Consider the following 72089-nt stretch of genomic DNA (forward strand, 5'->3'; position numbering starts at 1 on the left):
TAAAGACATCCCTGATGGTGGAGAAAATGTAGGGTCAGTTTCTGGATTTGGTATTGATCCTTTATTTGCAGATGAGGTTGCTAGATGTATCGGTGGCCGTGTTGCCTTTGTGGTGAGTGTTTGACTAACTTATGTTGGTCCACCAAAAATTAGAACTGTTTTATTTATTATTACTACATGAATCTGTTTAGGTTGCAGACACTCAGAAACTTGCTGATATAGCGGCAAGCTCTGCCATTGTTGAGTATGATTGTGAGAATCTTGAACCGCCCATTCTATCTGTGGAAGAAGCTGTTGAAAGATCTAGTTATTTTGAAATTCCTCCTATGTACTATCCACAACAAGTTGGTGATATAACAAAAGGAATGGCTGAAGCAGATCACATGATTCTTTCTGCTGAGGTACATGCATGGAATAAATCAATTTCTTCTATGTATAATAATTTCCTCTCCTGTATAATACAAACATGCCACAGAATTAAAAAAATGAGATTATTTCACTTCTTTGCATGACAGGTTCTATACATCTATAGCAATGATACATAACGTAACAAACTCCAGAAAAAAAACATGCAAGGATGACAAAATCAACTAATTTATGGTTTAAGAAGATTGGGTTCAATGACAATTTGGCCCCTAAATTATAGGTTCAAGAGCATATGAGACCGTAAACTTGTTTTTAGTATAATGTTTCTTTTCAACTTTTGAAAATGAAGTAATGTCACCCTTATTTTTAACGAAAGTTAACTTTGACTATTAATTAACCAAAAAGGACTACAAAATTTATAGAAAATGACCAAGAAATTTTCTTGGTCCTTTTCCATAAATTTTTGAGTCATTGTCATCAATTTTTGGGTCCTTTGATGTAATTTTCTTGATACTTTTATATAATTTTTTTTTGTTTTTTTCTGGTCAAATAACGGTTAAAATTAACTTTTGCAAATAGTAGGGAAAACATTGTACCGTTTTTAAAAGTTGAGAAGAAATATTATATCAAAAAATGAATTTAGAGTCCCAAACTCTTTGACCTATAGGTTAGGGCCAAATTTCCCTTTATCCCTAAGAAAGTCTATATATTTCCTTTAATATCCTTATTACCATCACCCTTTTTATTTTGTCACAATTTTTTTTTTGTTCTGTATTTGATAAGTTTGATTATGAATATAAAAGTTTAATTAGTCATGTATTCAAACATATTCTTCATCATCATCATCTGTTCACATTTATTCTTCATTATCATCATCAACTTCCACATTTATTCTTGAAGTCCATATTTTACATAATTTGACATTTCTTTGTGAATTTCTTGGTTAATGTAAATCTAGATCAAACTTGGGTCTCAGTACTACTTCTATATAGAGACACAAACTGCACTTGCTATACCTGATGAAGACAATTGCATGGTGGTTTACACTTCAAGTCAAGGGCCAGAGTGTGTACACACTACTATAGCAAGATGCTGAAATATACCAGAGAAATGTTAGAGCAATCACAAGAAGGGTTGGTGGTGGTTTTGGAGGAAAGTTCATACAAGCCATCCTGTGAGTATCTAGTTTTGTATTATATAATTCATCATACTCTTTCTATACTATTGCCTGTGTGTACAAATTTTGCTCATTCTGATTTCTGACCATACTTTTGAAAAAGAACAACTCACTCTTAAAAATTTGTCGGAATAGCATGCATGTTTTCTACTTTAAGACACAGAATTTTTGAAGACTGCTAGTAATTGTGCCCGAAATAGATTTAGGTGCAAGATACATGATATTTCTGACAGCTGCTATAGCAATAAAATGGACATTGTATATGTGTAGTGTTTAGGAATGTTTAGTGTATGCGCTTTACAATCAAATCTTTCAGGTTGCTACATCATGTGCACTTGCAGCGCATAAATTACGACGCCCTGTTAGGATGTATATGAATCGTAAGACGGATATGATAATGGCTGGAGGAAGGCATCCTATGAAGATAACTTATAATGTGGGATTTAAGAGTAATGGGAAGATTACTGCTTTAGAAATTAAGATATTGATAGATGCAGGGATATATGAGGATGTATCTATAATAATTCCCCATGCTCTAATAGGTGCACTTAAGAAATATGATTGGGGTGTTCTATCTTTTGATGTAAAATTATGCAAGACTAATCTTCCTAGTAGATCTGCAATGAGAGCTCCTGGGGATGTTCAGGGATCATACATTGCTGAAGCTATAATAGAACATGTGGCATCTACACTTTCAATAGATGTAGATTCTATCAGAAGCATTAATTTCCACACATACAAAAGTCTGTGCACTTTCTACAAACATTCTGCAGGTGACCCTATTGATTATGCCTTGGCATCAATATGGGATAAATTAGCTGTTTCTGCAAGATATAACCAAAGGAGTGAAACTGTGAAAGAGTTTAACAAGAACAATATTTGGAAGAAAAGAGGTATATCTCGTTTGCCTGCCTTTTATGAAGTAGGAGTGAGACGTGCACCAGGAAGAACAAGTATTTTAAAGGATGGGTCTGTTGCTGTTGAAGTAAGTGGCATTGAAATAGGTCAAGGTCTGTGGACTAAGGTGAAACAAATGGCTGCATATGCTCTTGGTTTGATCCAATGTGAGGGATCTCTAGACCTCTTGGATAAAATACGTGTCATACAAACTGATTCATTGAGCATGATTCAAGGTGGGATAACTGGAGGTAGTACTACATCAGAGTCAAGCTGTGAAGCAGTGAGGCTTAGCTGTAATATCTTGGTTGAGAGATAATGCCTCTCAAGGAAAAGTTGCAGAAGGAGATGGCTTCTGTCAATTGGAAGACTCTTATTTCTCAGGTATATACAGGAAATCTCAAAACCAAAAAAAAAAAACACTTTCTTTTTTAATATGATAATGTGGATGAAATTTTTTATTCAAGACAATGATTCAAGAAAAATAGATAAATTCTTCAAGTAAAATTTATTTACCCCTCTCGAATTTTACTCAAATTATATATCTACCCTCTATTTCAAAACTAAGAATTTTTCTTAAATTTTGCGAGAGAATAGAGATTTCTTTTTATTTACCTTTACCTTTTATTTTGAATACAAACTGCTAAGAAGCAATATCTAACTACCATGTAATCAACTATGTGTCCCTTTGTTGCAGGCACACATGCAAGGTGTGAACTTATCAGCAACTTCATTTTATTACCCTGACAACACAACCAACATGTACCTCAATTATGGTGTTGCAATGAGTGAGGTAGGTTTATAATGTCTTATCCAATTTCTTATTCAAAAAGTGGTATTTTCTGAAGCTCGTGAATGGCTATGTAGTTCAAATGTTTTTTGAAATTGCTGTAGAAGTTGTATTGTTGTGTCAGATTATCAATAATGTGAAACTAAAAGAATGTCTTACAGGTGGAAATAGATCTTTTGACAGGAGAAACCACAGTTCTGCAAACAGATATTATATATGATTGTGGAAAGAGTCTCAATCCTGCTGTAGATTTGGGACAGGTGAGCTAGCTAAGATTTCTATTTACTACTCTCTATTTTAAAATAATTATCATTTAAAGTAATGTCAAAAATAATATAAAAATTAAAATTTATAGAAAGCTACTTGATTCATAAGTCTTGAATAGTGTGGTTCACCTTAAACTTTTTTTGGTCAAAGTGGTTCACCTTAAACTTAGCGTCATTTATAGGAAACATATCTAATTAAAAATTATTACATACTTTAATTTATAGAATATTTTAAATACATTTATTTTTATGTGGTAGTCTGAAATACATTTACATATACTAATTCTCTAACAACTCTTGACCTATTCTCTCTCCTATAAAATCAGGACATCGGAGTCAATGAGAGGTGAAATTGTAGGAAAATTGAGAATTTATTGGATTTTTAAAATAAAAAATTATTTTGAAATAAAACTAAAACGTTAAGGAGAGAATTACTTTTAAAAGTAAGATGATCCTTCTATGAACCATAAGAATAAGCTTGGAATGATATGATGGTTATTCACATGTATGATGGATTTATGAATAAAAAACTTTCAAGTTGTATTTTTGTCTGTCTTCCTTCCTTTCTTTCATAAACTGCAACTTTAAGGATGTGCTTTAATTAGACAGTCCAAATTTTTATGTTAGATTAGCGCAAGCAATATATTTAACCTACAGTCCAGTTTTCTTCCCATTATTATTTTTTTGGACAAACATTATTAGTTTATTTCTTTTAATTAAGTTCATTCTAGTGATAAATTGTCCAGCAATTATTTCTAGACCAAATTGACATTACAATATCTTATAGTCAATTATTAGTTTAGGCTTTGATCAATCTGTCGTGCCTATACCGTAATTCAAAAAAAAAAAAAGGTGGAGAGAAAGACAAAAAGTACAGCGTGTTCCCAATTCTTTCTCTCTCCTTCCTTGCATTATGGTATATTGATAATGGCAGCACATATTCAGTTTTTTTTATTCGTCTGGTTCTCTACTGTATATTGAGGATGTATGTGAAATATATTTTTTAATTGTTTTTATTAGTAATTGTCTGTATCAATATACGCATTTAAAAAAAATTTGTCAAAGATCTAATTGCAATTAATTTTCTCGTTGAGGATTTTACTGCCATTCTCCCTATTTAAAAGGGAATAAATAAAAAGACTCAAATAATTAACCAAATATTCTAGGTTGAATTTTCAGTTATTCTCAAGAAAAATAATGCTAAAATGATAATCTCGTCTTTAAATTATATGTTTCTAAGAACTTAAACTCATTTTTTGTGCATTTTTACCTTTAAACATTTAAAATCATAGTAATTTCTCCCCTGCCATTAACTTTAATTGTTAGATGACTAAAAAATTATATAAAAAAGACCAAAAAAATAATATTTATAATTTTTGGATCATTTTCTATAAATTTTGGTCATTCTCTTTAATTTTTGAGTTAACTAACAGTTAAAATTAATAGTAAGAGAATATTGTCATAATTTTAAATGTTTATAGGTGAAAATGCACTGAAAAAAGTTTATGATTACAAATGTTCTTAGACCTATAGTTTAAAAGCCAAACTGCTATTTTACCCAAAAATTAAGAAAAGTCATTAGATGTTGAAGATGCACCTAATTTGACATAATCATTTTTGCTTGTTGTAGATTGAAGGAGCATTTGTACAAGGGTTAGGGTTTTTCATGCTTGAAGAATACGAAACAAATCAAGAAGGATTAGTGTTAGCAGATGGAACATGGAATTACAAAATCCCAACATTAGACACCATACCTAAACAATTCAATGCTGAAATTTTCAACAGTGGACATCACCAACATCGTGTTCTCTCTTCAAAGGGTATGGCTTTTTAATTATCAGAATTCTTAATTCCATAGTTTTCTAATTTATTGTTTCTAACCATACGCTCGTCTCTTCCTTTGGTACGCATCCTTTTGATTAGTTCATTACTACTGCATAATAGACATTCTAAATCGATTATTTAAGACATTTTACGTGAGATGGTACTAGGAGTGTAGCAAATATTATGAATGTAAAATTGAAGTTATTAATGTATAGTGTTTCTCCTAAACTAACGTACAATGAAAAGAATTGGTTATAACTGTTTTATTTATCTTTCTTTTATTCGTTGTTAGGATTGTATAGTTACATGTTATTGGATTACCTCGTAATCAAACTCTTCAATAACACATGTAACAAATAAAGGAAAGGTATGTGTCAACTTCTCTCTGGTGTTTTTCTTTTTTTTTTTTTTAAGTTCCTTGCTGGTTCAAGTGCACAAAGTAAACCTACTTTATATGTATATGGACAAGTCAAGTCAAGATGGAGAGAACCAAAATCCATACAAGGGTTGAAATGGAAAGCATCCTATTAAGTTCTGTCTCACTCTATAGGAGCGTTTTTTTTTTTTTTTCATAAACTAGCGCTATGATAAGTGCACTCTTGTAGATTTTTTTTTTTTGTAGCAATAAAAGTATTCTCATGTTAAAAGATACTTCAAATTTTGTTTTTGAAGCTTCCGGCGAGCCGCCGCTACTTCTAGCAGCCGTGGTTCACTGTGCTACTAGAGCGGCTATCAAGGAAGCTAGAAAACAGCTTCTTTCATGGAGAAACTCAGATGAAATTGATGAACCATTCCAATTGGATGTGCCAGCAACCATGCCTGTTGTAAAAGAACTTTGTGGATTTGACATTGTGGAAACATACTTGAAATGGAAAATGGGCCAAGTGTGAAGGAGTTTTAAAATTGGAAATAATTTACTGTGTATTTCATGTTGGGATGCTGAAGAATTATGGATTAGTTTGTCAACATTTACTGTGTATTTCAAGCTTTGTTCCTCAAGTTACTAACACTATATTAGAGATATTCTGATGCTCCATGTTTTTTTTTTCCTTGCATTTCTTGTAAATTTTTTTATAAGTAGAAGGAATATATTCTTTTTTTGGTAAATCACATTAGAAAATCTGGGAAGAATATTTATTGTGAATAATGACCAAATAATTCTAAAATTGCTCTGCAAGACAAAAGACTTAAATGTAATTAAATTTATTGTGAAAAGATAAAACTATCCCTGATACACACACATATTTATTGTGATGGAGAAATTAATTATTGTTAAAATAGAAATGAAACTTGTTTTTTGTTAAATGAAAACTTATTCACCAAATTACAACACTTCTTCTCTATCACCAACTTAATATTTTGAAATTATTAATGCAGGGATTGATTATTATTGAAATGGAAATGGGACTTGCTTTTCTTAAATGGCGACTTGTTCACCAAATTATAATACTTGTTTCTCTCTATTACCAACTTAATTTACTACTAAAAAATTGTAATTAGCAAGAAAATTAGTGAGGAATGTTGATTGTATAGCTTGATTTAAATTAGCGAAAAAAATAGTGAAAAATTATCAATCCCTCTCTAAAATAAGAGAATTAGCAAGAAAAATAATAAAGGACTATTAATCTTTCTCTATAATAAGATAATTAGTAAGGAAAATAGTGAGGAACTACTAATCCCTCTATAAAATAAGAGAATTAGCAAAAAAAATAACGAAAGATTATTAATCCTTCTATAAAATAAGACATTTAGTGAGAAAAATAACAAGAGATTGCTAATCCCTCTCTAAAATAAGATAATTAGTGAGGGATTCTATCCCTAACTAATTATTGCTAAAAAAAATTAACTTTTGACAATGACTTTTAATCATATATTTAATTATCTTTATTTAAAAATTAAAATTAAAATTAAAAATTAACAAAAATATTCATAATTAAATTATTTAATATTTAATATTTTCTTTATTTTAAGTTAATTTTCATTAATAAAATTAAAAATATAATAAAAAGAATAGTTTAAATGAAATATAAATATTTTTAACATATTAATAATTGAAAATAAAATTTAACATGTTTATATGTGTGTATTTTTATAATATATTATTTAATATATTTATGTAGTTAAATAATATATACTCCCTCTCTTCAAAAATATAAAGCATTTTTAACTGAATCTCACCTCTAATAAAGTGGTTACCTACTTTTCAACTAACCCTATTTTTTCATATTTACCCATATTAGACACCTTACAATAAATATAAATTCATTATCAATAGGGGCACTTTTAAAAAAACAATGATTACATCTTGAAAGACTAAAAATGACTTACATTTTTAAACATCTAACTCCTTAAAAAATGGCTTACATTTTTAAATGGAGGGAGTATTTAATTTTTTATATAAAGATTGCAGGTGCCTTTCAATTCAACTGGAAAAGAATAAGAGCATAAAACTTGAAAGGTATGAGGTCAAAGGTTCAAGTCTTGGCTTCGACATAAATATAATGAGTATATAATATGATAATGGGCAAGTGACATGGCGCAAGATGGATAATAACATGTCATGAGTTATCATGTATGTGACAGGTGATAGGACATAAGATGATAGGCAAGGCATAAGGTTGTTGGTGACATGTCACAAGTTGACCCACATATGATGAAGGATGTGGCATCACTATTTTTAAATATAAGTATATTTAGCAAGGGATTAGCGAGGGACTAATTCCTAGCTAAATTATTAAATTTTGAAAAGTATTAATGAGGGATTAGCTAAGGATTCAATCCCTTGCTAATTTTAGTGAGAGACTAAATTTCTCGATAATTAACAAGAAAAATATGATCTCTAGCTAAATTTAACGATCTCTTTTTTAGCTATGAATTTAGCAAGGAATTTTATCCCTTGCTAAAACATGATTTAGCTAGAGAAAATGACAATTAGCTAAGGAAAATGGCATTTAACGAGGAATCTATCCCTCACTAAATTTTATTTTTCTAATAGTGATTTTATGAAATTATTAATGAAAAAATTAATTATTATTAAAATGAAAATATGATTTGTTTTTTTCCTAAACTGGAATTGTTATTGAGAGAGAGAGTCAAAGTGTGTATGTGGGGTTATGTCTTTTCATAATAAATGTTAATTACATTTAAGTCTCATGATCCAGTGGAGCAACTTCAAAATTGTTTGGTGTTTGCAATAAATATTCTTCCACGTCCTATATTGTGATTGTCCCTATGTTTTTTTTTTTTTTCAGATGAGTCACACAATTTAGACCTTAATGGATAATTGCTGTTACCCAAAAATTGAAAGTGCATAAAAGCCCAAAAAAGTCGCCATCAATTGGGCTGGGGCAACTAAAGTAAAACATGCAACAACAACAAAAAAATAAAAAACAAATGAATGCAGACTATAACAAGGAAAACAAATATAGCCCAAAAAGAAATTCAGAATGAAATCCTCCTCAAATCCACTTCAAATCAGCACCCTCCTAACTTTTCAAACATCTATCTTCAGATTTAGCTTTTACAAGAAAAAAATCTTGGTTTTTCGTTTTTTAAAAAGTTTAGATGAGTTGAATCTTAAAAATTATGGAGATGAAAATATGCATCTAGGTTCTACACTCTTTCCAGACTAGCAAGAACTCACCTAATTCAAAGAGAATGACAACTTTGTCTAGAGAAAATGAATTATAAATATTAATTTAAATAATTAAAAATGCAAGAATATTAATTGCAATGAAATATTAAAGTTTTAAATATACTCTCAGTTTTACAAGTAACATTGTTATTTATAAATATTTGAATTAATATTTATAATTTATTTAAAAAAATTCAAAAACCTTACAGTTATTAATTCAGTCTTTTAAAATTTAAATGTTATTTCTCTCATATCCACTTGATTGAGGCTGACTACATCATAAAGAAATTTTTCTCGCAAAGATTACTTTTGAGCTATCATTCCAATGCTGTTTATAATGATGGTTTGTCCCCAATATCAAATATTAGTGCTGACTGAACAGTTAAGATAAGTGTTGCATCAGTGTTAATCGAGTTCCATAACAACATAAATAACTGTCTTTTTTTAATTTAGTGGTAGGGTTTTAAACATTTAAAATTTAAAAGTTAAAAATTTTTTTTGTATATTTTAAAAATTTAAGATTCATGATGTTATTAACACAATAATTTTAAGTTTAGAATGGTTGGTAACCCAAAAATTAAAACCAAATTATTTCGGTCAAAAAATGCAGTTGCGGTGGGTAAAATCTCAAGTTTCAACCACACTTTTGCCAATTGCCGACACCATGCCAAGCCTCAATCAATCACACTTTACCCTCAAATTTGGAAGTATGAGTATCTGATTTTTTTTTTTAAATATTTGAAAAGGATAAAATTTAAAAAAGAAGAAGAAGAAGGAAAAACAGGTCATCGTTAATTTATTAATACCAAACCAACAAGTGAATGATGCAAATTTGATTCGTATCTCATGTCCTAATCAATGCTTACTCAAGTGCTTTCTTTTTTAAAAAAAACTCAATATATAAAATATAAATCAGTAAATAAAAATTACAAAGATAAAGTCACTAAAATTAAAGTATTAAGAAAATATTTAAAAGGCATCTAATCTAAATTTAAAATAAAGACATGTGCGGCCTTTTTTTTGTGGTTTGAGAATTTTCCAAGAAAAAAAAAACTATCTAATAAAGAATTGAATATAGCTGGGACTTTGGGACTCATCACTCATAATTTTTTTTAAATATAATTTTAAAAATTTTGATAATTTTAATTTATAAAATATATTAAGTTAAATATATATGTGTTTAATTAATATTTAATTAAATTTGCATATAAAAATTAGAATGTCATTGCTGCTCAATTGATAAAATGATACACACGAAAACGGATGCAATTTGGATTCAAAAAATCGTTAAAAAATACTTACAAGCTGTCCTCCATTAAAATTATTATATCAGTAATGAAATTTGAACACAAAAAAAACGAGATCTCACACATTAACACTTTAATCTAGATAAAAAATAAAAAAATATTTCTCATTACTAACAAATATTTTCTTATTAGAGACAATTTTAATTGAGATATGATCAAGTATTAAATGTAAATAAAAAAAATAAATCTTATTTTATCACATTATAAAAGATTAATTTTTTCTATCAGACCCATCGTCGTCGATAGAGAAGAAATATCTTTTGGTTTTAGAAAGTTGCCATCAGTATCAGATTCTAACTATTTTTTTTTTAATTAAGAGATTATAACATTTTTAAATACTCATACCCTTATCCGCAATTTTATCTCTTTACACAAGTTATAGGCCCCATGCATCAACACAACCTAATTTGGTCAAAATATTGAACTCTAACATTTTTGTAAATGCTTATGCAAGTATTCTTTTTATTTATTTACTTAACATTAAATAAAAAATAACATCAAAGAAATTATCTTAAACAATAATTAATTTAAAATTTCAAAGTTAAAACATTTTCATAAGATTCAAAATATTTTTTTTTTGCATTTTTTAAGTTATCAGTCATATTTAATTTTCTGATAAAAAATTAGTACGTGTGTATTTAAAGCTACAAATGTAACACACCAAATTTTTTTTTTTTAATAATTTAACTCAACCATAGTTGGATTACAGCCACCCAACACATTTTTATATCAATAATTTCGATATAAAATATTTTATAATTGGCTTTAACTCACACACTATAACATTTCAGATAAATTTTTACCTCCCACATGCCATTAGGCTAAATCACATTTGTCCATCCTTATACTCTCAACAAGTAAACTAAATCACATTTGTCCATCCTTATACTCCCAACAAGTAAAATAAGCAATTTAATAAATTTTCAACACAAGCCAGTTATTTGGCCTTATAATCATGCCATTTTAACCAATCCAAAGTAAACCAAATATTAAAATTACAGTCATCCAAATTGTATTAAAAATAGAAATAGTTTGAAAGACATGATTACATTTATATATTCATATAATTGACAATAAACAAAAAGCCCTAATATTGGCAATATAACACATTATAAATCATAAATTAAATACCCAAAAGAAACAGTGGATCTATACCACTAAGCCTCTGGGACTCCTCCACGTGTCACTCGTGGCTCTTCTCCTGAAAATTGTTAACCACATAATGAGACTCAAAAGTTCCAGTAACCAAAGCCAATTTATGATAGTGTATACAAACAGTTAAGTGTGTGCTTACTAAGTGAGAATTAAAAATAATATAATTCCAACAAATATAAAAAATATTACAATACACACAAACAACCATCCTTATATCCCTCCATTAACCTCGAGCCGTAGCCCTCACTCGGTACTAAATTACCCGGCCAAAGGTAGATTAGCCCGAGTCCTTACAAACCACCTATTGAGCTCCAATAGGGGCGTACCACGTGACACATAAATACAACAATAATAGCAAGTCTCCCAACACCTCCCACAATAATTAAACAAATTCATAATAATATTGCACAATTATACAATATTACAAAATTCATAATTTTCTCAATAATCACCCAATTAACATGAAGTAACACTAATCACAAATTAAAAGCATGGTTACCTTGTGGCTTTTTCAATAAATTATTCCTTAAAATTTCTCTCTCACCACAATCTTCACCAGTAATACAATCTACAAATAACATATTATTTATAAATATTAGTTTCAATTTTGAAACTAATAAAATAATTCTAATAATAGAATTAAAAATATAACATAATTCCTAATCTCAATCTTAATACAAATCTATAGTTAATACTATTAAGTATAATTTTTAACTCCTCTTTTAATTATCAATAAACGTTAATAATCTAAAAATCAACTTCTAAACTAATTTCTATTATCAAAATTTTCTTTTTATTTTATAAATTCGTACCTAAATAATCCTATAGCCATAATAATTCATTTCTCATCCCAAATAATCATCTAAACCTCAATAAATCAACATATATTTTCAGATCTAGTCTAGAATTTGATCCATAAGCCACAAATTCAAAGATCACCAATAAATTTATACTCTAGAATATTTATTATACTACTAACAACCTCAAAAACCATATTTATTCAACATAAATTCATCCCTCTTCCAGATCTTAAATTTTCTACCACTACAAACTCAGAAACAAAAGAAAAAGGATGACTAAGAAAAAATTTTAGAACATTTACTTAGTCTTGAAAAACTTAAAATCACATCCTAAATATCCTATTAAAAACTCTTACCTTAAAACTCTGCACCGGTGAATTTGGCTCACAGATGCTCTCTCTGCCGAAGCTCACGCACGAAAGAAGGAATGAAGAAATGAAGGAACAGGTGAGTTTTTATAAAAATTCAGTGGGTCCCACATTTTTTTTAATTATTTTCTCTCTCTTCTTCTTCTTCTTCTTTTTTTTTATTATTATTTTATTACTGTTACTGTTGAGGCGGCGGACGAAGCAAATTCGTTTTCTTCTTCTTCTTCCTTTCTTTCTTGTTTTTACACCTCTTTTTTTTATTATTATAATAATAATTTAATAATATTATTTTATTATTATTTTTTTTATTTTTTTTTAAATTATTTTTTTTTAATTTTCTATTAACCCAAATTAACTATTAAAATTTATATTGGGATGTTACAACAAACAGAATACCCTTGAAGTATTAATTATATAACCCAAAATACTATCACTTCAATGCAAACTCTCTTGAGCTCAGTGGGAATCATGAACACAAGTAAAAATTCAAATTTTGCAAAAATAAGCTAGAAATGGCCTGTGCGATACATGGGATTAGGGAGAAATTTACTTATTTTTTTAATTTATTTCTGGAAATTATTTCATGTGAATATGTATCTTTATGTAAAGTTTTAATTTGATAAAATATGAATCTAATAGTGTATTTAATGTATTGTATATTTTTAGTAGGTCAAAACATATTATAATTGTTTCAACTTTCTTATTTAGTGAATTTCACGCATCTTAGATTGTATAAAATATGATTATAACAATTGAATAAAAATAATAGAATAGATCTTATAAAAATATATTAACATGATATTATAAAAATATAATATAAAAAATTATCAAATGTTAATAGTTACCATTAGGTGTGCTTTAATTTTTTTTTTAAACAAAGTGTAAAAGATCATGAATATACAAAAATGTGAAAAAATATTAGATCTTAAAAAAAGGCCACTAGCAAAATTTATTCTCTATACGATAAACATATAATATTTTTTAATTTTTTTAATAAATGTGAACTGGGTATAGTAGAAAGGGTTAATCCTCAACAATGTGGTAAATTAATATTTAAATTTCAATTAAAAAAATGTCTATATTTAATATTTAATTGTATTTTAAATAGAACTACCTCAATAAAAAATACTTATGCATGAATAATTAAAAAAATTATTATTTTTTAAAATATTGTTCTTACTTTTGTGCATACTAAAAGCATAGACACCTTCTTTTATTTCTAAACTTATTACTTATAAAAAATATTAACAGATAATTTATAAAATATGTTGATATTATATCTTAAAAATATAATATAAAATTTTTTAAATATTAGTAGTACAGTCAAACATGTTTTTATTTTTTAACAAAATAAAAAAATAAGCATAACAAAAAAATATTGAAAAAAATAATTGAATTTTTTTCAAAGAAAAATGAAATGGTGGGCCAATAGTACTATTCATTTCACTTTTCGATGCACAGAAATTTTTTTATATTTTAATATATACATATATATATACACTCCCTCCATTCAAAACTATGAGCTATTTTTTAAAGAATTGAATGTTAAAAAATATAAGACATTTTTAATCTTTTAAGGTGTAATAATTGCTTTTTTTTTCAAATGTATTCCTATTAATAATAATTTTATATTTATTATAGAGTGTTTAATAGAGATAAATATAAAAGATAAGGTCTATTAAAAATAAATAATTATTTTATTAAAAAATAAAATTTAATTAAAAATATTTTATATTTTTAAATAAAGAGAGTATATATAAAATAAGATAAGGTGTGCGAGTATTTGTGCGGTGCAGATAAAATGGAAGGCCGTTTTGTCGCTGCCTGTACAAACAGACATATTATATTCATAAGCGCGCCTGAATGTGCCTATTTGGGTCTTTGCCAATTGAAATAGAGACAAGGCATCGTTTGTTTCACTATTTTATGAAAAAATTATTATTATTTTTTAAGAAAATATATTTGAAAAATTTTATAATATTTATTTAAGATTTTAAAATAATCATAATTTGAAAAAAAATATATTCTTTATTATTTTAACAAGCTATTTTAAGGAGCATTTGAAAATTAATTTGATTTGATGTATGAGGGAGAATAATGCTTTAAAAATGTTGGATACAGAAAGATATCAGTAAATTTTAAAATAATCAAATAATCAATTATTTTTATAAAACAGAATTCAAGAAAGATGTCATGAAATTAAAAATAATTAATAAATAATTATTTTTGTATTATTATAACCAAACAAAAAATAATGCCTGTTATTTATAAATACTTATAAATTTGTGTGTGTATATATATATATATATGTAATAAATTTCTTTGTATATCTAAAACATTCAAAAATTACTTATTTTTTAATGTCAAACAAACAAATTAAAAAAAAAAGAAAAATCATAAGCACATTTTACCTTATGTCAGTTTAAGCTGGTGTACTTTTTAACCATTTTTAATCATTTCAGCCAATTTAACTGGTTGAATTGATCAAATACTCTCCTCTTGTTTAAATAAGATCACATTCAATAAGAATTACCAATTAGCTGCTAATAAGGATGATTTGATAAACCCTCTACACATTTGGGAAGTCTTATGGAAGATTGATTTACCTTATAGGATCTCACTAAGAATATGGAAAGTTGTCAATCTCACCATTCCAAGAAGAAAATTTCTTACTGATCATCATATCCCTTGTATCTTTCATTGCTTTTTTGGCAATAATAATGAAGAAACTATGGATCACCTCTTCCTACATTGCCATTGGTCTAGGAAGGTTTGGTTCTTTGGGCTTCTAGCTATTAAAACTGATGATATCTCCATCCCTTTTAACACTCGGCTTAAACAGTTGCTGTCTAAAACTAACATTAAGGAGGTGTCTCAAGTGGAATCTACTCCTTTGATCCTATTTATAGGGTAAAGAGAGAAAATTTTTTTTATCATATTTATAAGTCACCTCATTAATTAAATTTTCATTGAAAATTTTCCTATTTGATCTCTATTGAATCTTGAAGAGAGAAAATGCATTGCTAAAGAATGTATATTTAATAAGAGTAAAATTAAAAAATTATTAAATTTTCAAACAGAATTAATACTTATTTAAGGTTTTCCTTAATTATGGTGAAATATATAGAAAGTGTTTTATAGATAGGATCAGAGGAGTATTAAACATGTTCTAATCATTTCCTCTCTTATATGGGATGTGCTTAATGAAGCGACGCATGGTGGAAGGGCACAAACTCGAGTGGTTTCACATTTGTGTACGCCAGGACATTACTGAAGTGTTAAAACAAGGATGGCAAATCCCGTGGCAGTATAAATTAGAATCAAGAAGTGATCGGAAACATTTGTGTATCTGCATCCTGTACAAGAGTTGCTTCATCAAACAATTCAATAAAAAATATACTGACAGCAAGAGAGAGGCCTTATTATCGTGTTTCAGGGATATTCTCTGGTGGCTAAATTGTTCAGATGTCCTTTCAACATGCAAGGAAGACCTAACTGTCATCACGATTTCTCAAGCACAGTTTAAAATGTTTCGTTTTCTCCCTATTTCCTCTAATATTATTTTTCAGGATGTGAAGAAAGCGTCCATATTGTTTAGAAGTTTTAGAGGAGTTTTCTCCAGTTCTATGCTATTATGTTAGCTTTGTTATTCATTTATGTCTTTTAAATTCCATCAATTTGTCTAATTGTACCCTTTACCCAAAAAAAAAAAAACAAGAAGGTGATCATATGGAATAATTTATAACTTTAAAGTAGAAGAGATGACGCTGAAAAACATGGCCAATCTTGGGTTTTTGTGTGCGGATTCAGATCTGATTATTTGATTAATATCTTATTGTTATTTAACTAATACCAAATGACATTATTTGAGTAATATCAAATTCAGATCGTATATGCTGGTTAAAAAAATAAATCAAATCTTATATATTTCTTTTGTTTAAAAATATAAAATATTTTTAAAAAAATCTCACTCCCGATAAAGTAATTATCTACTTTCAAACTAACTCTATCTTTTCATATTTAACCCTATTAAATACTCTACAATAAATATAAAGTCATTATTAATGAGGATACTTTTAAAAAAAGATAATAATTATATTTTAAAAGATTAAAAATACTTTATATTTTTAACATTTATCCCTTTAAAAATATTTTATATTTTTAATCGGATGGATGGAACATGTGTATATATATATATATATATATATGTGTGCGCGCGCGCGCGTGTAGATGTTGACTTCTTTTGTTTTTGGCCAGAAATACGGACTATTGACTAGTAATCATTCAAATTGAATGCGTGTGAATATTTAAATAAAAGGGGTCATTATTTGACTAATATCTTTCTTGGTAAAAAAATTGTTGGGCAAAATAATCATTTGCTCTCGACAATTTTGATTCCTTACTTAAAACTCTGCCTATACTTCGATACGACTTAGTTTATATAATTTTGATTCATTAAAGTTTAGTTTTTAAATTTGATTTGATGTAATTAATTTTTATAATTTTAATGATTTAAAATGGTAAACTTTGCATTTTTAAAATAAAATTATGAAAACCAAAGTAATTTCTTGAAGATAAGTGAGTAATGTTTTAAATAATTAAAATTATAGAAATTGTACTGAGTTAAAGTTGAAAGATTAATTTCAACTAAATCAAAATGATAGAAATTGAGTTTAATAGATTAAAGTTTTAGAACTATTATATATGTGTTCCATTAGAATATGAAAAGGAAATTTAATCGTACAAGTCAATGTGTTGAGGTACAAGTAGATTTGTATGAATGGCAATGGTAAATTTTTCATTTATTATACCTGAAAAAATTACAACAACTGTTATAAATAAGGAGTTAATAGAGAAAAGCAATTATTATGATATTCTTTTTTTTTTTTTGCCCACAAGAAGTTGGCTCCGCTAATTGTCTCCTTCAAAAAATAGAAAGAGCAAAGAGTAGACCTCTCATAACTTTTGTACAAGAAAATTATTGATGAGAGTGTGAGTTTGCATATATGAGAGTGTGAGTTTGCATATACACACACACACATATACATATACATATATAATTAATGGCATGTAATATATAAATTGGTTCAAAAGGCAAATAATGACAAAATAAGATGGGGGAAATAATAGTGATAAAGAATAATGATACTATTTCTCTATAAAAAAAATATTTAAAATAAATGAAAATATTTCCAAACGAATTGGCAAAAATTAATATAGTGAAATTTTGATTTGTAACAGCTATTGCTTGCCAGCTGAGAACAGCTATTGCTATTATTACTTTTCACCAAACCATTTAAAGCCCATGCAAGAGGCATCAATAATTTAGATATACAGCCTGGATTGAATAAGTAACCGATTATTTGGGCAAATAATCAATTTCAATAAAAATGTTGGTAATTAATTATTGAAGCCATAATCATGTTTTAAAATAAACTTTAAAAGATTACTTATAAATTTAATTTTATCATTAAAGTATTAATTATTTGTTAAAGTCTCTTACCTGTGAATATTACCCCTTGTTATTATACATATAATTTTCTCATCTCTCACCCTCGTTACCTAGCTTATCTAACTTATCATTATCCATAACATTATCATCAAATATAACTCATATTTGTGATGTCATTAGAGATCACTTATATATTATCATTTTCATTAATTATTGTAAAATTGATGTTTGGTATTTAAGAATTATATATTTTTCTTTTATTAAATTTATTTGAACTTAGATATATTGAGTTATTTATTTATGTAAATTAAAATGTTAATATTAATATAATTTAAATTTCTATAATTAATCAGATATATAAGTTAAATAATATATTTTACTTATTAAATAAAGTTTATCAAATTTAATAATATTAGATACAATTTTATTAATAACTTAATTTTGAAAAGCAATATCTTTTATACTAATTTGCAGAGCTAAAATTAATTATGACTAAATTTTTTAAATATCTTCAATTGTATTAAAATTAATTTAAAAAAATTCAAACAGATTGCGTTATAACATAATCAATTATAATTAAAATTAAAAATATTAATTAATTATACTCAATTAAAATCTAAATGGACTCATAGTAGATATTTCCACATGTTTTTATTGTGGAATGCTTTTTAAAAAGATTTTTTTATTTTTAATATAAAACATTTAATATGATATTATTTATATTTAAACTGGTGAATAACTATAAAAGAATATAATGTAAATTTAAAAATTTAATTACAACTGAAATTAAAAATTTATTTTATTATTAAATAAAGTTAATAATTTAACTATTTTTTTATTTTGGTGAGATAGTATTATAATAAAATCTGAAAAGAGTGGTAGATATATATTTTCTTCATTTAAAAATATAAGGTATTTTTAACTGAATCTCACATTCAATAAAATAGTTACATACTTTTCAATTAACCCTATATTTTTATATTTACATCTATTAAATACCCTACAATAAATATAGAGTCCTTATTAATTAGGATATTTTAAAAAAAATTATACCTCAAAAGATTTATTTTATATTTTTTAATATTTAATTTTTTTAAAAAAAATATTTTATATTTTTAAATAAAAAAAGTATTAGACAATAGATTCAGACAATTAAAAGCAAATGCCCTCCCCCCCCTCCCCCAAAAAACAAAAGTCAAATGAGTTTAACAACCTTGCATCGGAAGTTACGTACGTGGCTTGATATTTTCCTTCCATTTTAGGAAGCAGCTTTCCTTCATTCTTTCCATTTTTGGGGAGAATCTCAAATAAAAAAAAATTGATCGCAACAGTTTAAAATAATAGAAGGTTCAGGAATGTAGCAGCGTTCCGTGCTATTTTTTCTTATCTAGTGATTTTTCTTTTCTTTTCTTCTTCTTCTTCTTGTTTTTTTTTTTTAGGTGTGAAAACTAAGGCTTAATTTGATGGGCATGAATATTTTGGCAATATACAAGCAATATAATTTACCGTATTTTGTGGGTAGCTCTTTAATGAGGAGTGGACTTATCTTGTGCCTCTTGATATATGGCCTGCCTTGGAATTTGCTGATATAATAATTGTCATTTTAAAAAAATAATAGGATAAGTTTAAATTTAAATATATATACTCCCTACGCTCCTTATTATTACAGGGTAATTTGAAAAAGATTTTGAAAAAATTACCGAGAAATCTCACATAAAAGTTTTAATTATTTTAAATTCTCATAAAATATATAATTGTTGTGAAGTCTCAAATCACATATAATGATAACTTAATAAAAGAAAATGACAACTTGATCTTTAAAAGTCTTTTATATATTTTATGAGATCTCTTGATGATAAAAATCTTGACAAGGGATTTGATTTTTTTCAAAGATTTTTAGTACTTAATATAGGATACTTGATGAAATATTAATTATATTTTTAAAACATTATCTCTATTTAAATTTATTAACTATGAAGAGGATGTAATGTAAATTTAAAAAAATTATTTAAATAGGAATAAAATTAAAAATTTATTTTATTTTTAAATAAAATTAATACTAAACAATCTCATTGGTTTCAACGAAGTAGTTAAAGGCACCTTACTAGTTTATAATAAGGATAGGAGAGGTATTATATTTTTCATCTATATACAATTATTGAAGGAAATGTTGATTTTATTGAAAATTTTATTATTTTTTTTGTTCTAATGATTAATTCCAATTCAATCGTTAAATACATAACTTACCTTAAACATGTCAATATGAGTAAAATTTATCATATGTTTTGGTTAATATTGCTTCATTGCATTATTTTTATAAGATGAACATTCATAAGTATTGTCTAATAAAAGAGTCAATGTTTGATAACATAATGAACAAATTTTTATTTTTATTAAAAGAGAGATTCATATTTAGTATTTGTTCTTAAATAAAAAAAATTATCCTCTAACCCAAAAACACCTATGCCAATAAAAAATTCTAAAAAAGCAATATGCATGTGCGGGCAGGCCTCGATCTATATATAGAAATGAGGACACATCACGCACATGTACCGGATGTAGATGGGGATAAGGACACGCGTACTATAGATGGCGATATGTCGATAGAGATTAAGACCACATGTACATACATAAAGAGGGTGCAATAAAGGCAATTTAATTTCAAATAAGAAGAAAAACTTTTGAAATATTACTATAAGATAAAAGATTGAATTGCTATAAGATCACAAGATTAAATTAAAAATAATTTTATAAAAATTAACATATTCTATTTTTTTATTTTATAAACTTGTTAATTAAGGAATGTATAATTATTAATCAATAAATGATGCTTGTTTATAATCTACACTTGTGTCTATCTTATAAATAAGCGTTTTCAAATTTTTGAAGTTGTCTGTTAATAAATAATTTATTGTTAAATGTAATTGAGTATTTATTAAGTAATATGATAATTTGTCAACTAAAAAAATGAGCAAGAATATTAATCGTTTTTTTTTCATCTAAAACTATTTTTAAATCAACTCCATGATTGTGAATTCGTGATATTTTAGAATTTTTGATTATTTTTTAATATTAAATAATTTCTAAAGCGATATCATGATATGCGTGCCAGCAAGTCTCATATCTATTATTAGGTTTCGTGTTCTAACAAAGAGAGGGAGCGTTGGCCCAAAAAGCAAAAAAAAAAAAAAAAAAAAAAAACGAGAGAGAGTGAGACCAGGACAAACAAACATATTCATATAGGGATAAGTAAGTTAGTAAGATCTTCTGCAGAAGACTATTGTTCATCTCTTTGAGCTTTTGCTGGGTTCATCATATATCTGAGAAATGAAGGAGATGACCGGAGGAAGAAGAGCAGAGAGTTTGGCATTTGCAGTGAATGGAGAGAGATTTGAGCTCTCAAGCGTTGACCCGTCAACCACTCTGCTTCAGTTTTTGCGTTCTCAGACTCCATTCAAGAGCGTCAAGCTCGGCTGTGGTGAAGGTCTGTCTCTGAGTTCCTCACTAAGAGTTCTTGATTTATAAACTGGCAATGGTTTTTTTCTTTTTTGTATGGTAATAAACCATTCAAATGCTATTTGGAGTAATGTGAATTTGAGTCTGTGTTTGAGCCTCATTTGGTTTGATAAATTCATAAGCATATCAAGATCTTGTTGATTAAGTTTAAGGGGTTGGTCTTTACTGTAGATTCAAAAATTAAAAGCCATAACAAAAAGATTGACTTTTTGCGATGATAGGTGAAGTAATCATCGCTGAAAGAGAATATTTTGCGATGGCTTTTTAAAATTGCCACTAAAATTAAGTTTTTAGTTTCTATGACGGCAAAGTAAAATTGCCACGACAAGCGGTAACTCGAAAAAGTAAATCTTTTTTTTATTTTTCGTTTAGTGTATTATTAAAATTTTGTTGTATTATTGTAATTTTATGATGAAATGATAAAAAATGTAATAATTTTTTGTTTTTATATATTTTATGCTTGAATTGGTACTTTATTAATGACACTATTTTGATCCCAATAAAGTTTAAAAACGTTTTTTTTTCTGTTGACTAATTTTAATATTAACATTTCTCTGTGATTCCATATTTTAGACTAACTGTATATTTGATTTTAATGCTATTTTATTTTTAGAATATATACCTATTAGATATAATTTATTTATTTCATCAACTTTATTTACTATTGAATGCACTTTAAAATTAATGATACATCTATATAGCGATATCATATATATAGAAAAAAAGGCATAAAATTCAACTATTATATTATTGGTGTAACTACACACATCTTATTAGCTTATTTCTGTAGAGTTGCTAGCATATTGATAAAAACCTATGAAGCAATGAATTTGTCATACAAATTTCTAATTTGAACAATTGGTCTACACATCTAATTTGGTGGAATGCTAAATTGTAGTAATGAGCCTTTATTTTCAAAGATTTTTGATGATAAATGATAGTTTAATTGATAATACCACTTGTCTATATTATAAAACAATAAATAGTAAATAATCTGTTAACAATTTTAATGAAGGAAAATATAAAATATTTTCATTTTAACTATTCATACTGCTTGTTTACATGATTGTGTGTTGATATTTACCCAATAATGTCTTTAATTTTTTACTTATTTATTTATATTCTATAATATTATTTCATTCTAATCTCATGTGGGTATGTGTGTAATATTATTCTCTATTAAATCCTATTTTATAAAAATTAAATTAATTATATATTATATTATTAAGAATTTAAAGATAAAATTTAATTTTTATTTTATGTTAATATTAAATTAATAATTATAGTATTTTTCTATTATTAATATTAAATTTATTATATTTATATTTCATTTTAAGCAAAATGAATATTATAAATATTATATGTTTTATGAAATAGAATTTGGATGGCATGGCAGTATTCATCGGTGTTGAAGGAACACTTTGGCGGTGATATTGAAGTGACCGGTGATATTAAGTTATCATCAATTTTCTAATGCGTTTTCTTTTTATTTTTGTTGGCAGCATTTGCCGCCACTTAACGTATAGTTTTTGACAGTTGTTGATTTCAATCAACATTGAAATCTAAAAAGAAAGTCAATTACTTTTAATAGTAAGAGTGTTGATCTTTTCCTTAAGGTAGTCCAGCCATCCCTTCTATCACTAGTATTGATAGAACTTTCCTATTACCTTGGATTTTTCAATGGCTAATTTAGAGACTTTGTTGATCGATATGAATGTGGAGAATGATCTCTGGTTTATTTAGATTTCAATGTTTCGATTGTCATAGATGTACTACTAACTAGTGCTTGTAAACTCATGAGGTCAAGTTTTAATTGTAATTATTATTGTTGTTGTTTTGTTATACAATAATATGATTATAACTTATTTGACTTGACTTTGAACAAAATTCTTGAGTTGATGGCTAGTGTGGTTGGAATTAGCTTTGTAATTGATTGTAATTGATTATGTGACAATTAACTTTGTTTGGATGAAATTAAGATATTCAGTTTCCACAATGCATACGTGTTTTATGACACAAACATGCACATGTCACATGTGCATGCACATGCACACATGTGCGCAGATAACACCCACATGCATGCAAATACACTTATTGTTGACAGAATTTCTATTGTTATTTATTTATTTATGAAAAATTAAATATTTGAAAGTTACTATACTTCTTTTCATTAAACGTTAATTTAGCTTCTAAGAAGCAGAATAGATATCCTTTGTTGTTTTCAATTATGGGTTGACTATACGGTTAGCTTTCTCCTTCATTTTATAATGGAGGACGCACACTTACACTTACTGTAGTAATGTATATGCTATGATTTGAAATTATTGATGGAGTTTCAATTTATTTATTGTGTACACGTACACATTTTTTTAATTTGTTGTAGTGTGCACGCCATGATTTGAAATTGTTGATGGAGTTTCCACCTATCAATTTATGGAATATTTGAAAGTTTTGCTATGATTCTTTTCATTGAAAATCTAATTCTAAGAAATTAAACAAATATGATACACTACTCGTTGTTTTCAATTATTTGTTGACTTTAAGGTTAAGTTCACACACACATGCACGCACATACACGTACCCTTATGAAGGTTGATTAAAGTAAATTTGCACTAGCGCGGGAACACAAACGTACGTTTCTTAAGTTTAAAGCCATTTCTTTTTGGTCCTAAAATTTCTTTAGCTTCTCCTTCACGGTTCAATCTATATGGTTTGCAGGTGGATGTGGCGCTTGTCTTGTTTTAATATCCAAATATAATCATGTGTTGAACCAAGTTGAGGATTTCACAGCAAGTTTCTTGTCTGACGCTACTCTGCAGCGTACATGGATGTTCCATAACTACAAGTGAAGGTCTTGGAAACAGTAAAGATGGCTTCCATCCGATTCATGAAAGAATTGCAGGGTTCCATGCTTCTCAATGTGGATTTTGCACTCCTGGAATGTGTGTCTCTCTTTATGGAACTCTTGTCAATGCTGACAAAACACATCGTCCTGAGCCTCTTTCAGTGTTCTCAAAAGCCACAGCTGTTGAGGCTGAGAGGGCCATTGCTGGAAATCTTTGTCGTTGTACTGGATATCGACCACTTTCTGATGCTTGCAAGAGTTTTGGTGCTGATGTTGATTTAGAGGATCTAGGGTTAAACTCTTTTTGGAGAAAAGGAGAAAGTGATGATTTGAAGATAAGTAGGTTGCCTAAATATGATCGTCACCACAAAAAGAGTAAATATCCTGAATTTTTGAAGGAGATCAACCCTGATCTGTTCATGTCTTCTGAAAGACATAGTTGGCTCAGCCCCACAAGCCTAAAGGAGCTCCAAGGCTTATTGGAATCAAACAATCATGTTGGAACCAAGATAAAGCTTGTTGTCAGTAATACAGGAATGGGTTATTACAAAGATACAGGAAGCTATGACAAATATATTAATCTGAAGGGAATTTCTGAGCTCTCAAAGATAAAAAGGGATCTGACAGGGATCGAAATTGGAGCAACCGTGACTATATTCAAGGCTATTGAAGCTTTAAAGCCAAAGAGAAAATGTGACCCTCTCTCGGACTTTGATATGATACTTGAAAAACTTGCTGATCACATGAGCAAAATAGCCTCAGGGTTTATAAGGAACACAGCCAGTGTAGGTGGCAATCTGGTGATGGCACAGAAGAATCATTTTCCTTCTGATTTAGCAACAATACTCCTTGCTGTGGACACAATGGTTCATATACTGAATGGTATAAAATTTGAATGGCTTCCACTGCAAGAATTTCTGGAAAGGCCGCCAATAGGATTGGAAAGTGTGATTTTAAGTATTAAAATTCCAAGTTGGGAATCCAATAAAAGTAATCCTAAAAAGCACACGAGGAAAATTCTCTTTGAAACTTTTCGAGCTGCTCCTCGACCGCTTGGAAATGCGCTGTCTTATTTGAACGCAGCTTTCTTGGTTGAGGTTTCTCCAGGAAAAGATTCCGAAGAGAGTGTGATAGATAATTGCAGGCTTTGTTTTGGAGCTTATGGTACAAAACATGCAATAAGAGCAAGCAAAGTTGAGGAGCTACTGGTAGGAAGGATATTAAGTGCCAGTATTGTATATGAAGCTATTAACTTGCTTCCAACTGTCGTTGTACCTGAAGAAGGAACTTCAAGCACCGCTTATCGATTAAGCTTGGCGGCTGGTTTTCTCTATAAGTTCTTGAGCCCTTTGATTGATCATTCCGATGAAAAATTAGGTTGTCACTCAAATTCATACACTAGTTCGTCAATCATTAGGGCTTTTAACATAGAAGAGAATAAGGGGCCAGTTCATCATGATAAATCTCCTACTTATCTATCATCTGGAAAGCAAGAGATTCAAGTCGATGAGGAGCATCACCCTATTGGCGAGCCAATAATAAAATCAGGGGCAACGTTACAGGCTTCAGGTTTGCTTAGTACATTGAAGTTAGAAAATCATCGGACAACCTCTTTTCCTCCCATATTCATGGCATTTGAAAGTAAAAAGAAATGTTTTAACAAAAAATTATTCATTTCCTTTTGCAAAAACTTCTATTCTATCTTTGACCCCTAACCATTTCATCACAGTAAAAATATATTTTCATTCCAGGACTTCTTGCAGCATGCAATTTTAAACACGATATATCATTGATTACATGATTCAGCTACAAGTAAAACTAATTAATGTTTTAAACATCTCAATTTGATCTCTTAGTTTGAACCAATATTCATATGAATTCTTTAATTAGTTATCATTTATTTGAAGTATAGAATACCGCTAGTGATTCATGTTTCCTAGACTTCTTATTGGAAGGAACTTTTGCATACACATTCTTGGTTCCTACAGACGTATAGTTCACCTTCAATGCTTCATCTAGTCTTTATCTAGTAGACTAAGCTCATTTTTCTCATTTTTGATGTCTCTTAACAGTATGTGTTAGAATATGATTTTATTAAGAAGTACATATTTTACAATTAAATCATAGGTGAGGCTGTGTTTGTGGATGATATTCCTTCACCAACAAATTGCCTACATGGAGCATATATTTATAGTACTAAACCTCTAGCAAGGGTAAAAAGCATAAAGCTCCAGCAACAAGATGGAGTGAGGGCAATCATTTCAAGTAAAGACATTCCTGATGGTGGGGAAAATGCTGGTTCTGTGTCTCCGTACGGTGTTGGTGAACCTTTATTTGCAGAAGAGATTGTTAAATGTTTTGGTGATCGTGTTGCCTTTGTGGTAGGTGCATGACTCCCTCATTTTTCCTCTTTTTTGGTGTTAAGATAATAGCTATATGAATAGTCATCAACTCCTTGTAAAGGGTAGAAGAATGGGACCGATTATGGGACATACAATGCATTGCAAATCTATAATCATTACACTTCAACCGCTGAAAGGAAGATAGTTTTTTGATCTTGTTTATACGTTATTTCTAATATGTTTTAAGAAAATTAAAGAAAATTTTAAAACTCATTAATTCTATACTTTTTTTGTATCAAACCTCTCTAAACCTTCCCTAGAGGGAAGGGGGATCCCACACACATCCATCACTCACTCACCACCCAGCACACGGCACACAACCTGTCACACCCCAAAAATTAGGTGTGATCGGCACGGGATATGGGCACAACACTCATATCCCTTAAGCCGTGATCGGAGAAACTCTAAAATTAATACGTTAAACACACTAATAGAGTAGTTAGAAATTATTACAATATTAAATCAGATATCTAATCTTAAAAGAAATGTAAGGATCCTACCTGTAGTCTACGTGGAGCATCTAAGGCCAGACACCAACGTAGGTATAAAGTTCAAATTTTTTCATCAATTTAGGATTTGACAAAAATAATTCTTCAGCTTCAATTCAGCAATAACACTCCTCAGTGGATATCTCGAGTCACGAGTTCAACCATACCATCTGAGATCAAAATATCTTTTCCAGTGAATAACGTCCCAACAAAGAATAATAGAACATAAATAAAATAAAAGTTTGAAATAATTTTGTAAGTTAAATGGACAAAGTTTTCGTAAAAATTCTATAAACTTCGTAATAAAATGGCTCTATGAATTTTCAATAAAATCTCAAATCATTGAACTATCATAGAAATGATAATATTACTTGATTTCAAGAAAGCACATAAATGAAATATATATTTATAAACAAATTACTAAATAAAAACCAATAGAATATGAAATCTTCAAACGATTGGATTCATAAATATAGGGACTTATCAGAACAATTAACAAACGTGGATACACAATCCACGAGGGTAACTAACCAAACGCGGCTTATGCCACGAAAACAAACGTGGACACACAGTCCACGAGGGTAAGTAATCAAACGTGGCCGAAGCCACGAAACAAACGTAAACACACAGTCCACGAGAGTCATGCTAACCAAACGCGGCTTAAAGCCACGAAACAAACGTGAGTACGATGCTCACGAATAACCACCCCTCCGTTCCACGTGCGTTGGCCATCGCACGGGACTAGCACCTCCTATAAACACCCTGCTAGCTAGGTGTACCATGGCGCGCCAAGGGCTAACGGAACTGCCGTTAGCAATCAGTGTTCTGTACAAAGTCCCCTTTTAAAACCATTTTCAAACATGCGAGGAAATCATCACTTTCAAAACACAGTTCCCATTCTCAAAATCAAACTCGCATGAATACTTTTAAGCATTAAAACTTTCCAAAATCAAATTTCATATCCAATGCTCGTGCTTGTATTTATTGAAAAAAAAATTCAACTTCAAACTCGCATGAGTCATTCTCTGTATCATTCCAATATTTGATAAAATAAAAATCTCATAATCAAAGTTCAAACTTGATTTAATTGGTCAAATAACATTTCAAATTTGGTAAAGCTAATTTCTCAAAATAAAGTAATGTTAATCAACAAATATTCAATAATCACATTAATGCTATTAAAATGATTTCCAGAAAAATGGAATATTTTAGTAAAGAAAATTTAAAAAAAAAAATCAGTTGGGACGCTATCCACTTACCTGACAAGTTCTCAAACGTAAAACTTACTTCTACTTGGCACTCTTGCGTCAATGCTTGATCTCTAAGTTCCTAATATCCAATTAATATCATTATCATTTTCTTATACATGATTGATCATTCAAAATCTTCAGTCCAAAAATGATTAAAAATAAAAGATAAAACCTTCAACTTCAAACTTCCTCAGACATCACACCAAACACTTCACAATATTTCAAAGATGAATATATATAAATAATTTAGTCTTGAATTACCAACAAAGTCCCTTTTTCTAAAATCTCTAATTTCAAATCTTCCACTGTGAAAAATAAGTGTCTTCCATATTTATAACTTTTTACTAAAACACCAAATGCACATAAATTCCAAATCCCTCCATAAGGCTTTTGAACATTCAAATATTTTGTCGAACAATTTCTTATATCTACATTATATTTGTGAGCAAATTTCTATAAAATACCAAACTCAATTCACAAGTCAACAGCATCCAACCCACTTAGATCTCTCAAGGAATTCAACGAAATTTTATAAAATACACAATCAAGCAAATCCATCTCGCTAGTCATTTTATCAAGCATCTCATGGGCACCATTCAACAAGATTCAAGTTTAAGTTCTTCTATCCAAATCTTATCTTAACTAATTCTTTAACATCAACCAATTTAACTCAAAAATTCTAACCTATATTTATCATAATCTTGCTCTCAGCACAAAAGTTTCAGCTTAAACTCTTCTCTCCTTCTCTCTCTTTTTCTCAACAGTCACGAACAGCAGCAGCCGAAATTCAAGAGAAAATTGGCAACTTCAATTCTATCACATCTTACACTTACACGCAAAGATTTTTTTTTTTTTTTTCAACGAAAATAGGAAATCGTGGTTCCTCGCCTCAATAGAAACAACAGAACAGAGCAGCAAAAAGGAGAGGAATGTTTGAATCCAAGCTAAAACACAATAGAAAAGAGAGATGACACATCAAATTTGAAAGGAGACGAGGAAAAAAAAACCTGGAGCTCAACCTGTCACAGCAGCTCGAACAGAGGGAGGAGAGGAGAGGAGTTCACAATAAAGAAAAACAGGGGAGGAAGAAGCCCAATGAGAACGCGCGCCACAGCACTGTCAAAGGAAGGGGTTTCAGTGTTTTTCTCCAGTCACCAGCAGCGGACGGCGAGAAGGAAGAAGAGTCTTAAATGCTAACAGAGGAAGAGCTTCAACAGAGCTTCCATGGTCTTCAGCAGCGACGAACGGTAAGGAAAATGAAAGGGAAGAGAGAGACTTGAACATTCACATCATCACTCGCACAGAGGAAGGAGAAGGACGTTGATGATCTGACAAGCAGTGACGGATGAAGCTCTGGCACACTCTCACTTGATGACGCCGAAGACGGAGGAAGATGAAGAAGGAAAGAAAATCAAAGAACTGCTTTTTTCTCTCCGATGCTGACCGAGAAAGGGAAGGCAAATTTTTTAAATCATGAAAAGGAAAATTACAATAACCTCCTTAGATATTTTTGTTGAGTTACCATGGAAACAAGGGCACATGTGTAATTTCTTACCCTTTCATTACCTTCCGACTTTCGAATGGCGGTGCAGGAACAAAAAATCTGACACTAATACTTAATTGAAAAAAATTACAAAACAGGCACGATGAAAATTACAAGAAAAGACATAAAATTTTACTATAATTTAAAATAAAATAAAAAATCAATTTTTTACCGAATAGAATTCAAACTCTAAAGCTTTAAGGAAGTCATTAACATAATTTTATTAAGTTATCTCTCTCCACTTGCTATAAAATTAATTTAAATAAAATATCACTTAAAAAAATTATTAATTTATATATTTATTTATTTTTTTAAATTTAGGATCATTACACAACCTACACAATGACCCGCCTAACCTAACAAATTTTTAATCACCACCCATTTTTGGACCTACGGGAGATAGAACCTAGAACTCTTTGTATCAAGAGAGAGGTTTCATTAATTCTATCTAAAATTTTAATAAGTTTTCAAATTTTCTTTATTTAATATACATAATTTAATAACATGTTTTCTCTCTCACCAGCATTAAATGGAGGGTAAATGAAAAAAATTGTGATAAAATTTTAATGATATAACTTCTAAATAGTTTTGACAATAAAAAAACTTCTAAAAAGGACCGGAGGGAGTATACTGTTTTACTTATTATTGCTTCATGAATTTCTTTAGGTTGCGGATACTCAGAAACTAGCAGATATGGCTGCAAACTCTACAGTTGTTGAGTATGATTTCAAGAATCTCGAACCACCTATTCTATCCATGGAAGAGGCTGTTGAAAGATCTAGTCTTTTTGAAATTCCTTCTACGTCATATCCACAAGAAGTTGGTGATATATCAGAAGGAATGACAGAAGCAGATCACAAGATCCTTTCTGCTGAGGTGCATGGAATATATTTATCTTTGGTGTCCATATTTTGAATATTTTGAAAATTTTTGGGTATTAATTTCTTTGAATAATTTAAAATCTAGATTAAACTTGGGTCCCAATACTATTTCTACATGAAGACACAAACTGCACTTGCTATACCAGATGAAGACAATTGCTTAGTAGTTTACACTTCATGTCAAGGGCCAGAGTATGCACAGTCTGTCATTGCAAAATGCCTAAATATTCGTGAGCATAATGTTCGTGTAATCACAAGAAGGGTTGGTGGTGGTTATGGTGGAAAGTTCACAAAAGCCTTTCCTGTAAGTATCTGATTTTATATCATTATTTTTTATGTTCTTTCTACATTATAATTATATGTATATATATATATCCAAAATATGTTCATCCCAATCATATGTTTCATTGTTAAAAGCTGGCAAAATATATGATTTTCTTTATAACAACTAACTAGAAATTGTGCATGATGTAGAAAGAGATGGAAGATATTTTTTTTAAAGAAAAATAATTCTAACATATCAGGTTACAATAGAATTGTATCAGTAGTTCAGCACAAGAAAATGGATATTATATGAATAGTGCTCATGATTGTTTAGTGTAAGTACTTACAATTAAATCTTTCAGATTGCTACGACATGTGCACTTGCAGCGCATAAATTACGACGCCCTGTCAGAATGTATATGAATCGTAAGACGGACATGATAATGGCTGGAGGAAGGCATCCTATGAAGATAACATACAATGTTGGATTTAAAAGTAATGGAAAGATCACTGCTTTAGAACTCAAGATACTGATAGATCAAGGGATATATCCTGATCTATATGCATATGTTCCAACTACCATAGTTAATGCGCTTAAAAAGTATGATTGGGGTGCTCTGTCTTTTGATATAAAAATATGCAAGACTAATCTTCCTAGTAGATCTATAATGAGAGCCCCTGGGGATGTTGAAGGATCATATATTGCTGAAGCCATAATAGAACATGTGGCATCTACACTTTCAATAGATGTAGATTCTGTGAGAAGCATTAATTTCCACACATACAAAAGTCTTTGCACTTTTTACAACGATGCTGCAGGTGAACCTCTTGAATATAACCTAGTTTCTATATGGAATAAATTAGCTGTTTCTGCAAGGTATGACCAGAGGAGAGAAACTGTGAAAGAGTTCAATAGGAATAACATTTGGAAAAAGAGAGGTATATCTCGTGTGCCTGTTGTGTATGAACTAAGTGGAAGGCCGTCACCAGGAAGAACAAGTATTTTAAAGGATGGGTCTATTGTTGTTGAAGTTGGAGGGATTGAAGTAGGTCAAGGTCTGTGGACAAAGGTGAAGCAAATGGCTGCATATGCTCTTAGTTCAATCCAATGTGAGGGATCGCAAGACCTCTTGGATAAAATACGTGTCATACAATCTGATTCATTGAGCATGATTCAAGGAGGATATTCTGCCGGTAGTACTACATCAGAGTCAAGCTGTGAAGCAGTTAGGCTTAGTTGCAATGTCTTGGTTGGGAGATTAATGCCTTTCAACGAAAAGTTGCAGAAGGAAATGGGTTCTGTCAATTGGGAGACACTTATTTCCCAGGTGTGTGTGTTTTGGAAAGGTCAAATCATCCTTTTTTCACCCACTTGATATTTTGACAATAATGTGCAGAGGAGCTTTTTGACATGCATGTGTTAACTGTCCATATATTCTTTACATTGCTAAGTTTGTTTAGACTACGCTTTTATGCATGCTATGAAGGAAATAAATAAATTCTTCATGTTATAGAGAAGCGTGCACTATAGTAACAACCCAATCCCTTAATCACTTATTTATGAGTCTCATGGCTTCCACGGAATTTATATAAGACTTATTTTCATTTTCAAAAGCTATACAAATTCCAAGAACATTATCTAACTACCATGTAATCAACAACAATGTGTCCTTCTGCAGGCACACTCCCAAGCTGTGAACTTATCAGCAACTTCATTTTATAACCCTGGCAATACCACCAACAGTTACCTCAATTATGGTGTTGCAGTGAGCGAGGTAAGTTTATTTCTTATCCAATTTCTTATTCAGAGAAAAGGCATTTTTCAAAGCTCATGAATGGTTATCTTTCTCAAATGTATTTGAAATTATGGGAAAAGTCAAAGTCATATTGTTGCATCATATCATCAATAATTGTTAGCTAATGGTCAAAGAATATTCTGCAGGTGGAAATAGATCTTATAACAGGAGAAACGATTGTTTTGCAAACGGATATTATATATGATTGTGGAAAGAGTCTCAACCCTGCTGTAGATTTAGGACAGGTAGGTCAGCTAATAATTCTATTCACTATACTCTCTATTTCAATTATATAATTTTCATTTAAACTAGTGTACAAAAATCATTCAATTAAAGATTGTTTAAAATCTATAAATATGCCACACTATTTAAACTATAAACAATGCAACTCATCTCAGACTCAATATTATGCATGGAAACATGTCAAGTTAAAAAGAAATATTAAATAGCTTATATTTTTTAAAAAATTAAATGCATTCACTAAAATTTATTTACTTTTTTCATGTCAAGATACATTTGTACTAAGTGAAATGCTATTTAAACAAAAGACCAAATGAGTTTATTTTGAACTAAACTATCTGTCTTCCAAAAATTGCAATTTCCCATTATTAGTTCAGTTCTACTAGTTTAGTTAAATTATAGTGTTCAATTGTCCAACTATCTCATTCGTGGACTAAATTAGCATTTTTTATTCCATAAGTATAGTTATAATTAGTTTAGTTCTACTAGTTAATGATATATAAATATAGAAAGTTAACAATGTACACTAGTGAGAAATGAAGTTAATTTTGGGCTTTGGGCAAATGCATGATGCACATGTCATTTAGAAGTTGAGGGACCAGTATAAGAAAACAAACTTAGATATATGCCAGATTATGAGTTTTTCTTATGCTGATAAAATTGAAAGTTATTAGATTTTGAAATTGCTCAATTTGACACAATCATTTATGCTTGTTGCAGATTGAAGGATCATTTATGCAAGGATTAGGGTTTTTTCATGCTTGAAGAATATGAAACAAATCATGAAGGATTAGTCTTGCAAGATGGAACATGGAATTACAAAATCCCTTCATTAGACACTATACCTAAACAGCTCAATGTTGAAATTGTCAATAGTGGATATCACAAGCATCGTGTTCTCTCTTCAAAGGGTATGCCTTTTTAGTAGTTCAAATATTTGTTGATGTTCAAATTCATTAGCTTCATAGATTCTCAACTGAAAAAATCTGAGTTCAAGTTGTCAGTCATCATTTTGTTAAATGAATCAATAATTCTCAGAACAAGTATATATATTAAGATTAATCGAACACCATAATTCCATAGAAGATATGAAGTCTCTAGTTACTAAACATTTGATGGTGCATATTGTAAAGTGGCCTGGCAAGGAGAGAACCTCCTTATAAATGTTCAGAGAAATCGATGCATCTCTATCCAAAGGTGAGACCAGAAGAACTGATTATAAATGTTTAACTTGAGCCACGCATTTGCCTAATATCTTTTAAAGAGAATTACAGTTAGGTCTCACATGAGAGAATTAATTATTGCAAGATCCAATGATAGGTTAGTTGTTAATACAGTTTAATTCAGTTATCAATGTAGTTTAGTTCAGTTGTCAATGGACCTTGCGATAATTAATTCCCCCATGTGGGACTTAACTGTAATTCTCCCTAAATATTTTAGTTATCCCTTACAACTATTCTCTAGTTTTATTGTCAAGATTGAATAGTGCGTTTATCAAATTGCTTTGTTACTAAACTCTCCTCAAGAATTTAATAAATAAAGCAAGGCGTGGGTCAAGCTTCTCTTCAAGTTTTTTTTTTTTTTCCTTTGCTTGTTCAAGTGAACACAATATCGTCCTCCTCTGTGTATACTCCTGGACATGTCTGGATCATTTCACCAATATACTAGCATGAGAATTCTTATGCTAAATGATACTTCAAATTTTGTTTTTGCAGCTTCCGGTGAGCCACCACTACTTCTAGCAACTACGGTTCACTGCGCTATTAGAGGAGCTATCAAGGAGGCTAGAAAACAGCATCATTCATGGAGAAACTCAGATGAAATTGATAAACCATTCCAATTGGATGTGCCAGCAACCATGCCTGTGGTGAAGGAATTTTGTGGATTGGACATTGTGGAAACATACTTGAAATGGAAAATGGGCAAAATGTGTGAAGGTTCTCAACATCTTCGGAAATAGATTGGTGTGGATTTCATGTTTGGATGAGGAGGAAATGTGTACTGGTTTTTCGAAGTTTTATGTGTGTCATATTTTCGTTTTATTTTAAATTATATATTTTGGAAAAAAAAATTGTTTGCTCCCCTCTGGTGTTTTCAAAATAATTTCATATCTTCGGATATTAATGTAGCTGGATAATCGAAGATATTATAGGGAGTACTCCTTTTTCTTTGCTGCTTGTAAATTTGGTGTTTTATGTAGCAGTTGAGACATTATACATAAGGAGAATTTCAAAACATGAACAGAGATGTAACATTATTACAGGCATAAATGCAAAAGTCAACAATTTTATTGATAAATTTAAAATTTAAAATAAGCAGTTAATTAAAAGTTTTTGATATTTAATTTTTTTCAATGAGATTTTAATTTTTTACCATTAAATAAAAATATTATTTAAAATAAGACTAAATCAGAGTTATAGAGTATATGAAAATATGAAATATCAATTGTTTGGAAAATATTAAAAAAAACAAAAAATATCATTTTATAAATTATAGGTTGTTCACCATAGCCAATAATGCATTCAACATGATAGACCATACTAAAGCTAATTTAATTTACATAATAATCAACATTTTATATATAAATGAGGGGGTAATTTACTCGAAATTTTAAAATTCAAGATTCAAGATGCTATTTATATAATAGTTTAAGGTCTGTGGCATTAATTAATTGAGGCCCACGGTGAACAATAATAGCATTAAAAAATTAATGTCAGGGTTTAATATGCTACAAAATTAAAAATTTAATATCTATTTTACACATTTTAAGAATTAAAAACTTAGAATGTTTTTCAAGCAAAAAATTTATAATCTATTTGCTCATTAACATTTTTATTTATTTGTTTACATAAAATTGGCCCCACCAGCCAACCATCACGCGCACAGTGGGTGAGGATAGGATAAGCAGTTACATTTATGTACTAACTGTTTAATCCTTCTTTCGGTTAAAAAAAAAAAAAAATAAAACTCCTGCTTCGTTGTAAAGTTGGTATCAAAAAATAAGGTCTGTTTAAAATTATTTTATTTTATTATTATAAAAATTAATATTTTATAAAATATTTTTTTAAAAAAATATTTATTTTTTAGAACAATAATTTCAAAACACTTAAAAATTATTTTTATTTTTATTTTTTAAAATAATATTTTATTTTTTATTTTTTAAAATAATTTTTAAAAACACATTATGAAATAAATTTTTTTATTTTTTTATTTTAAAAATAAAAAATTATTTTTAAAATAAATTATCAAACAAGCTCTTCAAAATATTTTGTATTGTTGTAAGCTGGCATCGATATCAGATTGGCAGGTCCCATATGCAGTGACACCACTTAATTCGTACACGTATTGTTTTCCTTGTGTAGTAAAGTTCGCATCCATATCGAACTTTAAGAGGTTACTGGTTAAAAAAAAAAAAAAAAACTTAAAGGGAACAAAAATGTCTCATATTTTTTCTTTAAGAGCATCCATTATCTTTACATTAAAAAAAGAAATAAAAATTGTGATGAACTTGTACGTTTGTTAATATTGACAATTAAAAAAATCAAACATAAGGTGACAATATTCAAAAACCTTTTTTTTAATAACTTCTTATATTCTTATGTCAATAATATATATATATATATATAAATATCAATTAATTTTATAAAAAAATTATATAGTCAAGTTTAGCCCTAACAACTCAAGCTTTTGATCTTATTTGAGTTGGCCCAAATACTCAAATTGTTAAATATTATTTTATTTTTTTATTTATTCAACTTTAATTTTCAATTTTTATCTTATTTTAATTTTATTTTATTAATAATAAAAAATAATTCAATTATTTGGATTAAACCCATTTAGATTTGCATTTGATTCATATTTTTTCAAAGCACCCAGAATAAGCTTGGAGTAAAAAAAAATATTTTAGAACACTCAAGGGCGGCTATAAAATTCCTCAATATGTTAAAATAACTAAACATTAATTGCAAAGTTCTAAGAATAGTACTTAATACACTAGGAAATGTTGGTTTATCTTATAAAATTAATGAATACCCATGCACCATTGTTAACTTTAAGATATGCAAAGTTCCTAAAAAAAATTTATAGGTATTTTTTGCACTTATATTTGCTTCATTTTTTTAATGATCAATGTTAATAGACATTAGTCAAATTTAATACAATGAGGATTGTTCACTCATTATAACAAGTTTATAGTTATTCTTACACATTTATTCACCTAAAAGTAATGAATGCCCTTAGAGAAAAAGTTAATGAATATTTTCACCCTTTAATCCTTAATTTTTAACATTTTAAATGGTCATGCACGTAGTATTTTTATTTGTATTACATGACATTAAATGATTAAAACCTTTTCTGTAATTACAAATTTCTCTAATTGCATAACCTTTTATTTTTGTTTATATAAAGAACCAAAAAAATCACATAAAAAGACTCAAAAATTATAAATTTTATTTTTTGGTCATCTATAATAAGTTCATTTTCATAATTTTTTAAATTAATTAGCAGCCAAAATTAACCGTAAGAGCAGAATAAGCACTCATGTTTATAAAATTATAAGCACAACGTTGTTGTGGCATTTGAAATATTAATTAGCTATTGTTCAGGTTAAAATGTAATGTTTTTTTTCTAAGCCCAATTATTTGGCTAAAGTCTAATTTTGGTCCAAGTCTCACTTTAAGTTTGTAGAAGGGAGGTAATTAATGAAGAGACTTGATCATCCTAAACATCTTTTTGAAGGATTCTAATTTTTTAAGTATTCCAATTTTATAGAGACGTGGTCATCCTTCTAGAAGTGGAAGTATTCTAATTTTTTTACTATTCCAAATGTGTATTTTATATTTTTATAATAATAAAAAGAATTAATTTAAAATTAAAAATTGAAATTTGTTTTAAAAATAAAAAATTGCCAATTTGGGTGACCTTGGATAAGCTTGAAACCCAAGAACAAGGTCAGGTTTGATTATATAAGTTGTTTATATTTTCAAGTATTTTAAGCTCAATTTAAATAAGTCTTACTTAAATTGGTGAGCTCAACTTAAATTAGCTTGGCCTGCTAAAATTTCTGGCTCTAGAAAGAAGCCACAACACATACACTAAGACCTCTCAAACTTCAACCAATTCAACAGGTTGCAATTACTTCAACACTTGATCTTGTCAATCCAGACACTTTATCTTTCAACGAATGTGATGTAGTTCCTTTAGAGCATCACATATCTAATAAAGAGTAGTGTGTTTTCTAACAATCAATAGGACACTAGCTCCTGATAGAACAATAGCAATAACATTTTATAACTTTAAAAAACTTTAAAATAAACAGAAATATTGTAAACTATATTTCAATACAGATTGCTGAAAATCAACAAAATGGAATTTTTGATTTAACATCTATTGTTATTGTTATCAATGTTTAAAAATCTTACTGGACAAATAAATGAGAATTGGAATTAAAGGGAGGAATTAGTTTGAAGAAAAAAATGTTTTATTGGATAATACACTTTTGCTTGACCCAATGGGTTTTACATCAATGCACGCTGATACAAAAGGGGGCAGAAGCTTTTATAGCTCAGGATAATTAGCCAAGAATGCAAGAATGAAACTAACTAACTACCAGATTAACTAATCCATATCAGCTTATTGATACATAACTAATATCAATAGAAAAACAATTTTTTTTTTCTATTTCTCTACACTCCCCCTCAAGTTAGAACTAAAAATATTTATGGTTCCTAACTCGTCTAACATTCTCTCATGACCCGATTTACTTAAAGCTTTAGTAAAAATATCTGCCTGTTGATCTGAAGAAGGCACATGGCGTAAACTGATCACTCATTCCTAAAGCTTTTCACGAACAAAATGGCAATCAATTTCAATATGCTTCGTCCGTTCATGAAACACTGGATTCGAAGCAATCTGAATTGCTGCTTTGCTATCACAATGCACTAGAACAAGGAAAGGACTCTCAACCTTTAGGTCCTTCAGCAAACCAACTAGCCATGTAATCTCTGAAACAGTACTTCCTAAAGCCCTATATTCAGCTTCTGCTGAGGAACGTGAAACTGTTGTTTGTTTCTTTGACTTCCATACAACTGGTGCTCCTCCCATCTTAATGATATACCCTGTAACAGATCTTCGAGTGTCTACACAAGCCCCCTAATCAGAATCTTAATATCCTTCAAGCACCGTCCCTCCACTTGAAGGAAAGAATATGCCTCTACCAGAATCTTTCTTTAGGTATTTAATTGCATTTATTGCTGCCTTCATATGCGACTTTCTGGGACTACTCATGTATTGACTTAACACCTGCACAGTAAAACTCAAATCTGGACGGGTCATAGTCAAATACAACATTTTATCAATTAATCTTCTATATTTGGTTGCATCAGGCAAAAGAAGGTCTTTCTCCCCCTTCATAGGTTCACTGTACAACTTTAAACCTTGAGCCATAGGAACATTTCTTGGTCTGGCAGCACTCAACCCAATACTAAAAATTAGATCTAATGCATATTTTCTTTGGTTTAAGACAACTCCTTTCTCAGATTTAGCTATTTCTAGTCCTAAGAAATATTTTAGAGGACCTAAATCTTTCATTTTGAAATTACTATGAAGATAATCTTTTGTTTCCTGGATAAAAGAATTTGAATTTCCAGTAATAAGTAAATCATCCATATAGGCCAAAATTAAAACTAAATCATTACCCTTTTGCTTAGAAAACAAGGAGTAGTCATGTTTGCTTTGAATAAAACCTCCTGCAACTAAAGACTCAGACAGCTTTAAATTCCACTGTCTTGAAGCTTGTTTTAGGCCATATAAAGACTTGGTAAGTTTACAAACCTTTTTCTCTCCATTTTTAGCAAAACCTTGCGGTATTTTCATAAAGACTTCTTTATTTAAGTCCCCTTGTAAAAATGCATTATCTACATCCATTTGACACATATTTCATTTATTTTTAACAGCCAAAGATAAAACAGTCCTTACAATGGTCATCTTAACTACAGGAGAAAAAGTATCAAAGTAATCAACTCCTTTAATTTGATTATATCCTTTTGCAACTAACCTAGCCTTTAACTTATTCAAGGTGCCATCAACATTATATTTCTTTTTAAAAACCCATCGATATCCTATGGCTTTCTTACCAACAGGGAGATCAACTATTTTCCAAGTTTTGTTCCTCTCTAAGGCATCTATCTCATTCTTCATTGCCTCTATCCACCGACTGTCTGTGGCTGCCTCTTCAAAAGTGTTTGGTTCTATGATCTCATTCATGCATATTAAAAAATCTTTATAAGAGGATGATATATTGGTGTAACAAATACTATGTTGAATAGGATATAGAATTTTCCTCTTGTTTTTAGCCTCAACACTATTCAGATGAGCTAACTCTGTGCAATCATAATCTCTAAGCCAAGTTGGTTGTTTTCTATGCCTAACAGGTCGTGATGGTGTTGATGTTTCAGTATGAGACTCCAACCTTGAATTATTAGGAATCACAGACTCATTAAAACTATCAGTTTGTAGCCCAGAATCATATGAATCAGACTGGGTTTGCATATCATTATTGTTAACAGAGCCAGGGGAGGAAGTATCTAAAACAATATCAGGAGTTTTAGGAACATAATCAATAGCTTGATATTTATCAAATGGAGTATCAAAGAAAGAGGGATCCAATGCTTTAGTTAAAGATTTTTCCTTTTGATTTAAATTCATTAGGGCCTCATCTTTGTAAGGTAATTTATTCTCAAGAAAAATAACTTCTCTACTGACTAATATCTTATCTTCCATAATATTATAAAGGAGGTACCCCTTTTGATTATTAGGATATCCTAAAAAATGCAAGGTTCAGACCTAGGGTGAAATTTGTCCATTTTATTCAACCTTTTTGCATAAGCTAAGCATCCAAAAATCCTTAAATGTCTTAAGTCAGGTTGTTTATAATATAGTAATTCGTATGGAGTTTTATAGTTGATCATTCTAGAAGGTGTCCTATTGATGAGATAAATAGCGGTTCTAATACTTTCTCCCCAAAATTAATAGGAATGTTAGCTTGAAACATGAGGCTCCTAGCAACTTCTAAAATATGCCTATGTTTTCTCTCAACCACCCTATTTTGTTGAGGTGTATAAGGACAAGAAGTCTCATGAGCAATTCCATTATTCAGAAAATAAGTCGACACATCATTATTAATAAATTCAGTTCTATTGTCTGTTCTTACTCTTTTGATATGGGTGGAAAATTGAGTCTGTACATATGCAAAGAAAATTGTAATGTAATAAAAAACTTCAGACTTATTGGTTAACAGATATGCCCAGGTTCCTTGTGACATGTCATCCACAATAGTCAAGAAATATCTATATCCTTGGTGTATGGGTTCTCTATATGGACCCCACACATCCATATGAATGAGATCAAAACAGTGAGCAGCAAATTTATTATTATCAGGAAAGGGCAACCAAGGTTGTTTTGCTTGTAGACAGACATCACATTTATCAGTGTCAACAGAAGACAATTCACCTTTTAAAGAACTAAGATGCTTAAGAGTATGAAACGAAGCATGGCCTAACCTAAGATGCCAAAGTTCATTATTAGAAGCAGAGGAATTACAAATAGAAACATCAGTCTCCTCTATAATTTAAAGTCCAGAATCTATTTTACCAATCGTCTTGGTGTTTCCATTGTAAAGGTCTTGTAAAACACATACATCAGGAAAGAAAGCAACAACACAAGTGTGTTCTGAGGTGAGGCGTAAGACAAAGATCAGATCATAATGAATTCCAGGTGCATAAAGTACGTTTTCTAGAGTTATGTCATTAAATAACGTAATGGATCCTACATGTGTGACTGTCAGTTTTTCTCCATTCGGAATACGTATCTTAATAGGGGTCCCAGCATACTCAGTGAATTTGTCAAAGAAACTTAATGAACTAACTACATGTGCAGTGGCTCCTGAATCTAATAGCCAATGTGGTTTATGCATTTTTGAAATATGTGTGGCTGAATGTGTGAGAGATAAGATATTGCAAGCCGAACCTGACGAGTCTTTCGAGTCATTTGTGGTTATAGCACCAACAGAAGGAGCAGGCTTAATGTCTTTGCGTAACATCTTGAGAATGCTATCATAGTCTTGTTGGGAAAGAAGCTGACTTTCTTGTGGTTGAATTGAAGTTGGATTAATAGGGGCATTTGTGTGGTTGATTTGTCGATCTTGGGTGCCTCTTCCTCGGCCAAAACTTAATGGGAATCCCACTAATTGGTAGCAATTGTTCCTTTTGTGGCCTCGACGATGACAGTACGTGCATTCCTCAGATGAGTTTGTTCACCCTCATCCTCTACTGTATCTACCATATCCTCTAGCAGTCATGGCAGAACCTTCATTGCTTAGGTTGTGAGGAGGTTGAGTCAAGTTGCGTTGCATTTCTTCTTGACAAACCAATAAGTAAGCTTGATTTACTGTTGGGAGAGGGCTCATTAGTAAGATTTGACTCCGAACATGTTGATAGGATGAATTAAGTCCCATAAGGAATTGAAACAACCTCTATTGTTATACGGTTCTTGCATATTCAAGAGAGGAATCGCACTTACTGCTGGGCAAAGGTACAACCGCAGAGTATTCCTCCCATAATTCCTTCAATCGTGTAAAATAGCTCGACACTGTTATTGATTCCTGAGTGAGTGAATTGATTAGACAATGTAGACTATAAATTTTAGATCCATCGGTGATGCTAAAGCATTCTTTAAGGTCTTCCCGTACGAGATTTGCGCTCTCTGAGAAGGTGATGCTGGCTAAAATCTCCTTTGAGACAGAATTAATCAGCCATGAGAGTATTACAGCGTTGCAGCGATCCCATTGTCCATGAAGACTCGGATCTTGGGCTTCTCGTCTGCAGGACCCATCAACAATACCTATCTTGTTTCTTGCCCGAAGAGCCATCTTGATGGCACGGCTCCATATTGCGTAATTTGTAGCTCCGATTAGAGGCTGAATCATAAGCGAAGTCACCTGTGTCTCAGAAGGATGGAGATACAAAGGGTGACTGAAGTCAAGAGTGGTGTGGACGCTGCTGCTAGACATCCTTTTGGATTTTCTTGATCCGACGACTCCATTGTTACCTAAAAAATTGAAGGTAGATGATGAATCTGATGCGTTCGGGTATGCGAGGAAGAAAAAGATGCTGTGTCGTAAGGAGAATAAGGAATCGCGAAAAAGGAAGGTAACTAGGGTTCAGTTAAAGAAGAAAAATGAAAGTTGGGTCGAGCAGACTAGAAAACGAGTCGGATCATGAGCTAAGGCTCTGGTACCATGAAGAAAAAAATGTTTTATTGGATAATACACTTTTGCTTGACCCAATGGGTTTTACATCAATGCACGCTGATACAAAAGGGGGCAGAAGCTTTTATAGCCCAAGATAAGCCAAGAATGCAAGAATGAAACTAACTAACTACCAGATTAACTAATCTATATCAGCCTATTGATACATAACTAATATCAATAGAAAAACAATATTTTTTTTCTATTTCTCTACATAGTTACTCATAATGCAAAAAATCAAGTCACCAAGATGACAATCCTTTCTCATTAAGTAACACTTAATAATATTAATTTTAATGTTTCTTACGAAAACATTTTGAATTAATAAGAAATAAATTAATATTTTTGTCTCCCTCATTTTCCATATCCTTCCCGCTCTTTAATATAATTATTATTAATATAATATTAAAATCAAGGCATGCATCACAATCCGGTTTTTAAAATCTTAATTATTATCACTTTTTGATAAATCATTCAAAGCCCGTGTAACATTCTGGAATTTCATAGGTGATGCACTATGCGTGAAGCCAATGCTCACCAAACCGTCTGTTCAACTACTACTTGTATGTACCAATCAGGAGTTGGTTTGAGTGATAAGCTACTTGATTTTATTTAAACAAGATATTAAGTTCAAGCTTTATTAATGTAAAAAATTCTTGCTAAGAGATTCACCCACTAAAATCAAGTGTGCAACTCAAGTCAAATTCGAATATAGTCGAGGTGAAGCTCCAGTGAACCGAGTGGGCAAAAAAAAAAACTACTTGCATGCATGAAATTAAAAGCCATTTACGTGGCAATTAGTTAGTGGATGCCTTTAGTTTGATAGTAAAATTCTCCATCCAAACTATTATATAAGTTATAATTAACTAATCTATGATTTATAAATAATGATAGTTAAAACCTTAGATTTTGACAAGTATCAATATTTTTTATTTATGCCATTATTAAAATACTTTATATAAGAATCTTGATAATAGTAATTAAGATTTTAAAGCATGCTTTTTTAAAAAATAATTAATAAATAAAGTAGAAGTATAATTGAAAAAATAAATATAGAAATTATCTAACATCCTATATTTTAAATCAAATAAATTTTTTAAAAATATCTTATATTATAGTTCCGAGGGAGTAGTAGTTGCTACTAATAGAGGCTGTCGCCCCCACACACAGCGCTGGGAATACGGGCGAGCCTGGCCCTTAAGGGCCTGAGCCCTAAAGCCCGATTTCCTATTTTAAACTCCATTTCTCAAGCCTGGCCCTTATGTGAAGGGCTCAGGGCTGGGCTTGCAAGCCCTTTTTCAAAAAAATAAAAATAATAAAAATAAAATTAAACATTATAAATTAATTAAAATATTCTGAAATTAAAAAAATAAAATTCTCATAATTTTTTAAAAATTAAACAACACACATTTAGATGTCTAATAATAAAATTTAAATCTTGATTAAAAAACAATTTATTTTTTATAAATACACAAATATAATAATTATAAAAAAATAAAAAATATCAGAGATTTTATACTATATACCGATATTTATTAAATTATATTAAATTAATTTTAAAATAAATTAAAATTAATAATAATATAATGTGTGTAAGATTAAGTGAGCAGGTTATTGGTTTCAAATACTTGTTCCACTAAAGAAAATAATAATAATATTAATAATAATATAACCCGCCTTGAAGGGCTACCTGAGCCTGAACCCTTTTTTACAGGATTTATTAAGGTCAAGCTCTCAAGCCCAATTGCTTTAAAAAAAATTATTTTTAAAGCCCGAACCTTTATTTAAACAGGGCCTCCAAACCCGACCCTCCACACACCCCAAATTTTGTTTTAGAAAAATATAATTTTGTTTAAAAAAATGTAAAAATTACTGTTTGTTCTTACATGTGGATAAATTTTTAAGTATGACCCTCACATTTAGATAAAATTTCAATTATAACCCTTGACGTAATGAATTCTGGATTCATCTCTGCCAGTAGTAGATATTTCTTCTTGTCTTTAATATAGGACAAATTTTAATTTAAAAATTTTTTAATTCTAAATATAAGATAAAATTATCTTGACCAAAAAATCTCACCGAGGGCATTGGATATAAGCGCCATTTCAAACTCCCATTTGTTCATTGTTTCTTTCGTCTTTCAGGTTTTTCAAATTTCATATATCTCTACGAAAAATAATGAATTCGCGGCTGGTGGTGTTAAATAATTCTAGCAAGAAAAAGATCAAATCGTTCTTTTATATATATAAAGACCAAATCAACATTCCTGGCTATTGGGGATAAGATGGCATTTGGTAAGAGGAACTAGGGTTCATTTTGAGGATGTTAATTGACAAAATGATCCTTGAGTAAAATCCATGCATTTTTAGCAACATTAAAATTACCAAAATGCTAAATATTCCATGTCATCCCCATTGTATTTTTCTTTTTCTCCTTAGTCTGATGTGGCATTTGCTATTAAATTTAACAGTGACTTTGACAGTAAAGTGCTGCTTGTCGTGATTTAAAAGGTGAGGGTGTCAATTTTTAACTTTTAAAAGATCAGGGCTCTTAGATGAAAACGATGCAAGTTGAGGTATTTTTAGATATTTTAGCCTTTTTAAAACTATGTGAACCTCCACCATAATCGACAACCACAAAATACAAGCCATTTTTCTACAGTTTAGAATTCATTTCCATCAATCTAAATTGACCACTAAATCACATGTTGGAATAAAATACCTCTGTTTAAACTTGAATGTTATCCAAAAGTCAGTCAAGTTATCCTAAACAAGTTAATAAATGAATATATATATATATATATATATATATTATTTATATTTTAAATTTCTTAGTTAGTTATTTAAACTTATTTATTAAGTCATTTTTATAAAATTTTGGAAAAAAATATATCTAGGTCTCATATAAGATAATTTATTATTAAAAAGTCTTATAAAATTCACAAAATGATCGTTTTCAATTGTAAATATCCTTATTCAAATTATAAATGCATAAGATTTGAGACTTAAGAGTATTTTATAAATTTTCTGGAACTTTTTGATAACAAATTACCTTCTGTGGGATCTGCTGGCAATAGTTGGTGAAATCTAGTCTGAGTCATATCAAAGGATATTGTCCTTAAGAGCTATTCCGCCACATTAGGTTGATCGCGCAATAGCTCTTCAGAATTAAACAGACTCTTTCTACTAAAAGTAGAGACACAGAACAATATAAAGTCACAAAATATGCTCAGGTAACTGTACAATGAACTAGTATGATAGAAGAGGAGAGAAAGGCTAAGAGTCCCAATATTCTCTCTAAACCTGTGGCAAGCATTGCCTTTTATAGGCAGATCTCATAATGTTGGGTAATAAAATCACCTTAATCACAATTAAAAAATAGTTTCAAATAATAATGTTATTTAAATTATATGTTATAAATAATAAATAGATTTAAATAATAATAAGTATTATTAATTTATAATAATTCTTTTTTGAAATACTCAAAATATTTATAATATCCAACAGCATCCATATGTAATTTTTCCTTCATAGAGAGATCATATGTATGCCTGCATGTCTCATACATCTCTATTATAAAGCTTCGTCTTTAGAGATAGGGATACAAAGAAGGACAAAATTTCATAGAAAAGAAAAAAGAAAGAAAGAAAGAATGACAAACAAACATACATAGAGAGATATAAATGAGTGTCAGATAGCATTATCATTTCTGTGAGCAAAGGGAGTGGGGCTTTGTGAATTGAAGACTGTTCATCTTTGAGCTTTTGCTGGGGTCATCTGAGAAATGAAGGAGAAGGATGGAGGAAGAAGAACAAAGAGTTTGATTTTTGCAGTGAATAGAGAGAGATTTGAGCTCTCAAGCGTTGATCCGTCAACCACTGTGCTTCAGTTCTTGCGTTCTCACACTCCATTCAAGAGCGTCAAGCTTGGTTGTGGCGAAGGTCTGTCTCTAAATTGTTTCTTGTGACAAAAAGATTTCAAAAGGATCAATTAATTTAAATTAGATCTCAAGTATTAAATTTAAAAAATTTATAATTCAATCTTTTAATTTTATAATTGTGTTGTGATGAATTTACAACTTATTTTTTAAATTTTAACATGATTGAAGAATAAAAAAATTTTTTTTTTTGTTAAAATTTAAAATATAAGTTGCAATTTAAATTAGGTTGTTTAAATTTTAATTGGGTATAATTGATTATGTTATGACATAATCTATTTAAATATTATTTTTTTAAAGTGATTTTAATAGAATTAAAAATGTTTGGATGATTTAGTCATAATCAATTTTAGCGATACAAACTACCATAAAGGATACTGCTTTTTAAAATTGAATTATTGATAAAGTTGTATATAATATTATTAAATTTTTTAAACTTTATTTAAGAAGTAAAATATATTAACTCATGTATCTGATTAATTATAGAGATAATAAAATAACATTCAAGGACCATTGTATAAAATTTATACCCATAAGGACCAAATGATTTTAAAATAGCTCTGCAACCCTCTAGTCCTTTTGACATATCAATTCCATAAGTTAAAAGACTGAAATGCCCCTTAAGTAGTTAAAAAAAAAAAAACCCCATCGTCAATGGCCATCAGGCCACTGTCGATGGTGAGGTTATTGGAGCCCCTATTGTCGGAGCTCCGATGCTGGCGACATTTTATTTGAGAAATAAACTTTTTAGGTTTAGTTATATGTGTTGATCATTCACTAACAAGTACCTGTTTGGTTTTGATAACAATCTATTTGTGATTGACAACAATATATTGGGACATTTAACAAGTAAAATGAGTGAAGTTTTGAAACTTCTAATTTGTAATTATTCATGTCAAATTAACAAGTGATATTTGTAAAATAACAACAATTCATTTAAATTAACAAGAATATATTATGATTTTAACAAATTAGAAAAATTAATAAAAAATGTTTAGTTATACGTGTTAGTCATTCATTAACAAGTACCTTTTTAGTTTTGACAACAATCTATTTGTGATTGACAATAATATATTGGGCCATTTAACAAGTAAAATGTGTAAAGTTTTGAAACTCTCAATTTATAATTGTCCATGTCAGATTAATAAGTGACATTTGTAAACAAATAAGTTCCGTTTAGAAATTAACAATACACCATTATATTATTACATTAAAGTAATTTTATACTTGGTTTACTACTTTTTTTTTTTGGCCATATGTTATTAAAGAGCTTGGTGGCTTTTTAGATGGCCAAGGATTATAGGATCAAACCCTCCTTGACCACCTAAAAAGTTGATTTTTTTAAATAAAATGTTGTCGGTGTCAGAGCTTGGGCCACTGGTTGTCAACTACTTTGCCTGCAACAAAGGCTTCGACGATTTCAACTTTGGCGGTGCTCTAACAGCCGGTGACGGTGGGGGGTTTCTTTCTTTTTGTTTTTTTAACTACTTGAAGGGTATTTCAGTATTTCTGCTTATGGAATTAATGTCAGAAGGACTAGAGGATTGCAGAACTATTTTAAAATCATTTAGTCTTTATGAGATACAAATTTTATATACTGGTTCTTGGATGCTATTTCCCTATATAAATTTAAATTACATTAATATTAACAACTTAATTTACATAAATAAATAACTCAATATATCTAAAATTGGTTAAGAGAGAATACTACGATACCCAGGCTAACATTGGCAGGTGAAGAATTTTGACAAATAATTAATAGTCTACTGCAAAATTGATTAAGAGAAGCTGGCAAGGAGAGCTTACCAGTGAACATGGTTTAGCTTAAATAATCAATAATCGATTAGCTGAAAATCGTACTGTTTGGGTAATTTTCACCCAAACCATGATTTTCTCCCAAGGAATCAATTATTTGGCCAATCCAAACAGGCACACAGACATTAAGTGTCTTTTTCTACCAGTGTCACAAGAGTTCTTGATTTAATTAGTGTTTTTTTTTTGGCAATATTAATAAAACAAGCCATTCAAATGCTATGAAGAGTGATATGACTTAGAGTCCCGTTTGTGCCTCAATTGGTTCCATTAATTAATAAGCATATTGAAACCTTGTTAAGTTTAAGGGGCTGGTCTTTGTTGTACTTAATGTGTTAAAATTACCTGATTTAGTTTGTCCAGGCACTACAAAAAACCAAGGCTTTCAACCACAAAAATCACAACCGAAAGTAATCATAAAAGCTGTTTCAAAAAGTTTGACTTTTTGTGACAATAACAAAAGCCGTTGCAAAAAATATTAGCCGTAAGTAAAGTTACAACGACAACAATGATGTCTAAAATGATTGCTAAAATTTTGATTTGTAAAATCTACTTTAAAAAGTGGCCACTAAGTATAAAATTTTTAATTTTTTTAATCAATATTTAACATTGATTTTAATTTAATACATTAAATATATTTTATTATTGTAATTTTATAATAAACAAATAAAACAAGCTAATGGATTTTTGTTTTGAAAAAATAACAATAAAATTTCTTTAATTTATATAAATGATAATTTAATTTTTTAAAATGTCATAGTCTCACTAAAGTCCTTAAAAACCTTTATATCATATTGTCATTTATAAATTAATGTAAATGATTAAATTATTTTTAATTCTGTCACAAGTTTTGTGTGAAGAATAACAATTTTTTTTTCTTAAAATAACAAGAATGCAATAATAAAATACAAGTTTGCATGTCAAATTTTTAATATTATTAAAATGTTGGAAATAATAAGTGTCAATTATAAATTTTGTTTAAAGAATTATAACTTTTCCTTTTAAAATTATAAGAATGCAATAACAAATCATAAGTTTGCATGTCAAGAGCAATTTGTTAATTTGAATCAAGGGTAATTTTATCATTTATATTAATTAATTAATGACAGAAATTTTTTTAGGGATTTCAATAAAATTACAATATTTTAAAGGATTAAATTATCATTTATATAATTCAAAGTAATTTTAGGTCCTATTTGACTTTTTTTATTTTTTATTTTGAAAAACTATTTTATAATACAGTTTTTAAAATTATTTTTAAAATAAAATAAAATGAAAATCTGTTTAGTTATACTAATTAAAAACAGTTTTAAAATTAAAAATAAAACAATAGTAATAGTTATAATAGTTAATGATGATAATTAATGATAGAAATTATTCAAAATAATTATAATTTTTAATAATTAAATTTAATGTATTTAAAAATAAAAAAAAAAACAAAATAACTTAAAGTTGTTTCTATTTTTTTATTTCTAAAAAATAAAAATAATTTTAAAAATAACTAAATGAAAAACCAAACAAGTTTTTAAATTTTTTTATTTTCAAAAAAAAAAAAAACAAACAAGTTCTCATACTCTGTTTTCGTTTAATCCATCTCTTAAACTTTCAAAAACAAATTATCCACTAAATTTGACCATTAAATTATTTTTGCTGACTAAAAGTGTGTACTTGGCAGTCCACGCATACGCACATTGTCCACGTCAGCATACGTGTGATCTTTCCACCTCATATTCCTCCTTCACCGTCAGCTCCTCTCCCTCCTTTCCCTCACCCTCTCTACTGTTTCTGTTTCGATTTCCATCAAACCCACACGAACCGTCCTCAATCCACGTACTCCTCCTCCTCCTCCTTTTTCAAATGCTCCGGCCTTAACAGCCACCTCCGCTGCATCTCGTCCAGAACTGGATGATGCTGAAGATGGTGCGGCCGCGACACCGCTCCTTTATCCTCCCACTCCATCGGTGTCCTTCGCACCTTTGCCACAAGTCATCATCTCTCGTCGCATCTCCTCCTCCATCCTTCATCGTCTCTTCCCTTTTTGTCATCCCCTTTGCTTTCTTCTCGCTATGGTAAAGATAGGTGTCTCTGAAGACGACTCAACTCTGGTTCCTCATGCAAAAGTTTTGGATTTGAAGCACAAATTGCGGGGGCTCGTCAATATTATCCTGGACGTCGATGATTTCTCGTTGGCCAAACTTGAGGAATCTATCACAACTCTTTCTGCTCTCAAGGATTTGAAATGCATATCTGCCGGCTCCTTCCCTCAAAAATTCGATGATTTGTCTATCCCCCCGGAATTTGAGTGCCCCATATTTCAAGAGCTAATGATTTATCCTGTTATCCTTGCCACCGGACAGGTTATTTTTTACATTTCCCGATTTCTTATCGTTTTCCCATTTTCATCCTGTAGATTCCTCATCTCTTTGGCGTGTTTTTAATCTCTGCTTGCATTACCAATCACTTTAAAGTGTGAGAGTTAAGTGTGCAATAATCTCAAGAATCAGAGGGTTACTAGTTACTAGTTCGTGTCTTTTTGGAAATGTGTGTTTTGTACAATTTCTTATGAATTTGGTTTCTACTGGCAATGAATTTTCAAATGCTTCGTTTAATGGTCTTAGTCCTTTGCTCACTGCTTGCCTGACGATGTGAATGGACATGGATGGATAAAAGAGGTTTTTTTTTTTTAAAAAAAAAAGTTGACTGGTCTGATCATGTAGATGCTATGTAGACATGGATGCGGGTCCCCCACTACTGAGATAATGTCTGTTTACTCTAACTTAATGGGAGGACACTGATCCGGTTTTGAAAGTTTAAGGGGTTGATTGGACTCAAGCATAGGATAAAACATGGGGTGTTTTTATGGTATAGTTCACAGATAAAAATATACTTTAACCCTAAATATTATATATTTATATGAAATAGAAGTTGGACGACGTGGTAGCATTTTTTGGTGGCAACATTTGTTGCCGTTGAAAGGGACAATTATTGGCGACATGTGGTAGTATAGTTTCTGCGGAGTGGTGACTTCGTTTTTTATCTTTGGCGGCAACAACAAAAGTAAAGTCTTAGTAGCAACTTTTGTCACTGTAACAAGTCAACTATTATTATTATTATTATTATTATTATTATTATTATTATTATTATTATTATTGTAGTGAGAATGTTGATCTAAGTCACTTCAGCTATTCCTTCTATCACTAGTATTGGTTGAACTCTTTTACTGCTTTAGATTTTCAATAGTTAATTTAAAGACTCTGTTGATTGATATGAATGTGGCGAATGATCTCTAGTTTATTTAGATTCCAATGTTTCGGTCGTCATACATGTACTCTAGAGCTCGTTAACATATGAGTTCAAGTTTTTTGACTTTGAACAATTGCATTGATTTAATTGTAACTGTTATTTTACTATACAATAAATATGGTTGTAATTGATTTGACTTGACTTTGTATAAAAAGCTGGGGTTGCTGGCTGGTGGTTGGAATTAGCTTTGTAATTTGATTGTAATTGATTATCATAATGACCTTTTTTGTTGGAATTAACTTGTAATTTGATTGGAATTAGCTAGTTTCTACTTATTTTTATTTTCTATTCTTTCTGATGTTATTGTAATAGGGAGATTGAGGTGTAAATAGAAAATATATATATATAAAGTAAGATTATGGGACAATCAGTGTAAAAACTTCACATTCTACACCAAATGAGACTTAACCAGTATAAGATATTCACTTTCCTCACACACACACAAGTGCGTGCTCCCCCATCCACCCTCACCAACCAGTATACGATATTCACTTTACATGTGCGCCCACATAAGCACATGTGCAGACGAACACACACATGCACAAACACATTTTGTTAGTATCTATACTATGATTTGAAATTATTGATAGAATTTGCACAAATGCGCGCTTGTGCTTGCACATGTGTGACACACAGAGGTGGACATGTGTGTGTAGATGCACATAGTCATGCACGTAAACACTTATTTGCTAGCATCTATACTATGATTTGAAATCGTTGATAGATTTTCTATTTTTGTTTATTTATTTATGGAATATTTGAAAGTTGCTATGCTTCTTTTGATTGAACATTTAACTTCTAAGGAACAGAACATGGTATGCTACCCTTCATTGTTTTAAGTTATGGGTTGACTTGCTGGTTAGCTTTCTCCTTCATCTTATAATAGATATAGGGAACTTACACTTACATTTATTGTAGTAGTGTTTATGCTACGATTTCAATTATTGATGGAGTTTCTATTTATTTATTGCTTAGACATTCACATATTTTTATTGTTGTAGTGTATATGCTAAGATTTGAAATTATTAACAAAGTTTCTATGTATCTATGTATCAATCTATCTATCTATTTATTTGTGGAAAATTTTAAAGTTGCTATGTTTCTTTTCGTTGAACTTTTAATTCTAAGGAATTAAACAAAATATGGTATGCTACCCTTTGTTGTTTTCAATTATCTGTTGACTTTATGGTTAAGTTCACGCATGCATGCTCATGCACGTGCCTTTATGAAGGTTAAAGTACAAAAGCACGTGGACATGAACACAAACATAAGTTTGTGAAGGTTAAATGACTTCCGTTTTCATCCTCAAATTTCTTCAACTTCTCGCTTTGTGGTTCAATCTATATGGTTTGCAGGTAAATACAATCATGTGCTTGACCAAGTTGAGGATTTCCCAGCCAGTTCTTGTCTGACGCTACTCTGCAGCGTACATGGATGTTCCATAACTACAAGTGAAGGTCTTGGAAACAGTAAAGATGGCTTCCATCCGATTCATGAAAGAATTGCAGGCTTCCATGCTACTCAATGTGGATTTTGCACTCCTGGAATGTGTGTTTCACTGTTTGGAGCTCTTGTCAATGCTGAAAAAACCAATCGTCTTGAGCCTCCTTCGGTATTCTCAAAAGCCACATCTATTGAGGCTGAAAGGGTCATTTCTGCAAATCTTTGTTGTTGTACTGTTATCGACCACTTTCTGATGCTTGCAAGAGTGTTTTGGTGCTGATGTTGACCTGGAGGATTTAAGGTTAAACTCTTTTTGGGGAAAAGGGGAAAGTGATGGTGTGAAGATAAGTAGATTGCCTAAATATGATCACCACCACAAAAAGAGTAAGTTTCCTGAATTTTTGAAGGAGACCAATCCTGATCTGTTCATGTCTTCTGAAAGACATAGTTGGCTCAGATCGACAAGCCTAAAGGAGCTCCAAGACTTACTAGATCCAAACAATTATGCTGGAACCAAGATCAAGCTTGTTGTCAGTAATACAAGAATGGGTTATTACAAAGATACAGGAAGCTTTGACAAATATATTAATTTGATGGGAATTTCTGGGCTCTCAAAGATAAAAAAGAATGTGGTAGGGATTGAAATTGGAGCAGCAGTGATTATATCCAAGGCTATTGAAGCTTTAAATCCAAAGAGGAAATGTGAGTTTCTCTCTGACTTTGATATGATACTTGAAAAATTGCTTATCACGTGGGCAAAATAGCCTCAGGGTTTATAAGGAACACCGCCAGTGTAGGTGGCAATCTGGTGATGGCACAGGAGAATCATTTTCCTTCTGATTTAGCTACAATACTTCTTGCTGTGGATACAATGGTTCATATAATGACTGGAACAAATTTTGAATGGATTACACTGAAAGAGTTTTTGGAAAGGCCATCGTTAGGATTGGGAAGTGTTCTTCTAAGCATTAAAATCCCATGTTGGGAATCCAATAATAATGATCCTCCAAAACATAGAAGTAAAATTCTCTTTGAAACTTTTTGAGCTGCTCCTCAACCGCTTGGAAATGCAATGTCTTATTTGAATGCAGCTTTTTTGGTTAAAGTTTCTCAAGAAAATGATTCTGAAGAGACTATGATAGATAATTGCAGGCTTTCTCTTGGAGTTTATGGTACTAAACATGCAATAAGAGCAAGCAAAGTTGAGGAGCTACTGGTAGGAAGGATATTAAGTGCCAGTATTGTATATGAAGCTTTCAACTTGCTTCCAGCTATTGTTATGCCTGAAGAAGGAACTTCAAGCATCGCTTATTGGTTAAGCTTGGCAGCTGGTTTTCTCTATCAGTTCATGAGCCCTTTGATTGATAATTCTGATGGAAAATTAGATTATAACTCAAATTATGTACTAGTTCGCCAATCATTAGGGCTTTTAACATAAAAGAGAATGAGGGGCCAGTTCATCATGATAAATCTCCTACTTATCTATCATCTGGAAAACAAGAGATTCAAGTCGATGAGGAGTATCACCCTATTGGTGAGCCAATAACAAAATCAGGGGCAACATTGCAGGCTTCAGGTTTGTTTAGTACATTCAAGTTAGAAAATCATTTGGCAATCTCTTTTCTTTCAATATTTATGGCATTTGAAAGTAGTAAGAAATGTTTTAACAAAAAATTTTCATCTTTTCTTTCCTTCTTTTGCAAAAAGTTTCATTCTATCTTTGACCCCAACCATTTTTTCACAGTCAAAATAAATTTTTATTCCTAGAATTCTTACAGCATGTAATTTTAAAACTATCACTGGTTACATGATTCATGTACAAGTAAAACTAATGTTTTAAACGTCTCAATTTGATCTCTTGGTTTGAACCATTCTTGATTTCATGATTTGCAAATATGAATTATTTAATTAATTATCATTAATTTGAAGCATAGGATGCTGTTATTGATTTAAGTTCAATTTCCTAGCCTTCTTATTAGAAGGAACTTTTGCATACATGTTCTTGGTTCCTAATCTCACCTACTCTTATCTATAAACATATAGTTTGCTTTAAATGATTTATCTAGTTTTTATCTAGCAGACTGAGCTCATTTTTCTCATTTTTGCTATCTCTAACTGTATGTGTTAGAATATCATTTTATTAAGAAGTACATATTTTACAAATAAATCATAGGCGAGGCTGTGTATGTGGATGATATTCCTTCACCAACAAATTGCCTACATGGAGCATATATTTATAGTACAAAACCTCTAGCAAGGGTAAAAAGCATAAAGCTCCAGCAACAAGATGGAGTGAGGGCAATCATTTCAAGTAAAGACATTCCTGATGGTGGTGAAAATGTAGGATCTATGTATCCGTACGGTGCTGGTGAACCTTTATTTGTTGATGAGATTGTTAGATGTTTTGGTGATCGTGTTGCCTTTGTGGTAGGTGCATGCTCCCTCATTTTTGTCCCGCTAAAAAGAAGATACTCCTATGATTCTATCTTAGTTTCTTTCAACATGTTTTGCCATAATTGAAAAAAAAAATTAAAACTCATTATCTCTTTCAAAAAAATTGTTAAGTTCCCAAATTTCCCCTATTCAAATTCAATATACATTCTTTAATAACAAATGTTCTCTCATCGACATTTAATGGAAGGTAAATGGAAAATGTGTGATAAAAATTTAATAATGTGACTTATAAATAGAACACAAAATCTTTTTTTACCTTATAAATAAGACTGGTAGGAGTATGCTGTCTTACTTATTATTGGTCCATGAATTTCTTTAGGTTGTGGATACTCAGAAGCTTGCAGATATAGCTGCAAACTCCACAGTTGTGGAGTATGATTTCAAGAATCTTGAACCACCTATTCTATCCATGGAAGAGGCTGTTGAAAGACATATGCTATGTTTGGTATGCTGGAATCAGGAAGAGAGAAACGGAATCTGATATGGAATCCTCCTTCAAGAATGTTTGGTATGTCTTAATCATGATTCTCATGAAATCAGATTCCATCAAAAAACCCAGAATTGAATTCTTTATTGTGAACTATGGAATCCATTCAATTCCATAGAATTGCATTTTTGTTCCATTTTACCCTCTCCCTCACATCTTTAAGCTGATCGACTCCTCCCCCTCCCCCTCCGGTCATCCCTTCCGCTTCCTCAATCTCTGATGACAAATCCATGCTTCACCCCCCTCTCGTCATCTCTTCCAACTTCCTCCCTTCATCACACCTCCAAGCTGATGGACACAGCTTGCCAATGATTTGAGATGATCTGTAGCTTGCAAATTGTTTGTTGGAGTAAAGGGTGAGTTGGCGTCATTATTGTCAGTGTAATTGCTTGCATCGGAAAGTTGTGGCGATGAGTGAAACGAGCATATAAGTCAGACCAAGAAGGAAGATGAAATTGAAGGCATGGACTTGTAGTTCTTCAAATCTGTGGCTTGATCCATGTATGGGGTTTTGCATTTGTATGGCTTTTGGATGTTTTGTTTCTGATCTGTGCAGTGGTCGGTGGCTGCCATTGATGGAGTGTCGATGTTGATGGTGTTTTGGTCGCAGACGGTGGCGTTTTTTATCTGTGCTTTATTTTAGTTTTTTATTTTATAAGGGCATTTTAGTCTTTTTATTTTAAATATATATATTTATTAAAATTATATTAAGATTCCATCTTCATACCAAACACTCTTTAAAATCTAATTCTATTCTGATTCCAATTCTAATTCTAATTTCAATTCTAATTCTAATTCCATCAAAAATTTTTCCATCATACCAAACGAGGCCATAGTCTTTTTGAAATTCCTCCTACATCATATCCACAACAAGTTGGTGATATATCAGAAGGAATGACAGAAGCAGATCACAAGATCCCTTCTGCTGAGGTGCATGGAATGTGTTTATTTTGCCTTTCGTATATCAACCATATTCTTTGTTGTCTATCTGTTTTACTTTTCTCCATGTCACATAGCAAGTATCAGTTTTCACATATATCTTTGGTTTCCATATTTTGAATAATTTGAAGAATTCTGGGTATTAATTTCTTTGAATAATTTAAAATCCAGATTAAACTTGGGTCCCAATACTATATCTACATGGAGACACAAACTGCACTTGCGATACCTGATAAAGACAATTGCTTAGTGGTTTACACTTCATGTCAAGGGCCAGAGTATGCAGTCTGTTATCGCAAAATGCCTAAATATTCCTGAGCAGAATGTTCGTGTAGTCACAAGAAGGGTTGGTGGTGGTTTTGCTGGCAAGTTCACAAAGCTTTTCCTGTAAGTATCTGATTTTATATAATTATTTTTTATATTCCTTCTGCATTATTATATATCTAAAATCTGTTCATCCCGATCATATGTTTAATTCTAAAAAGCAGGCAAAATATATGTTTTTCTTTATAAGAATTGACTAGAAATTATGAATGATGTAGAAATAGATGCAAGATATTTTTTGTAAAGAAAAATAATTCTAACATATCAGGTTACAATGGAATTGTATCTGAAGTTCAGCACAAGAAAAAGAATATTATAAGTTCTTGAATGTTTTGCGTATGTACTTACAATTAAACCTTTCAGATTGCTACATCATGTGTGCTTGCAGGGCATAAATTACAACGCCCTGTCAGAATGCATATGAATCGTAAGACCGATATGATAATGGCTGGCGAAAGGCATCCTGTGAAGATAACATACAATGTTGGATTTAAGAGTAATGGGAAGATTACTGCTTTAGAACTTAAGATATTGATAGATCAAGGGATATATCCTGATCTATATGCATGCATTCCAACTACCATTAAAAAGTATGATTGGGGTGCTATATCTTTTGATATAGAAGTATGCAAGACTAATCTTCCTACTAGATCTATAATGAGAGCCCCTGGGGATGTTTGAGGGATCATATATTGCTGAAGCTATAATAGAACATGTGGCATTTACACTTTCAATAGATGTAGATTCTGTGAGAAGCATTAATTTCTACACATACAGAAGTCTATGCACTTTTTACAAGGATGCTGCAGGTGAACCTCTTGAGTATAACCTAGTTTCAACATGGAATAAGTTAGCTGCTTCTGCAAGGTATGACCAAAGGAGAGAAATTGTGAAAGAGTTTAATAGGAATAACATTTGGAAAAAGAGACGTATATCTCGTGTGCCTGTTGTGTATGAACTAAGTGGAAGGCCGTCACCAGGAAGAACAAGTATTTTAAAGGATGGGTCTGTTGTTGTTGAAGTTGGAGGGATTGAAGTAGGTCAAGGTCTGTGGACTAAGGTGAAGCAAATGGCTGCATATGCTCTTAGTTCAATCGAATGTGAGGAATGTCAAGACCTCTTGGATAAAATACGTGTCACACAATCTGATTCATTGAGCATGATTTAAGGAGGATACACTGTTAGTAGCACTACATCAAAGTCAAGCTGTGAAGCAGTTAGGCTTAGTTGCATTGTCTTGGTTGAGAGATTAATGCCATTCAAGGAAAAGTTGCAGAAGGAAATGGGCTCTGTCAATTGGGAGACACTTATTTCCCTGGTATATGTATACATATATATTGGAAAGCTGAAATTATCCTTTTTTTCCCCTTGTTATAGTGATGATAATGTACAAAGGAGCTTTTAAACATGCATGCGGTGACTGTCCATATATTCTTTTCATTGCTAAGTTTGTTTAGACTACACTTGTATGCATGTTTTAAAGGATATAAATAAGTGCTTTAAGTTATAGAGACCTCTCTTGATCATTTTGTTGAAATTGTACAACTTCCCTTTTAATTTTTTTTTCTGAAGGCTAGTTCTAAAAAACGAAAAACAAAAAACCAAAACAAAAACGATAGGCCCCACACTATATAGCCCGATCCCTCTTGAAGTTGAGTTATTGGGCCTTGCTAGCAAGTCACCATATCCCTGCTTTGGGCCCATATCTCCTTTAATCTTCGTTTGTCCTTTCTCAAAGCGCATGGCCTAAATCCATTCACATCTTTTCTATATATTTTCACCTTAATCAAGGAATATTGTGATGATTTTATATTTATTTGAGTTTAACTGATTTGAATAATATTATTTATATTTTCGCGACAAAACTTGCATATTTCATTAGTTTTAATTGCTAATTTTTGTAATATTTATTTGGTCAATTTTTCACTTGTAATTTTTATTTGGGATTTGATATTCCAAACCATTATAGTTAACATTCTGTTATATGGATTTGGAGAATGCCTGTCTATGTTGATTTATATAAAAGAAAAGAGGTCATTTAAAAGCCAGATTGATATTTCATTGAAGTACTAATGGCGAACAAAAGTAAAAAAATACTTAAGGACCATATAAAAATATTATAGTTACAAATAAGAATCTTGATTTTTAAAATAGATTATTTATATATAAATTTAATATGCCATCGCAACATGTTAAATTATATTATAAAATAAAAACACTATTTAGCTTTGATTTGTATTAGATAACCAATTTTACAATAAAATTTGTTGTTTAAATTTTTAATACCCACGGATACTATTAAAATACAAGTTGTATAGATTGCAATTAACTTTCATGGGATTCTAAAATAAAATTTATTATGCAGTTTTCACCCAAAAAAAAATATGATGTGGTGTTTTTCTCTTTTCGGTTTATTTATGTTTCACATATATTCTTTATGATCTCTATTACTCAAAAAAAAAAAAAAAACACACACACACACACACAAAATGCAATGAATCCTATGCTTACCAGTACAACAAAAATGACTATCATCTAATATTATTGTCCATAAATCTCATAGGTCTAAATCTAGTTAAGTATTAAATTATAAAAAAAATATTAAAGAAAAAGTACAGTCGGAGACATTTAAATCATTTAAAATTGATATCAGTAAATTTTTATGAAGTTTTTTTAGTTCTCATTTTATTATTTTTATAAAATATGAAATCTTCTATTTCTTTCTTACAAATGTAAGTTTTACAAAAAATTACAAATCTCAACTTCAGAAAACTTAAATCTGATTTTTTTAAAATGTTTGAAAAAAAATTGAAGTTTTAAGAGAATGACATTTAGGTACCCACAACACATTAAAATACGAAATTTAACTATCAATAATTTTTGTGGTATTTAATTTTGTTACGAGGGATTTCAATATAATAAAATTCTTCTTATTTTTTATGAAAAAGAAAGAATGAAAAGAGGTCATAGATGATTTACTAATCCCAAACAAACAAGTGAAGGTTGCAAATCTCATTGCATATTTCAAAGCCTTCATTGATGCTTACCTATTTATTATGAACATAAGTTCATTTATAATAAAGATAGTTGGGACTTCATAATCGTAATTTTTTAAACTCAATTTCTCTAATTTTACATTATATAATGCCATTTCATGTCCAGGTTTGAATCCAATGCATATTCATATATAAAGATTTTATATATGAAATTATGAATATTTATACATATATGGCTAAATTTTATATAATTTGTATATTTAAACATTATATTCTTTTCATTTTTTCAATTTAAATAACCATTTATATATATATATATATATAGTCCTCAAAAGCCAATGTAAAATGGATCATTTAACTCTTAATCATCAAAACGACTTGTTTAATTTTTCAATCGATAATTAGATGCCTAGACTATGATACTAAAAATTGAATCCATTGTTAAATTGGTTAAAATACTGATTTAAAGATTTTAAATGCGTTCTTTTTTCACTTCATTCACTCCTAAATATAACACCTAATTAATTAATTCTGGAAAATTATAGAAATTGATCGAATGGGTTACTTGTCATATTAAATATGTGTCATCTGCTGCTAAAAAAATGTGTAACTCTTCTTAAAATACCATTATTTTACTAAGAATATTAATTATGGGAGATAAAGAGAGTGAGAAAAACTGTAAAATTAACTACGATAATTTTAAAAATATTAAATGAAAGATAAAAATAATTACTGGCAAAAAAAAAGTTAAAAATATTTGATATCGTACATTTTGTGCAAAAACAAATCAACGTCGATGTTTTTGTAAGTGGGATGTCACGCATGCCAATAACACCCAAATTTGGTCCCATCAAAAAAGTCCTTTTTATGATACGTCAGATTCTAACATTTTAAAAGCTGATGCACGTCCGGCCAAAAGGGAAAGGAAAAAAGCATATCCACATAAACTTTTTTTTATTTACATGCATTAACATCCTAATCTAGGCGGTAACAAAAAATCTTGTCTCGTAGTAAAGTTCGCATCAATGTCAGATTTTTAACATTTTCGAATACTTATGCATGTTCTCTTTTTGTTTTTTTTTTTTGTAAAATTTACAAATAAGTGGTCCGTTTGACATTTAAGGACATGGGTAATTTACCACTATATCTTAAAAATAAAGATCTAAATATGATTCCTTTAAGACTACTTAAATATCATGGATATTCTCTTCAAATCTCGAGAGACAACATTAGCAGAGTAGGGGGAAGAATGAAACATCTTGAACTAGGTCTGGCACCTATAATAATGGTCAATGCCTCCTTACATGTAGATAATACCTCTAAGTAGTTAAACCACGAGAGGACTTCCCTGAAACAATATAATAAAACTTGTTTCTTACCATGAGTGCATAGTTTTTGAATTTGAACTGCTTAATGAAGCTACTCTTGTGAAAGCTGCACAAGCAAATTCGCAAATACTTTTCTCCCCCTTCTAACTATAAAATATAGTGCCATGTAATTTGCCACCCATGCTTCAAAACCATATCTACACATCTTGATGTTGTATTATAATGAACCAAACACTTTGTATCCTTAAACAGTAGGACTAATAGATGTCGTGTTTGTTCTAGCCAAGAAGTTGTGCAGAAGAGTTGCATCGCGAGAACTCAAAGATGTTGGGTAAGGTATGTGACCCCCGTGAACCACCTCATTATGTGCCTCCCACATGAGCAAAGAAAGATTAAGATGCACCTCATAGATTCCCTCTGATGACCATCGTTTGGTGTTGGTTCTAGAGAACCATTGCATGAGCTAAGCATTAAACAATGTAGAAACACTTGTACAATTTTGTAATTTCCATGTGACTTTTTACATCAATTAAAGGAAAATGATATTAAAAGTTAAGGCGGTAATATTTTTGTAATATAAGTAGTTGATTTTTTACCTTTACATCAATTAAAACAAAATCAATGTAAAAAGTGCACTTTCTATATCACTTGTAAATAGAATCGATGTAGAAAGTTAAAAAAATTAAAAAAAATAAAATTAACTTTCTATACTTTTTACTTTTGGTATATGATACCCAATGTAAAAGTGTTGTCTTCTGCACCAAGTGTATAGACACTCGGTGTAGAAAGTTAAAAAATAAAAAAAAAATTAACTTTGATACTTTTTACATCGAGTATAATATACCTGATGTAAAAAGTGTTGTCTTCTACACCAGTGTTTGTACACCCGGTGTAGAAAGTTAAAAAAATTAAAACATTTCACTTTTCACAACGGGTGTTTTAGATACCTAATGTAAAAAGTTGAGACTTAAATAAAGTATCAATTTCATTTTTTCCTCGCGCGCAGAGCTGCCCTTTTCTTCTCCTTCTTCATCATTATTAACCCTTCACTATCGGCCCAAACCCTTCTTCTCCCTCCCCTAGTCTGTCAGTCCAGTCCCCTCTCCCTCCCTCTTCATTGGCCTCTCCCCCTCCCCCCAGTCTGTCCACCTTCTCCCCCTTCTTTTTCCTCGGCCCCCTCCCCCTCCGTCTTCCCTCTCCCCCCAGTCCACAACCTTCTCCCCTCAAATTGCTTGGCCCCTCACCCCATGGCCCCTTTAGATTCCTCGACCTCCTCCTTCTCCTCCCTTGAAGATATTTTTGGTATGCTCTTTGCTCTATTTTTTTTCAATTTTAATTTTAATATATATATTTGTGTGTGTGTGGGGGGTTTAATTTAATTATAATAAATTTAATTTTGGTTTAATTTGATGGTATTATTTTTATTCATTCTTTAATTAGTTAGTGGTTATTATTAATTGCTTGGGAAGTGCTGTTAGTTTCTATAGTAATGCTAGGTTGTGCATGTGTTTAAATTATTGTTGTTGATATTATTTATGATAATTGAATGGTATTTTTTCCTTGTAAAAATTTTTGAAGGACCAATTTTAAGGGGAGATTCTATCAAATAATTTTTAATTTTATTCTTTCCCTTAAACTATTTAAAATTTAATTGTTACTAATATTGCTTATTGTTAGGAGTGCTGTTAGGCTTTAGGTTATTGTATGTAATCATTTATTTGATAAAAAATCATGAATTTTATCTTGTAAAATTTTTTAAAAATATTGGGAGATCCAATTTTTAAGGGAGACTCTGCCAAAATTTTTTAACTTTTTTCTTTTCCATAAATTATTTAAAATCTTAGGTGAATTAGGATTTTATATATTTGAAATAGTTAAAAGGTAATAACATGCACATTAGTTGTATTTTTCTTTAGGTAATAACATATGGATCGTAGTTGCATGAATGCTAGACGAATAAGTGTTGAGTATAAAAAGAATTTTTGAAATTTGCTAAGAAAAATAATGTGGATAATAGTGGCAGGTTCTATTGTCCTTGTATTAATTAATTGAATGAGAGGAGACTAAGTGTGTGTTTAGTTTTTAGTTTGTCAAAAGTCAATTTGACGAAAGTTCATTTGACAAAAGTCAGTTTGGTGAAAGTTAGTTATTGTAACGAAATTTGTGTTTGGATACATTTTTTCAAAAGTCAATTTGACAAGCTGAAAATTATTTAGATTAATAAAAATTTATGCTTTTGAAATATACTTTTTAATATGTAATGACCAAAAAGGACATTGTTTATGATAATTATAATTTTTATTATACAAATATAATATATTAGAAATGTTTAAAAAATGTGAAACAAATTTAAATAACATAAAGTTTAAAAAAATATTGATTACTTTAAATTTTAAATTTGAAAAAATAAATAAAATTTTCCTAATTGATATTTCATTTAAATTAATTTTATAACAAATGGATAATGATACTCTATTGTAACTTATATTAATATTTTAAAGGTCCAAAGTTTGAAACCTTCTTAGCAATAGGTTGATTTTATTTTGTTTAATAATGAATAAATTATCAAAAATGCCCTCATCTTTTATGTTGTAAAAAGAAAAATTTTGGGAACTTTTCTGTAATTTTTTCAATTGTTTTTAGTTTAGATCTTTTTTCCTTGACGTGGCACACACACACAGAAGAGGGAATGAGGAGATGTTTTGAAAAAGCACACTGAGCGAGCCAAGCACAAGAAGACAAAACTGATAAGGGGGTATTATGGTCATTTTAAAATAATAAGTATCAATAATTAATGTATGTTGTCCGAATTTACGTTTCAAAAGTTACAAATCTGAGCTTTGAATTTCTTTGTTGCAAGCTCATTCTTAAAGTACTTTTTAGAAGTCAGTTTTATGTAATTTTTAGACCCCAAACAACATTTAAACTTCTTAAAAATAAAAAGTAACTTTTTGAATGTTAAAAGCAGTGAAACCAAACGCACCTTAAGTGTTGCTGAAATAAGAGAGCACTTGATTTAGAATGAGATTTGCAAGAATTACAATATGGATTTAACATGATGAATGATTGAATCCTATTAGTACATCTCAATATGTGGCAGTTGATAATATTGATGATGAAGTAGATATGGATGAAGATTGGTTAGAAGATATGATCCGTGATGTTGGGAAAGAGGTCTTTAAGCAAGCACATGTGTATGAAAACTTGTGCACTAATGCAAAGAAGCCTCTATACCCAGGATATACTAATTTCAGTCTGTTATCTGGAGTGTTAAAATTGGTTACCTTGAAGGAAAAAGCTAGGTGGAGTGACAAGAGTTTTTACATGATTGTTAGAATTTCTTCAAGTAGTGTTTCCAAAAGAAAATTTACTACCAAACCATTATTATGATGCGAAGAAGATGTTATGCCCAATGGTTTAAAGTATAAAAGATACACGCGTGCCCTAATAATTATTTATTATATAGAAAAGAGCTTGAAGGGGAGGAGAAATGTTCAAAATGTGAGACACCACAGTATAAAGAGAAAGGAGCTCCTACAAAGGTCTTATGGTATTTTTCAATTATACCAAGATTCAAGCAGTTGTTTGCAAATGCAAATGATGTAAAAAACTTGAGGTGGCATGCAGATAAGAGGGTATTCGATGGAAAATTTTGACATCTAGCTGATTTTACTCAATAGAAGAAAATTGATCAATTATTTCTTGAATTTGGCAATAAGCCAAGGAACCTTAGGCTTGAACTTTCTACTGATGGAATGAATCCATTCAGTAGTCTTAACAGTATACATAGTTTATGGCTTGTTTTTTTAATGATTTACAACCTATCACCCCAATTGTGCATGAAATGAAAATACATAATGCTATCCATGTTGATTTTAAGACCAAAACAACTTGAAAAATGACATTGACATTTACCTAAAACCTTTGATTGAAGACTTAAAAGAGTTACGGGAGGCAGGTATGGAAGTGTTTGACGTAAATTGAAAGGAGAATTTTAAGTTACATGCTATGATATTTTGCACTATAAATAATTTTCCTGTATATGAGAATTTGTCTGGCTATAGTGTGAAGGTCATAAAGCTTGTCTAATTTGTGAAGAAGGCACACTGTCACGGGCTAAGAGTCTGGTGTAGCAACACGGCGCCCGTGCGGCGTCCCGAGGACCCTATAATCCTCAGGACAAGCCTTACCACATACGAATCACACTAGTTTTGCCCTACCATGGGCTCATCAGGGAGGCGGCACTAGCCCCCAACCAGTTGTGCACTTAGCCTGAAGACTAAGGCAGAACGTACCCAATGCCAATATCGCCCCCTTTACCCATATTGTGCGAGGCTAACCAGTGGATCGTTCATTATCTTGGTCTTTACACGTTCATTCTGTCACGGGCTTAGAGTCTGACGCAGCACACGGTGCCCGTGCAGCGTCCCGAGGACCCCATAATCCCTGAGACAAGCCTTATCACATACGATCCTACTGGTTTTGCCCTGCCATGGGCTCATTAGGGAGGCGGTACTACCCCCTAACTAGTTGTGCACTTAGCCTAAAGACTAAGGCAGAACGCACCCAATGCCAATGTCGCCCCTTTTACCCATATTGTGCGAGGCTAACCAGCGGATCGTTCATTATCTTGGTCTTTACACAATCACGAAAATATCATTCGTGACAACACGCTACCATCAACTTTAACATGAAAGGAAGACAGTCTACCTTGACCATCGGAGATTTCTTAAACAAGATCACTCTTATTGTAAATTGAAGAAAGCTTTTCATGGCCACCAAAAGTGCAATTATGCTTCATTTGCTTTAACTAGTGATCAAGTGTATGAATGGGTGAAAGATATCAACATTGTCTTCGGTAAGACTCAAAAGAATACTGGTTCAAAAAATATATGGAAAAAGGTATGTCTTTTTTGACCTTCTATATTGACACAATTTTAAAGTAAGACATTGTATTGATGTCATGCATATAGAAAAAAATATGTGTGATAGTATTATTGGAATGCTTTTAAACATATCAGATAAGACCAAGGATAGGGTGAATACAAGATTGGATTTGAAAGAAATGAGACTACAGGAGGACTTACACCCTAAACTAGAAGGTAAGCAAACTTTTTGTCCCCCAGCTTCTCATACATTGTCCAAGTCTAAGAAAATAAATTTTTGTGAGTGTTTACTTAGAATCAAAGTTCCCTCAGAATATTCTTCAAATATTAGGAAATGTGTGTTTGTGAAAGAGTTAAAATTGGTAGGCTTAAAGTCTCACAACTGTCATGTCTTGATGCAACACTATTACTTTTGGCTATTCGAGGCATATTGAAAGAAGATTTTGTAACATCCTAATTTTTAGATAATAAAGAAAGTGTGAAATTTAGGTTTTATTAAGGATAAAAAATAATAAAAATAGAAATTTATATTATTTAAGGTTATTAAGAAATAATAATATAGTTAGACATTTAATTATGAATTAAAAATTTAGGTTTAAAATTACATAAAAAATATTTAGTTAAGATATAATTTTAATATTTAAAATATAAAAATAATTATGTGTGTGTGTGTAGGTACAAAAAAAAACAGAGAGATGAAAGGCTTTTTTTAGGTCCCACATCGGTTAGATGTGGGAAGAGAAAAGATTCCTTAAATATAAATACACTGGGACGCGCATTAGGAGATAAAGAAGTGGCTGAGATGCAATTTAGAAAAAGTTTATAACTAATGATCCAAGAGTTTGAATAATTAAATTCAAACCCATAGTCTTTTTTTAATATAATTGTGGGACCTATAATTTTATTTTTATATTATTTTTTTCCCATCTCTCTCTCCCTCTCACATTGCTCTATCTTCTCACACAAGGGTGTTTATTTTCTTTTTCTTCAGGTATGCTCCAACTTTGTTGTTTAGATTAGCATTTAAAAAATTACTTAATTACAAAATTAATTTTGTAGTTATTTCCTAAATAATATTAACTTTCTAATGATATGATTATTTTGTAGAATAGACCAAATATTTTGATTAAGATTTTTCTCTAGGATAGTTAATCTGATGATATGATGGATTAAAAATACATGTTGAAGTTGTTAAGGTATAATAAATATTATAGAATATTTTTTAAGATTGAAACTCATATTTAAAATTTTTTGAGTTAGACTCTAGATCTATATGGTTGAATTTATGTTGAATCTGAGATGTAGGGATGAATATTTGATTATTAAATATTTATTTAAGTATGAATAGGTATTTCTAAGGCAATAAAATATTGATTTGAGGCTTTAGGATAATATTAAAATTTTTAATTTATTTTTGGATGAATTTTTAGAGTATAAATTGATCAAATTGTGATACTAGAAGCGTTTGAGGCTTAAATTATAGTTTATTAGGGTATGAGAATTATATAAAAGAATTTAAAAAGTTAAATGAGGCACAAACCTTAAATTAGTGTTAATATAAATCTTAAGTTTAAAACTTTTTAACTCTTTAAATTAGAGTTATTTATTAATTTTAATATGAAATTAATATATAGTATAATGAAATAATTATATAGATTGTATTGACAAAGATAGTGGTAAAAGAGGAGTTATAAAGGGCAACTTATTATTCAAGACATGAGGTAACCATTATTAATGTATTGTGATGGGTGTGTATGTGATTGGTTATGTATTGTTTTTTTATTGAAAAAATTATGAATTATTGAAAATAAATACTGGAATATACTTGTTTGAAATTATTGCTAAGTGGGTTAAAATTTATTTTGTTTATTATGATGAGTTATTATTATTTGGTTATATTCTTGTTTGGACATTTAAATAATACATGACTTGTCAGGGTATTTTAATATATGATATTATTGAGAATTTTCTGTCTGGTTAATTATTATCATGTGATAAGCCCTCATTAGACCCAATGAGTGGCATGTAACTTGATCCAACTCACCTTTAGCCAAGTGATTTGGCATCTAGGCATGGCAAAAGGAGGATATAAGGTGTAGTCATGCAATTAAATATTTGTTTGATTTGTTTGAAAATATTATTTAGTTAAATGTTATTATGTGCTTACTAACAATCGCATGATTAGTTACATACACATACATCATTACATATTAATTTTTGATTACTGGAACTTTTAAGTCTCATTCACCGTGGTTAATATTTTTATAGAAGAAGTCCAGTCGAGAAAGCATTAGAGGCGTAACTTTGGTGTATGAGACACCATCTTTTATGTTGCCTCTTATTTTGAATTATGCAATATATCTAGTGCTAACTTAGGACATATCTTATTTTATAGAGCACATAGATTCTAATCCTTTTTATTAACTGAATTTATATGACCAAGAAGATCATGTCTGTCCCTCTTGATTCTTGACCTAATTTAAATATCATGCCATGAGAATCTTGTCTGTCCCTCATGATTTAATTGCTTTTTAGGATATTAATAACATAACCAGATTTACTTGGAAGCATTGAGTATAGAGTAAAAAAGTATTCATAATATGAACAAGTGTACATCCTATAATTATATTCTGTGAAGGATAAGTGTTAGATTATGGTGAATATTATGCTGACCCATTTTGGGTATTATTGAACCAGTATTCTTTAAAAAGTATTAATACTTAATAGTTAAATAAGACTTGTAATATATTGCCTTAGATGTACGCTTGGTTCACATAACAACATTAAAAATTTGTATTTAGGAATTGTTTAGGATTCTACACCTTAAGATAGGCTTTTGCACCAAATGCTGATTTAAAAATTATTTTTTTATATGAATTATTTTACATTGTTTTCCATTAGGTAAAATTTTATTATAAATATATTTTTAATTATCATGATAGAGCTTATTCATTATGATCAATTCATTCTACTATGGTAGGCTATGTTGTAAAATGTCTTATTTATATGATAAACTCTTTTCTACCATAGTAGAGTTTTGAAAAGAAGTTTTATTATTTATTATCATGGTAGAAATTTCTCTACCATGATAAGGGTTCAATGATGTAAAATAAATTTATTGAACTAATAATTTATGAAAAATCGTTTGAAAATTTTGGGGCGTTATAGATTTAAGATTTACAATAATGAAACTTTGCTTCTTCTTTTTTTAATTTATGTAGTAAAGTTATTAATCCTTGCAAATTGGAAGAGTTAGAACAAGAAGCTTATATTATATATGCTAACTTGAGATGCACTTTCTTTCTTCATTTTTTAACATCATGATTCACTTAATAGTGCATCTAGTAAGGGAGGTAAAATTGTGTGGCCATGTTTATTTACGATGCATGTACCTAGTTGAGAGATACATGAAAATAATAAAAGGATATGCCACAATTCATACTGACCTGAAGCATCAATTGTTAAAAAATATGTTGCTGAAGAAGCTATGAAGTTTTGTTCTGAATACTTGTTAAGTATAGAATCAATTGGGTTTCTTAAATCTTGTCATGAGAATAGACAATTAGTTAAGGCACATGTGGGGTTTCAGTAAAGAGCATGAGTCATGATGAATTGCAAAAAGTACATTTATGTATTTTGAATAATATTAATAAAGTTCAGGATTATATATCTTATCACAAAGAACTTCTAAAGATAAAAATTGTTGAATGAAAATGATTGAACAAAGATTGTTGAAAGAGCATAATAAACTTCTGTAGATTAGTTCAAATAGAAAGTTTTGAATGAAAGTAGTGTTTCTAATACAGTTAAATGGTTGGTAAAAAACTTTAATGTGATATGTTGAGTGCATATAATATTATGGGTATTTTCTTTTATACAAAGTCATTAGATGAGAAGAGTACAATGCAAGATAGTAGGTTACGATAGTTGTTGAAGCCATGCACTTCTCTAGCTCGAAAGATAAGAAACTTAAACTAATAGCTAGGACTTATTTTAAGATTATTGAAGAAATTTGAGAGGTTAACTATATAAAAATTTAGAGTTCCTGTTTTCAAATGTAAGTGGATTGACATCAATGATATTCAAAAGGATAAGTAAGGATTACATTGGTTGATCTTAAAAAACTAACTTATGGGGATGAGCTATTATTATGGCAAATCAAGCTAAATAAGTTTTCTATATCATAGATCCAGCAAATAAAAATTTATCAATAGTTCTCCAAGGAAAAAGGGTTATTGATAGTGATGATAAGAATGAATCAAAATTTAATATTTCTGAAACCCTATCTTTTTATCAGGACTGCCCATTTTGAATGAAGTAGATGATGAACACATCACAAGAAGTGATCACCATGAAAGGATATGGGAGAATATCCTATATGAATTAGTATGTTTTTATATTAAAGTATGTTTTTGAAGTTTTTGATGAATTGATTATTTAAATTAATTTTTAATTATCTTATCTTTGATTATTCTTAATTAATTTCATTTATGTGAATTAATAGGAACATGAAGAACCCAGAGTGGACTAATGATGACACTCAGAGCACCCCTAGTGAGGAACCACGTCAAAGCACCCCTAGTGAGAAGCCTAATCAAAACTATAACACCCTCAAAT

The 72089-nt window shown here is 30.1% G+C and overlaps 2 long non-coding RNA genes and 3 pseudogenes across 2 annotated transcripts; 3 read left to right on the top strand and 2 right to left on the bottom strand.

Moving 5' to 3' along the window:
• LOC129295347 (indole-3-acetaldehyde oxidase-like) overlaps positions 1–6369 on the top strand; it is a 10070-nt pseudogene extending 3701 nt beyond the window's left edge.
• A 14962-nt stretch (positions 6370–21331) lies between these two features.
• Positions 21332–35428, top strand: LOC129295348 (indole-3-acetaldehyde oxidase-like; annotated as a pseudogene).
• On the bottom strand, positions 26676–30631 carry LOC129295349 (uncharacterized). Its single transcript, XR_008589559.1, has 3 exons — positions 29557–30631; positions 28547–28616; positions 26676–27457 (listed from the first exon to the last, which is right to left on the bottom strand). It is a non-coding gene; the product is annotated as an uncharacterized LOC129295349 (long non-coding RNA).
• A 3294-nt stretch (positions 35429–38722) lies between the features above and the next one.
• On the bottom strand, positions 38723–43463 carry LOC129295346 (uncharacterized). Its single transcript, XR_008589558.1, has 2 exons — positions 42286–43463; positions 38723–39561 (listed from the first exon to the last, which is right to left on the bottom strand). It is a non-coding gene; the product is annotated as an uncharacterized LOC129295346 (long non-coding RNA).
• Positions 43464–47347: 3884 nt separating this feature from the next.
• Positions 47348–59822, top strand: LOC129295350 (indole-3-acetaldehyde oxidase-like; annotated as a pseudogene).
• The last annotated feature ends 12267 nt before the right edge of the window (positions 59823–72089 follow it).

Source organism: Prosopis cineraria, unplaced genomic scaffold, assembly GCF_029017545.1.
Source record: "Prosopis cineraria cultivar Desert tree isolate PC_DT_omini unplaced genomic scaffold, ASM2901754v1 PC93, whole genome shotgun sequence".
Taxonomy (NCBI): Eukaryota; Viridiplantae; Streptophyta; class Magnoliopsida; order Fabales; family Fabaceae; genus Prosopis; species Prosopis cineraria.